Source organism: Oxyura jamaicensis, chromosome 2 (assembly GCF_011077185.1).
Source record: "Oxyura jamaicensis isolate SHBP4307 breed ruddy duck chromosome 2, BPBGC_Ojam_1.0, whole genome shotgun sequence".
NCBI lineage: Eukaryota > Metazoa > Chordata > Aves > Anseriformes > Anatidae > Oxyura > Oxyura jamaicensis.
Window position 1 is genome coordinate 52,919,587 of NC_048894.1, and position 72,089 is coordinate 52,991,675.

Here is a 72,089-nt window from a genome sequence, read left to right on the forward strand (position 1 = left end):
CCTTAGGAAAACAAAGCTGCCGTCAACACAATGTGCCCTGCGATAAGTGAAGATAACCCTCAGTCACAACAATAGGTCTGGGGACAAGGTCTTACAAAGTTTGGGCTGCTCAGGTTTAGGGTCTCTTCATAAACACCTCCACAGCACAAAAAGGTTGTAGTTTCTTTGTCGTTGTTCCAGACAGCTGTAATCCCAAACATCCTGCTTTCGAGTACATTCACCTTATTTTTCCTTCTATCCCTTGTAAACTAAGGGGCAGGGTATTGGAGGGAGGGAAATCTCACTGAAGTGGAAGCATCTTTGAATATTGTCTTAGCCTTTCTTTGTAATTGCTTGGGGCTTCCTCTGCTCTTGTCCCTGTCCATTTCTGCTTTTTGTTGGGGCTTGAGGCCTGCAGGTGGCACGGAGGCTGGAACAAAACAACAGTGGCAAGGACAAATTTCCAAAGATGACTTCTGGTGTCTGTTACAGCTGTAGGGTGCATGAGAAATGAGCTTGCTTCTCCTCTGTGTCTAAGGGGCTGAAGAGGATGTAATTGAACCATTTGCACAGTGTGAAGACAGAGTTCAACAGCGTGTCTCGAGGGATCATACTAAATTGATGCTGTGGAAGATAATTAAATCATTTGACAGTTTATCTCAGGAGATGCCTGAATAATCAGTGATTTTAAAAGCCTTTAGGTCATGTTTTTGTAGCCTGGTGGTATTTATGAACTGTGAGGAAGTCCTGGGGATTGGCTGCCAGGTACTGTAGCCTCTCTCTTCTGTCCAGTGGGGTAATGTCCCCTCATTAGCAATGATGAAATGCTGACCTGACCATGGGTGGTGGGTACTCTTACTTTCAAAACCCCATCCAGATTTTCAGAGAGGGTTAAAACCATCAAATGTCGTAGTGAAATCCTTGATATGACATTGATATGACATTGCCCTGCACAACTTCTCCCTTCCTTTGTCAATTATTCCTCGTGTATTTCCTTCTCTTTAAACAGATCAGTGAACATTGTCTGCCTTGTGTTACCAATTTATCCCCATAGGATGACAGGCTCTGCTAGTGGGAACACAAAACCTTATTTCTCAACAAATGGAAAGCACTTCTCTGTAGGGTTCCTGTTTGCAGGGGCAAGGCCAGTGGAAGATTCAGGGCACCATTTAATTTCTTCTTTTCTCTGTATCATCATCTCAGTACTCTTTTAATTCCTGCCCTTTTCATGCACAGATGCAAATTTCTACCTTAGGCTTCCAGACCTACATTAACATATGCCAAACTCATCACAGCGACCTGGACCCCAGGAGCCCAAAGCATCACAGGCTGCAGCAGCCTGGCGCTGTCTGCGTTTGTCTTGAACCATGATCGGGGACTTCAGAAATCTTCTTTCCTCAGAACATTTTTTTCCTAATTAATCTCTGTACACAAATAGGTGCACATAAACATACACTAAGAGAAAGACAAGCACAAATGTATATAGAATTGCCTTCATTTGAGTGCATTTTGTACATGCAGCTTACAGACTTGCATGCTGCCATGTCTTGCTCACTGAACTCACATATTACGAGACAGATTAACTCCTGAAATCTTTTTTTTTTTTACAGTCAGTTATCATCTAGTTCCTGAATAATGAAACAATACATTTATAACTCTATTTTTTTTTTACCTGTAAGAAAGAGGAATACTAGAAAAAATATGCTAATTGAATGGTTTGTTACCCTTTTGATATCTATAAGTCAATCTGTTGAAATCAATGAACCTGTGCCTCTTCAGCTCTTTCAGGATACAAGATATTAAATGTGCTATTTGAAATCCATAAAATCATTCTTTTAAACTCAGGACACAACTGCATCAACACAAAGAAGCTGTCACGCGTTGCACAACCTACTGTCACCAAAGTATTTCTCAAAACAAAATCAGTAATTATTTCCTGCCTTCATGTAATACTGTTGAACTGTGAACTTAAAATATGCCGGATTTAGCAACTCACTAATAAAACAATGTCAAGAACTCTATATTTCAAGCTCTCGATTGCACAAATGATACTGCAGTCAGAAATGCTTTGCACGCACTCTTAGTCCTGTGACTCCCATCTGTGTAAGTGTAAAGATTAGATTTGCAAAATACCTTGTTAAAAGCAAAATTTCTAAGGTTCAAGCATCAAATACGTATAAGATAGGAAATGCAAGAATTAAGTCAGCCTTGTGCAGGTTAAATTTACTATCCACACCTTTCCTGCTGATGTCTGTACATTCTAGTGCAACCTTTAAAAATACAGACAGCTACTTTTTTTTTTTTTTTTTTTTTTTTTTCTTCCTGAGAATTAATTAGTGTCCTAGAATGAAGAAGGTTAGGAGGTTGATTTAAAATAAATAAATAAATAAATCGGGGGGGAGCTCTACCAAAAAAATTTGGGAGATATGTAAGTTCATTGAAAAATAAATCTTTTCATGAACTACAGAATTAATAAAACCAATTCTCACATGGTTTCATGTCTTCCATTCCTTAGTTTCCGTTCCCTACTACTTCCCAATTAACTTCTCTGTTTGCCTAAGTAATCATCTGCACATGTTGTGCCCAGGACCATTCTGGGTCCTTACCTCTTCCCAGGCGTGCACAGTGTTAGGAATATATGTGCTATCACTGATCTGTGAAATTGGGCTGCAAATGCCCAGCAGGTTCACTCATTGTAAAGGTTTACAGGCAAACGGATGAATAGGTGGATGAAAAGGGAGTTTGGTTAACCTCAGTTTTTATTTATTTATTTATTTATATCCATAAAAGATAAATATAATAACAAGTAATTTGATCTTAATCATACAACTAATTCCTGTGATGTGAGGTAAGTCATTTAGGACAGTTTTTTTATAGTTGAAAATTTGTATTCTTAATTTTCTCAGCACCTTATTTAAGGGCACTGATGTGTGAAAGTGCTGATGGAATCAAAATCAACAAGACCGGGTAATGGTAAGTAGTCATAAAACATCAGGCCTAAAAATCTCATATTGGGTAGAACATGCTGGTGATTTACCATGATACTGTAGTGATGACCGCCAGCAATAACCCCTGGGAAAATTTGCATTGGTCCTTTTGCTAGGGTTTGCCTGGTTATGTTAACAGAGCTTGGGGCTTTATGTAAAGCAAGAAGAAAACAGACTATTAAATTGCTGTTCACTCATTTAGCTCTATCCAGACATGTACCTATCTGAATGCAAGGAAGTGATTTCCTTCGGGCATGGTATGAATGGAAGAGGGGGGAAGAACGAGGATGGATGGCCTCAGTGCCAAAATATTTATTCTGCAAATTAACAGTTCTTAAATGAAGCACATTATTCTCATATAAAACACAAATATAATAATAATATGATATATATAATATAGCATATAATAATATAATGAACAAATATAACACACCTTTTTTTCAAAAGCTTGTTCTTGTGGCCCCTATGACTGAAGACTTCCAGCCTGTGATCTATATATAACTGCAGAGCAGATTTTGAAAGGCAGCTTGGTACCTTTCATAAGTCCTTGGGCTGGGGAGAAAGGAGAGAGCAGGAAGAAGGAAGTGTGGTCTAGCAATCCACTGTGGTCCTCCAAAGAAAGAACGCTACCATTCAGTAGAGAGTGGAAGTGAAGCACAAGGGAATGTAATTATAATAAACTAAGATCTGTACCGCACGATCCTGTGACTGAAAAATATACCCTGTGATTTCTGTGTTGGAGTGCAGACTTTACCTGTTATGCTGAAGAATACAAATCCTTACCTTACCATAAACACATTTTCTTGCATCTCACTATCCATATCATGCTAAAAACATTTCCACCTTGCTTTTCTCCTATATTGTCTATTTTTCATTTTTGCTTTAACACTGGACAGAATGCAGATTTAAAAAAATAAATAAATAAAATAAATCCTGTAGTTTAGTCACTATGAAATGTCCATAAATATAAGCTTTGCCAGCAACTCCTAAGATGACAAAATATAACAGGATTACAGAATTATGGTTCTGTCCTACAGAACTGAAAAACACATTTTAGAGACAAATAGAGAAATCTTAGTTTTAAAAAATTAGACCTTATGTCATGCTGGCAAGCTCTTTAACAAAGAAAAGGATATTTATTGTTTGTTGTCTAAATGCATCAGTAACTGGCAGTAGCTCCCAATATCAAGGAGAAACTAATGCCAGCTGAAAGCTCGAGTTCAAAATATTCAGATACTGCTTAAAGATCATGATACTTCCTAACCCTTTCATTTACCACAGAGTTAATCTTGAATATTTGCATATCAAATGAGTCCCAGCTTCAAGACAGCTTCAAAATTCACTGATTCTTTTCTCTGCATCCTTCCATGGCATAGATGATAACTGGGAATATACGGATGTCTAATGACTTTGGTAAGTTTAGGCATAGTTTGGTGATCTACCTAGACAAAGAGGAGACTGGACCCATCAGTTTCCCAGCCTGCCAGCAAGGCAGCACATTTAATGAAAGCAAATTGAAAAAGAAAGTGAAAAGGCAATTTGCAGATTTCCTCTTAGCAAGCCACAAGTAGATCTTTATTGTCCCTTGTGTGAGTCATTTTGACCATTTGGGGAAACAAAACAGAGGACAAAGAAAACAGAAACAGGGATCATATGACTCAAATTCATATTGGCTCAAAGAAAGAAACAGAGGCAAAGTTCACAGACTCCACAGAATTAGAAACTCATGAGGTGGCATCATAAGCTCGCTCTTTGTCCTCCAAGGAACAGAAATAACGATGATTGAGGAAGAATGGGTGAAAGATTAGGATTATCATCAGCTTTACAATTGGTGTTGATAGTGTGGAAGAGTTACTGATTAAGAACTTTCACTATAAATTTCTATCAGATGGGGAGCATCTAGCAGCAGCATGCAGGGCCAAATAAAATGAGTCATCTATCAAACTGCAGAAATCATGTCTCCCCCTCCTTTACCATTTTTAAAGTGTTTTCTTCCTTTCCCAATTTATTTTGTTCGTGCAGAGTGACTCCCATACTCAGCTGTGGAATTTTGCTCTTTCCCCTGGGAAGAACTAGCATCAATCTAGCAGGCATTATGGTGCAGAATGACCCTACTGATGATATGTGCGCATCTCCGGTGCGTGACAGTGGAGCCTTCAAGCTGACAACTGCTGGCTCTGCACTATATGCTTTAATGCTTTCCCATGAAGGCAAAAGCAGTGGGATCCATCTGCTTCTTGTTACTTCATAATTCAGATCTGAAGGTGATGGAAGAAGGAAGAGAGTAGGCACTGAGAGTGAGACATGAGGTCCTTATTGATGGCACCTTGAAGAATCACGGTGGATACAAAGTAAATAATTTCCTTTCGTGATCACATACCAGTTCGTATTTTCTTTTTTAATTTATTTTTTACAAGTATTTTGTGTGATAGACACATAAATAATTGTGGTGCAAATAATGGACACTTGATGCATCAGCCAGCCATCACATTACCAATTGTCTGAGCTGGCAGTGCATCTACTGCAAAGTTCAAAGTATAATTCTTTCAAAGGTCAGTGGCCTAGATTTGTCTTGCCAGTTTTTCATATTGACATTCCCCTAGATAAGACAGAAGATGCTCTTGAACTTTGAAGTCCAGTGAAGGACAAGTGCCAGGCAGTGGATAATACAATGTGATATTCAGGTAATCTGTTTTGGACTTGGGGATAAGATATCCAGACTGTAGTAAGAAAGAGGTAAGACCATTTTCTGAAAGATGGTCTTGTCAACATAGTAAGCAAGTTATTTTTGCCTGAAAACAACAAATATCTTCCTAGTTGACTGGGTGATTTCCTGATATGCAGAGAGCAGTCCTTACACATATTAGTAAGGCAGACAACCATCATGATCCCAGGTGCAGTGATTTGAGTTACAGATGGAGTTCATGGAGCCATGACAGCATACGTGTAGGCCCTTATCTGAGGGCTGAATCAAAGGCCATATTAATTTGTATTTGCTTTGTTAGGGAATATAAGAAAAAATGGGGAGAGTAAACTGTTCAATGTTGAACAAATGGATGGAGAATAGACAAAGATTCCTAGCAGGATTTGTTGGAGGTATGGAGTAAGACCCCAAAGTGAGATGAAGAAAGTTAACACTCGAAGATAACACACAGCATAAATGATTCGGGGTTGTTCTTTCAGTTTCTCAGGTCTCAGGGATCCATAACAACAAACAGGAGCTTTAGTATCTCTAGGTATTTTGAAATGATTTTATTGCTTTTCATTTGTCCCTTGTAACTTTGTTTCTAATACTTTAATGGAGATTTACATGTAGCTACAATCAACATGCCCTTTCCCTTTAAAGTTTGCTGGTTTAAGAGAGATCCTGAGTGACTTTGACAACAACAAGGCATATCGATTACTCATCATACCCACGCTCACCATTCCTGGATGCACTGTGCATTGAGTCCATGCATTTACCCACCAGCCTCAAGGACACCTTACAATCCGAGGCAGTCTAATGGATACCAGCCAGTACTTCATTTACTGCTTTCTTTAGAGACAGTGACAGCCTGGTGATACTCAGTTTCATAAGCTGCTATGTTTGGAACTGCTTCGTTTCATACAGACCATCAACAAGCCAAATTCTTCTCAGTTTCACCAGCACTGGCAGCTAGCAGCAGCAACCACAGGGAGAATATGATTTTGATTTTGATTTTGTCATTGTACACAAATCCTAAATTTATCTGAGACTATTTGGCCTGGCATTCATTTCTTACCAAGCCATGAGGAACATTTTGAGAGACAGTATCATGAAGAGCCAAGTTTTGAGGATAAATCTTTAAAATACCTCTAAGGTGTTAATCAATTGTTCTCTGGCAAGGAGCTGGGACTTGGAGGGAAGTTTCAATGACTGAGTGTCTTCAGCCTGTCACAGGCTGTAAAGAGTAGCAAATCAAGTACTTGTAGATTCTGTCAATAGCCCCAGAGGACATGAATATTCAGGGATGTGATTTCAGCAGCCCAGAGTTCATGCAAACCCTCAGTGAGATCTCTGCTTTGTATTTTGTTCAGAATGTTTTGTATTTCACCCAGAATATTAATTTCAAAATCAGAAGAAAGGGAAAAGAAAATAAGTTCATGGTAAAAATGATAATGAAAACAGTTTTGAATAAAGCAACCTCATAAGAATTGTTAAGTGGAAATGTATACGGTTGGTATGACATTTTAAACTGCTTTTTTTACCCACACTTTTAAAGTGCAAAAAATTTACAAGTGCAATTTTGTCGGTGATTTTATATCTATTTCCATATGTATGTACATTGTGCATACACGCATACACACAGCTGTCAATGTCACTAAAGTATCTGAAAACCCTGTATGTGTCCCAGTACATCAGATATATGGATGATGCAATGAAACAGTTATGCATAACCAGGCAAAATGACAGTCGGCTGAATATGAGCCAGCAGTGTGCTCAGGCGGCCAAGAAGGCCAGCAGCATCCTGGCTTGCATAAGAAACAGCGTGGCCAGCAGGTCCAGGGAAGTGATTGTCCCCCTGTACTCGGCTCTGGTGAGGCCGCACCTCGAGTACTGTGTTCAGTTTTGGGCCCCTCACTACAAGAAGGACATGGAGGTGCTCGAGCGAGTCCAGAGAAGGGCTACGAAGCTGGTGAAGGGTCTGGAGAACAAGTCTTACGAGGAGCGGCTGAGGGAGCTGGGACTGTTCAGCCTGGAGAAGAGGAGGCTCAGGGGTGACCTTATCGCACTCTACAGGTACCTGAAGGGAGGCTGTAGCGAGGTGGGGGTTATAGTTGACAAAGAGTGATTATAGTTGAGACAGGAAATTTTCTTGATAGCTTTCCATTGTCCAGGTCATCACCAGGGACTGGTTTATACACTAACCTACTGAATAACTAATTTATCATTTCTGAAACCAATACTGAATCAATGATAGCAGTAATGCATAAGGGTCGTTAATAGTCCTTTTGCCATCATCATTATTTCATTTCCTTCTAAACTAACTGCTCAGATCATACAGACCAGTAGTTTAAATGTAGGTTTTGCACAAAAGTGACAGGCCTTCCCCACTGAACACAATTTGCACAAGTCAACTCAGAACAAGCGATATGCAGCTGTATCTTACAGTCAGAAAAAAATGTCAGGTAGCGTGATGTTGTGCATCAAGGCATGCAAAGGTGGAACATTGTTTTCGCTATAGATAAGGGTACTCCAGGTCTCCCTTGGGAAAGGACCTTCCATTCCTCCAGGCTGTCACGTCCAGATCCAAGAGAATTGCTGACAAAGGCCAGACTGTGGCAATTAGCACAATCGTTTACAGAGTGCCCCATTTTGATAAAAAGGAGCTCTGGTATCAGGCAGGTAAGGCCTTCTATCTTTTTCATGAAGTGAGTTTGATAATGTGTGACCTATACCATCTACATTACATCTGTACGATCCAAATTAGCAATCCTTCCTGGATATGAGTATTAGGACAGAAGGAGAAAACAAATGGTTTCTGGAGTATCAGGATTGATTTGTGGGTGACCCCAGCACAAAGGACAGGGAAAACGTCTTTGCAAGCTTCTTTAAATGCAAATAAGGACATCCTATGCCTAAATGAGATTTTTTTTTTTTTCTCTATAATTTTGAGAATTAATATTAAAAAAAAAAGCATATGGCAACTGTCATGTCTGAGCTCGAATTCTAGTTCCCTTTAGTGCTTTGAAAGGTTTTTACCAGCTCTGCACATTTTTTACTAGTAAATGACTCCTACAGCCCTGCTGTTCTGCAGCAATCCATCGGTTTCATGGGGTGTAGTGCAAATTCATGCATTTGTTCTTGTCATAAATCTACTGTGCAGTTTGCCTTCTTTCTGTGATGTTCTCCAGGAGACCTGTAAGTTCATTTCTAGGTAATCATCTACAAGCATAAAATAGCTTTGAGAGTTTGCTGAATCCACACTACAGTTTAATTGCATAATTGTTGATCAAAGTTTTTCCAAAATATATGGCCCTAACTATCTCTTTTTCCCTTAGCAGATGTAATTAATCGTCAATGCACATGTAAGCAATGCTTCCTAGAAGAGCTACCACGTATCTCTTCTGTAGTAAAGGGCTCAGGCTGACTAATGATATTCATATGGTTATCACCTCCAGTATATAGACTTCAGGAAAGATGAGTATAAAGCGCTATACTAAGGAAAGAGAAATGAAATGTGGAAATACCAATTGGGGAGTGTCTCGCAAAGAGATAGCGTGGCAGAAAATGAGATGTTGTTGGAGAGCGTTATAGGTGAAATATGAGCCAAAAATGTGATGCTAAAAATGGGAAATGGTATTCTGGGGAGTGCTAACAGAAAATGTCACACATGGGAGGTAATTCCTATGCTCTCCACCTCATGTACAGGCTGCTGTGGGAGGTATTTGCTGGCTTAGGTTACCACACTCTGAGGAGGCTGTAGGAAGAAGAGGTTCAGTTAATGGGACCTGTGAAGAGAGTTTGAAATTAAATTAGTTTAATTTAGAGCAAAGGAGATTTCAGCTGGGAAAAAGAAAAAAAAAAAAAAAGTTTCTTTTTCCTTCTTTTTCTTTTTTTCTTTTTTTTTCTTTTTCTTTTTCTTTTTCTTTTTCTTTTTCTTTTTCTTTTTCTTTTTCTTTTTCTTTTTCTTTTTCTTTTTCTTTTTCTTTTTCTCTCCTTCTCTCTCCTTCTCTTTTTCTCTTTCTTTCTCTCTCTCTCTCTTTCTCTCTTTCTTTCCCTCTTTCTTCCATTCAAGTGGAGTATATTTGGTTGGGCTGCAAATTCAAATAACGTACTAATACGAAGAGCCATGAAGTTCTTCAACAGTGTTCTAGTAGGAATAGTGATCATAAAATAATGAAGCTCACTACTTTTAAGATGGACTTTAAATCCATATAATTTTTCTCCCTCAGCGTTCCATGACCTTTATGAAGAGCAAAAAAGGAAAGCATTACTTATTCATTCCAAAATGTTAAAGGCTTACCAGAGCAGGAGGACAGTAAGCACTCTTCAGTCTTTTATTTTGAATTGTATCAGTCTGAACTGGAGAACTAATTTTACAAAATCCACCTATCTTTCTATTGAGATATGTATGTCTATGAACTCTCTTCTAAACTGCACCTGCAAATTCCACACACCTCTGTGGGCAGTGCTTGCCCCATAGGCAAAAAGAAAGAATATTATGTCCTTATCTAAATTCTGCGTTATGTATATTCTATTGAAATTCATATTCTACAATTCTGTTTCATGCAAAATATGTTGTCGCCAATGCAGGAAAACAATTTTTCCTAAAGCAACTGTGGATTTCAATCCCTCTAATGTCCGTGGCTGCTTCATATAGACTTGTCCATGTTTCATCAGGGGCACGAATAGTGAAATTTTATAATCAAGCAGTATTTAAGGACCTGCAGTAATAAAGTTACAGAATTACAGCATTAGCCTTCCTTCTGTCCTTTGCCCTGGACTGTCATAATGTGTGGCAGTCCCAGAGTATTCCAGCCAGATGAAACTCTAGGAGGCAGGTGCCTGCCTCCTTTATAACACATTCCAACACCTATACCGCATGTGTAGCTTTTATCATTGTCAGCCTGGTGTAAAGGAACCAAACTCCAACTGGACATCTGGGAAGTTTCTTATAAATTAAAACAAGGCCATTTCCTTCTACTAGACACTTAAGCTACTTGCTATGAGATGTATCTGAAAGTGTTGCCTCTGGCTGGCCCATGCTACAGTAATAGGTTCTACTGAAAGAGATGGTTGCATCCTGCTCCTCTGCTTCATGCTATGCTTTCCCCCTGTCTCCTTTGTGTTGTGGCTACCATTTATACATTCTCACACAAGTGAGATCAGGACGGCTGCTCCCTCTGAAAACCCAGAAAAAAAAAAAAAACGAAAAAAAAAAAAAAAAAAACCAAAAAAAAAAAAAAAAACACAAACAGAACAAAACAAAACAAACAAACAAACAAACAAAAAACAACAACCATTTCCAGTCAGATCATTTTCTTGCTCTGCCTCATGCTTGAGTGCAAGTGCCAGTGCAAAGCTGGGAGCAGCCACATCTCCTGGGGTGCCAGGGAAGGGTGAGATCACGCATTTCAGCTGTTATCTGCTCATAGATCAGCTTAAAGATGCCGTGAAAAAGCAGCCTAATCTGTCTGTCGATACACCACAGGTTATTTGGACGAACATGGCAGACTTGTTTAAGGAAGCTTGAGCTCCTTCTGGCTCATGTGCAGAATGAAAGCCCTCCTGTCTCCTTTTCAGTGAACGAGAGCTGGCAGCCCTTCTGTGGAGCCACCACGAGGCAGCTGAGCTGGGACAACTTGCTGATGTCCCAGAATGCAGCCCCAGTAGCTACCATTGCTGTGTCTCAGGAGGACACATGGTTTATGAAACATAGGTATAGAAATCTGTGTGTATAAAAATTGAACCTACAAAATACTTCAATGATTCGCCTTCCTAATTAACCTGTTCTGGTTTTAATGGCTGAATTCCTAATATGTTTTCTAGTTTGAGGGAAGGAGTATTTCTGGAGCCAAAAGGTTCTCTCTGACTCATATGATTTCCGTCCTTTTTCTCACATTTTGCTGACAGAAAAGGGAATAAAGAAAATTACAACCAGTCTGGGTTCATGAAATTATAAATAATAAATGAGGGCAGTATGTAACAGGAGATCTTATTAAATGGCAGTCTCTATCTTTTACTTTTTGTAAATATTGCCTCCTTTCTAGGAAAGAAAACAGTAGTAATGTTCCATGAGTCATTATTTTATGAAATGGCTGAGTACCTTTTTAAGCTTCAGTGAATGTTAAGTTTTGTAGGTGAATTCCGAGTTCTGCTGTAACATGTTCTCTTCCTTTTTTTCTTAAGTTGTATAGGAAGCCTTTAAACCATTATGACTAATAAGGAATTTTATAAAGAAAAGAGCTCTTGATGTGTTATTCTTTGTAGAAAGGTGTGCTGTTGTGTTTATTCTGGTATGAATGCTTGCTTTTTGGCATCTGTTGTGATCAGAGGTGAGCAGCCTGCTGTAAACTCAACTCTGGCCTCCAGGCAGCTTTGCAGATTTCTATGATGCTCATTCCTTCTCTGTGTTTCTATTACAGTAACATTGGATGTGACTTCTTCCACCTGAATGCAAGCAAAATAAGCCAGTTTTCCTCCTTTCCCCAAATGAAAGCCTCCTCAAGTAACTGAAAATGGATGCTCACTTTCAAAGAAATATCTTCAAGATGAAGACAGATTGCATGCTTGGGCTTTGAGAATTGTCACACACTTCTTGATGAGGGGATGGAAACTCCCTTTTCATGGAAATGTACGTATCTCTAAATATAATATAGGTAGCTCCAAAGTTGATTTTGAAATTTTTGTTATAATACAAAAAAGAAGAATTATATTTACATGCAATAAAATGAATTTATTGTTCTAGGGCCAAAATTTGCTCTCGCTTGCACAGGAGAGACAGATGCTGTGTTGTAACTACCTGAATGCAATGAGTAGTATTTGCGCAATGCATCTAGCAGGACAACACGCTGTATATTTTAAGAGTAAAATGCCAACCTGATCTATGTGCTCAGTCCCTTAAATTCCACCTATCCTGAATTTTGAAGTTTGTGTATGCATGCACAAATCCAAATGCAAGTGCTGAATGTTACCTCTTTTGGGATCATAACAAGAATGTGAATGTCACATCTTTATAGTCAGTAACAAAATGCCCTGTGTGATGTTTGTCCTCAGACTTGAAAGGTATCAGTCAAGATAAGCATAGACACCATCCTTTCCGTCCTACAGTTTGCTACTTATCCTTCTTCTATCTCAATTCTCATACATGGTGTGTAAAGGTTAAAATCCCGCTAAAGTGGGGATTTCCAAATGCACAAGGTTATGTAATAAGGCATAATTACCTGTAATGCCTACAGAAAATGGATGTTTGACTTGATTGGGTCACAGAAATGTTGGTCTCTAGAGGTCCTCTTGAAGCAGAACTTATTGCCAACCGGCAGCCATGGCTTTGCCTGGACAAATCCTTAGAACGTCTAAGGGCAGAGTTTCCACCACATTTCTGTATTTTCCTTAATGCTAACCCAAGCCAATGTGATGATTGCCTCTTGTTATGCTGTCTATAACTGCTGAGAAGAGTTTGGCTGCATCATCTCTGCAATTGTTCTTCAGGTAGTTTTCTTTTTGTTCCTTACAAAATCTCTCCATAAACATCAGGGAAAACTAAGAATCTCCCCCTCATTCCCCAAACTGTACTAGCTCTCTGTGCTAGAGCACTTAACACAATTGCAGTTTCTGTAAACTGGTAAAATAAAATACCTGGACTTGGAATAACTTGATGCAGTGAACTGCCTCAAGTACTGAGGAGGCTTGTGACTGATTGCTTCAGTGCCTTCCACAGCATGCTAACTTCTGAAGAAACAAATATGGGCATAACATTCCTGAACTGTATTTCTGGAAAAAACCTTTTTCCACCTGCCCTGCCACTACTTTTCTAAGGGGAAGACAAGGATTGTGTAAATTCAATTCTATACAAATAAAGGAGCTTTTGCAAAAATTTAAGTCTGGTTGAATAAGCAGGTCTAAAGGTCTGGCAGTTCAAGCCTTGGACCTATAGAATCTAAACTGCATTTATTGCAGGATCAATGCCTCAGGCAGGACCTAGCTGGAGCTCTGGCTTTCACTGTAAAGGTTTTGAGCAGATTTCATTGTCACTACAGAGCTCTAATCCTCCTGCTTTTTATTTTATGAGAAATCAGTTGTGACTTCCTTTAAAAAATCTGACAGATTGTTTTTTGTAGCTAGAGAAGCAGGCTGTCTTCTTTGCCTTGAGGTTGTGAAGACAGAATAATTTTACACTATCTAGATTACAAAAGAAAAATGAAAATTGCTTCTTCTAGCTGTTCCTTTTGTAAACCCATCTGAAGGAATATTTTCCTTTCTTTCTCAATAACACACACTCCTATATATATATTTATATATATAGTTAAAAGTTAAAATTATCTTATCCTGTCAGTTTTCTTTGTTCAGATTTCATACCTTTCATATTAACAACAAACCTTGTACAATGCTTTGTTATCATAGGGTTTTTCCTGACAAGCTGTGGCCCTATCAGGTTCAGGAAGCATTGCTTGTTATGACTCTTCTTTGCTTTTCATTTTATCTGGGAAATCACCTACATTCTGTGCAACACAAATTTTCTTTGGAAACAAGTAAAAAATGTCCAATGTAACACATTTAAATCTGTGTCAAAATGATACCTTTATTCCCTCTGGCTTTTGTAAGCATCAGAGAAACAAGAAAGGTCTGATTCAGTTTCATAGATGTAATGAAGCTAAATTAATGTAAGTACCAAGTCCTCCAAATTCATATTTGGGACTTGCATATTTATATTAGAATAAATGTGTTTATTAGGAGACCTGTACTCAGTTCACTCAAACATGTTTAATTTCCTGATCAAGGGATTTCCTCCGATATTTTACAGTCTGAATCCAAAACCCTTCAAATCATATTTCTGTTAATTTGCAGTAACAATGGTAGGATTAAACTTCCAGGCAACTGTATATTAGAATGTTTATGAATAGAGAAGATAATTAAGTAATTTATAAGCAAAAATCAGGAAAATGAAAGAATATCACTAAGATGAGAAAAAAGAATAGTTATTCCATCTTTTTTTTTTTTTTTTTTTTTTTAGATTAGACTTGTGCTTGAAAACAGAATTTAATTTTACTGGCCAAATTCCAACTACAATTTGCCTAAGTAATTGCTTCTTGCATTCTTTATTGGAAAAGCATTCCTGAGTTTCCAGTTCTACCTAATTTACTGTTACAGCATCTTTAATTTGGTATGAACCAGGAACATTCATCACCGAGAGGTGACAGATCTTTGAAGGTAGATTATGACACACCTACATATACTAAGTAGCTTACACCTATAGCTTGCAATATCACCTATAGCTTGCAATGTGATATCAGTTATTGCTTCTCAGTAGCCAGCATACCTAGCAAAGTAATACTCCCCTCCTATGACTAGTTTTGGTCAGTTATGTGAAAATCATCCTAAGCAAATTCCTCCTTTCTGTGCCCTGTATGTGCATGTAAATGAGAGACATGTTAAACCCTTCATTTCTACATCAGGAGCAGCAGTGAATCACCAGAGCCAGTCAGGTTATCCAGAACCCTCCAGTCTCTTTGTCCAGTGCTGCAAAACTTGAATTTTCTAAGGACGAGAGGCAGATGGCATCCAGGTGCTTGGTACTGCAGAGTAAGCTTTCCTGTATCCTCTTAATCAGCAATGCAACACGCTCTGCCAATGTTTCGTGTATTTCTTCTTCTCTTCCTTTCAGTCTGTCTAGGAGTAAGCCATGGAAATAATAGAATCTGCACTTGTCAGGCTGACCTCAAAATCAAATTCTCTCTTGATTTGTAAAATTCACCCAACCTACTTGAAAGTTGATTCCACCACTTATTCCTGTCACTCTCTTTTCTCTACTTACTAGGTACACCACTCATTTTGTATCTGAAATGCATGTCAGCTGACATTATGTTTGAGTTCATATAGTGTGATAGTCCAATAGAGAAATACAATTTTAGAAATTGCAGTTATTCCTTTAGAAATCAGCTAGTCAGGGGAAAAGTGGCAGGGGAGCTGAGAAGAGAGACCTAAAGTGGCTGCTGCAGCTGTTCGGCTAATTCGGGGGAATTCTTAGGCAATATAGATTTTTACAGGTCATTTCTGAAGTGTAAGGGTACACAGGTGAGAAAGTATCTGGGCTTTAATGAGAGCTTAGCCTCCGTTTCGTATTTTGAATTCAGGAAAGGTAGGTAATCAATCTGTGCCTCAGTTCTTTGTCAATAAAACCAGGGTAAGAACACATTTACTCTCACAAAGATACTGTGATTTCAGCTTAAAATACATTTTTGTCTGCATTTCCATGGCAGCTGATCAGACCCGAGGTCCTGTTCTCAGACTTGCTGCTTGCACAGAAAGTAAGTGCGGAAAGTAAGTGCAGCACTGAGGACACAGTGCAGATGAATCCTTTGAGACCCCTGAAATGAGAGATGCTACAGTGCTGTGTAGTGGTAATCTCTCATGTGAATCACCCTTTCTCTTCTTCATGCATTGCTGCTTTGTGAATCACACTGCAACTGCAAGACAGTACTGTGGTATCCTTCCTTCCAGTCCTCACCACCAGCATCACGTCCATTTTAGCCCCGATTCAGCATGTGTTATTGTTACAGTAGAGAGAGCAGTGCTGACCTTTCCTATTCTGCTCCTTCTTCTTTGTCTCCTCCTCAGTTCATTTGCTTTAGCAGTAAAATGATGTGATGCAAGGCAGTGGTTATTTATGACATCTGTTTGAAGGCAGCTTGACTAGGCTCGCGTAAATATAGATCTGGAGAAGTACCCTATGCAGGTATGTACGTGACTGCTTTACAGACTTCCAAATATGACCCATTCTTTCAAAACCAGATGTTTTCCAGTGAGTGATTGGGACTGACTGTGAATAAAAATTGAAAAAAAGCTTTCATTTTGACCTATTGCTTGAGGTTATTCTGTGTCAGATGTGATAAATTCATGGTACACTGTACTCCCCATGATGGGATATGTTGCATAACAGAATCTGCATTTAACACCAAGAAGTTTAAGCAAATAAAGTATTAATAAAACAATAATTTTGAGAAAGTATTAGGGTGACCATACATTTGTGGGGTTTTATTCTGGACATATCTTACCTCTTTAGTCTTCAGAGACCCATCCAAGTGGACTTCTGTAAACACAACCTGTACCTGGATTTTTTCATCTGCCACAAGCAAGGTTTTATAGGCAAGGCACTGAAATTAGGAGGGGTCTTGGTGGAGGGATCTTGGTAGCTGTGGAAGCTTAGATAGCAAGGAGAAGGATGGCAGAAAACAGCAGCTGACTGGAGGAGACTACGCTGGTGTGAGAGGTACCGGAGCCTCCTGGGGGTGGAGGAGGCTTGTACTGCCGTCTTGTACGGCTGGGCCTGAGGAGGACATCTTGTACTGCTGGGCCTAAGGGGCAGGAGGCACAACGAGTGCATTCAGTGGAGGACTCCAAGGTTGCAGGAGCTTGATCTTAGCAGAAAGGAGGTGAGTTGGCAACATGGTCTGGGGGATAAGCAAGTGTTCCTGAGAAAAGATGGTAAAGGAGATTTGCAATTACAGACTGGACTATGTACACTTGTGGAGAAAGAGTGAGGACTGGTGTCTTGGGAGAAGGAGCATGCTAGGGGATGGGGGTGTGGAGATGGGAAGAGTGGGAAACAGCATTCTGTAGATCGCTGGGATTACTTGAAGTTAGTCTATGTCCTTACCAGTTTGTACTGCAGAATACAGGTATGCATGCACAGATATAAACAGCGTTGTTCCCCACATACCTCTTCCAGGGCTGCTGGAGGGATATTCCCCCCTCTCTCCAGCTCCACTCTTTTAGCTTTTGGAAATGTGAGAGCTCAAAATAAGAATATTAAATTCAGGTAATTCAAACAACAAATGCTTTTTACCCTAGTGTTAGCTGACATTTGCTGTATATTTAATGGCGTACAATTAAATAACAATCAACATCTGAAAGTTTCCTTTCAGCTAGCACAGGGAGTATGTAGGAACTCCCCTTGCTCTCATTAATCCCTTATGTTTATTTTTCATTGTGATAAGACAAACCCAGATGACTGTACAAATGTCTTTGTAACATATTCCAGCAAACTTTTCCCATATGAAAAATTGCTATAATGTAAATTTATCACTGGAGTGTGTGTAAAATACTATCAGTCAGATGTTTATCTCAATAATAACACTGTATTCTGTTAGCAATGCTCTGTAACTACATTTCCATAACTGAAATTAGTCTGACTCAGAAAAAGGAACAGAAACGTTATATACATGAAATACTAAAAAAAAAAATATCAATATACATTCTTAATCCACTCATATGCTCAATTCTGAACACTTAATTAATACTAGGTTTGTTTTTTATATTCTCTGACATAAAAAGTGGGGGAGGAGGGAAAAATACAACTGTATTGCTTTAAAGGAACCTGAGTAAAACTGGAATGTTTTGGGTCTGCTTTGCAGCTTGTGAAAAATCAATGTTGCTTCAATTACTTTATTGACTTCAATGTAGTGATGTTGATTTACAGTAGTGGGGATATACACAATGATTAATAATAAGAGTACCCTGGACTTTGATAGTGCTTTCTGTCTTGAGATTCTTAATTGCCTGTCAAGCTTGCTCTCTGTCTTATAGTTTGTGAAGACGAAGGATTTCATTAATTACTTCAGGACCTCATAAACATTTTTAATTCAAGAAAATTACAGATTTACTCAGATGAATGTCTTGTTGAAAAGTCTTATTTAATTTTCTTATTTTGATGTACAAGATATCAACAAGAGAAATGCCTGGAGGCAGTTGAAATCATTGTTTGTGAACAGTCCTTTCAAACAGCCTAAAACCTATCTGAAACTCAAAACCAGTTTTCAGTTCTGCTGTCTTGTTGCATACAAGGTGAATTAACAGCTTTAAGTCTAAAATATTTGCAAGGTCCTATACAAATACTCATCCCTTGGGTTATTTCTTTGCTATTCACTCTGTGCTCCCTTCAGTTTGATGCATGCTCTGAAGACAGATGTGAGCCTTTTCTTTTGTCAATTAACTTTTTTCTTTCCCTAGTCAAGTTTTTCTTAATTGTTTCTCAGGTCTCTATACCACTTCATTCATTCCATTAAGATTTTTTGCATGAACTATAGCACACTGTGGACTCTAGTTTGGTGTTGATGTGAGTGCTCCGTATGTCTGTCTGTGATCTGTATGTCCCGCAGCGTATTTATGTAGTGCATACGTGTGCTCTGTGTGCATGTGCCTGCTATGAATACATCTTCAGCCTTGCTACTGGTTGGACCTGAGGGCATGGAGCAGCAGCAGCCTCACCTCTCTAGGGTTGCTGGATCCAACATGGCATATTTTCCTATATTGTATGATTTCCGAGGTTGTTGTATTCGTTTTTAATTAAAATAATGAAGTTTTACCTAATTCCAGTGAAGGCATGAAAGCCACTTTGGCCTATAAATACCACTGAAGATAAAACTTTTTTTTAATCCTTCAGATCTGCTATCTCATTCTCAGCATTCTGTCCTTTTGCATTCAGGTGTACTTTAAATAATGAAGAACAATCGTATCAGATACTTTTAAATCTGTGGGCTGTGCTGCATGGCAGATTCCTAGCAAATTATTCTAATTTGAAAAATCATAAAAGATTCATTGAAATGCTAATTAAAAATCTTTAAAATAATGTTGTTCAATTTTGTTCATGCCTGCAATATATAAACACAAAACTCCACACTCTGAATCCCTCACTGCTTGTTCAATAATTGTGTACGAATGATGCAGATCTTCAAAAGCTGTAATTGCACATGTAATGCTAGAGTAAATAGGCAATATTGCTACATATTTTAGAGCACAGAAAGTAATTTAATGGAACTCTGCATAATTTGAACAGAAATTACATCCACTTTTAGTGCCCCTATTTACAATTTGTTTCTTAACATTGTGACTCTTTTGTCTTGTTCTGTAAATAGATCTTCATGGATTAGAATGGCCATCTGAATAAAGTGCTTTAGGAATCCGCTTTGCAGAGTTCACCCTACAATACTATTTTCTCTTTGATTGTGGTTTTTGAATATGGCTGAATGCAGACAAATACCATCAAACACTGGCCGACTGGCGTTTGAATGGGCTTCAAAAGCTGTCACTTTTATGTTCTGAACCTTTCTTTAGATTTGCTCTGGAGAATATATTCAGATTTATAATATTAACCTTATGGAGAAGCACTGCTTCTGAATAACTGTATTTTTTAAGAAGCTGGGACATGAGCCAGGTGCAAGTGGACACTGAATTTATTCAGAGACTTAGGACAGACTGTGCTGATCAGTCAGAATCAGACAGTGAAAGAAGCAGGGCTCTGACAGTTGTCTGGCTCTGTGAGCTGTGGGATGGGATACCAGGTGTGGTGGTACAGATGAGGAAAATAAACTCAAGAAAAAGGATGGAGCAGTTACAAGCTCTGCAGGAGAGGTGAAGTGCAGAGGACAACTGAGGAAAGTTAAATCAGTGAATGCCAGCAAAAACAGGATGATTGGTCAGAAGGTAGCTTTATTTTGGGTAACAGGTGTTTTGTTTTTTTTTGAAGCACTGCATGATTTGAATAGCTTCCAGCTAACTCAAGCAGAAAAGACTAACTGTAAAACTTTATAGCTTTTGTATTATGGCCTCTGTGTAACATCTAGAAATAAAGCACATGAAAAAAATACACTCTTGAATATATAGGAGTACTCAGGCTGCCTAAATTTAAGCTTATAAATTAGGTAGGCAAATTAAAGTGGTAGTCTTCGTAGTTTACTAATGAAAAGACAGAGGAAGGGAAGGGCTAAAGCAGGAGGCTCCTCTACAGAGCAATTGAGAGCAGGGGCCTAATTTAAATGCCACAGTTGCCCTCATAAGGAATTCCCCTCTCTTCACTGACTGCATAGGAAGCTGTAGGAGATGAGCTTTTTAATTTAGTCGTCTAAAGTAAGGTATGTAAATATCCCTCAAAGAGTACAGAAGGCGTTTAGAAAAACAGAGTCTGCAATCAACAGGAGAAGAAACAAACTGATAATTTGGGGAGGCTAATTCAGATCCTAATACAAGACCAAATTATAATGGGGACATGGGACAGAAATCTGAGAGAGTTCACGCACAAGAAAGCACAAGCGCAACAGGCAGGCTAAAATTAATCCATCTCAAAATAATCAGATTTTACTACCAAGATATTATACTGTCCAGAACAAGAGTTGTAGAGAACAGACAATGCTCAGATGTTACATTTGTGATAAATTCTTAAAATATTGTTAGAAAAGCTTGAGGCAGGCAGGCATGTGGAGGTCAAAACAAGCCTGCCAAAAAACAGCACATCCTGTGGCAAATAACACAAGCGAAGCTCGGTGTGTTAGTCATAACATAAGATAGAGGAACTTCAGTGAACTATATCACTTTGCAAGAATTTGCAAGTACTAGCAGAGCGTGCTAGCATTCATATGGCAAAACAGAATGTCAGCAGCTCCTTTAGTTCAGAAAAATTCACCGTTACAGCAAAAGCCAGTCCTTACAGTAGAAGATGGAGACCTGATTGCAAACACTTCTCCGTTTTAATTAGACAAAGTTGTGCAAGGTGGTATATTGCCCCAAAAATGTTATATCAAGTTCTTTCTCTCATCAAGAGGCTGATCTCAGCTGAAGTTCAGGGGAACAGAACAGCTGAGGAAGAGTTGAAGGATATCTTCCCAGGGAAAGGAATCTCTCTGCAGAGCAGAAAGGGTTGTGCTGTCCCAGCAAAAGACCATGGTAAAACATATGCTAAAATGTCTGCAAGTCTTTTTCCCTTGGGAAGTAGAGGGAATAACATTGCACGTTCAAAGAAAATAAGACGTAATACATCGCGAAATAATGGTTCAGATGGCAAAAAATAAGCAGATAAATAGAAGGGAATGTTTTCCACTTAATATATGAAGAAATTCCATGTGAAATGGCTGATGCAAAATATTGTTCTCTCCTTTTTGTATGTGCAGACTTCTGTATTCTGGTAGCAAAACAGAGTGCATATTAGTATGCAACAAACGTGTATTTTATAAGACATTCACCTAGCACTGCCACACTCATGTTTAGCATGAGGTGTTTCACTACAGAGTGCCACAGATTGGTTTTGATACAGTGTGTGAAAGTTTGCGTACAGGAAGGTTTTGATCTAAGAAAGACCATCTTAAAAGACCCACATGAAAATCGGGTTAACATCATGGCTGCTGGACCAATGCTGGACAAACACAAATGTCAAAACATGACTAATAAAAGTAGCATCCTATAGGATAAGTAAATGTCCCAGGCATGTGTAGATCTTCCCTGCACTACTAGTCTTCACCAATAATTCCCTCCAACAGAGAGTGTGCAAATAGTCACTGGAAAATAAATTGCTGTATGAAAACTTGTGCCTAACTGAGTTTGCCTGTACAAGCAGGCTGAGGGCAGTGCTCTGGTACTGCAAGATGCCTGGAACAGAAATCTCAGAGGGTTTAAGACACTGAATGGCAATTACAATTCTCTATTTTGTGGGAAATGGCTATGGATAGTTCAAGCGAGATACAAACACAGTCCTGGGGGTGCCTAACTTACTCTTCAATACCAAAAAATGATAGACCAAAAATGTCTTAGGAAACCATGCTCAATGTACTTTTCTCTCTCTGCTTATCCCTAACCCACTTACTTTTGAAAACCTTGACCAGTCTCAGCTAAGTCCAACAGAGGGACAGTGGTCTCAAAGATACCAAGTTGCTATTTAAGTTTTATGAAACCGTGTTCTTGTGTAGCGAAGACAGACAGTATTAGCTCTTCCACTAAGGAAAGATTGCAGCGTGAACTCAGCCCTTATTAGACACAAGAGAAACCACATGAGAGGGTTATTATGAATGCTTGAGTCAAAGGAAAATCCCCAGTGAGAGGCAGCAGCTTATTAAACATCTAGGAATCCAACCACAAGACAAATCCACGCGTTCCATTAGTTCTGCTGCTCACGGAAACTGCAGTTGTTATGTATGGATGTATGGGATGCCAGCATTCACTGAAACTGATCATTAACGGCTTCCTCCCATAGACAAAAGCATCTTCACAAACTGATATTTTTTTTTCCAACTACAAAAATAGTATTTCAAATTTAATACAAAACTGGGAGTTGTTTAATGTTTTGTTTTTTGTTTTTTAAAAAAAGGGAGTGTGTGGGGGGGAGTAGCAGAACAAGATCCAAGGCTTACATTACCTACATTTTAACGAGTTAAAAAAGGATCTAGCTTCTTACAAAATGTAGGCTTTGACTGAGGGATGTACTGCTCTGCTGCAAATGAGTTCCTACCACCATAATTAAGACTAATGCACAGAGCATCATATTTCCAGTTGCCAATTAATGGGAAGGGCTCAGTAATAAGAGGTGGGAGATTTTTAAAGACTACAGGTTTGTAGTTCTGAAGACTCTCCAGGGTAAAGCAAAAGACTTCCTAAAACAATCTGGACATTATTTAGGGATTTTAAAAATCTATGGAAAGGGACAGATGGTTTTATACTGGCCTTAAATGAACGTTGACATTAAGGAAGTTGTTAAGAGTTCTGTGAAAAATACAGAACAGGTCAAGTGAAAGAGCCCATGTTGCTGGCACATGAAAAATAGGTTACCTCGAGCAAGAGATAGAGTCCTGTGCTCTTTCAAGGTCATGCCACTTTTTTTTTTTTTTTTTTTTTTTTTTCTGTTTTGGCTTTGTTTTCTCTTTAATTTAAAATAGTAATTCATGTAAAGTGTGTATGATCTTCTTCATCAATGAAATTTCTGAATCTCTAAGACCTTCTGCAGAGAGAAGGAAATTGTATTTTCTGTTCTGAGAGTTAGAAAGTTGTGCATGTACTAATTTGTAGATAGTCTTTTTCCTTTCTTTAAACTCTTGTGAGAGCTGTCAGGTGCAAACATGATATTTTAGCCAAGAAAGTCTTCAAAGAGATGCTGTCTAATGGATCTTGAACCGAGTGTTTGGAAATTGTAAAGAATTGACAACTCCCAAGCACTTTTTATTCGTGGCTACAAGAGTAATTAATATAGAGATAGACGAGTGACTGGAATCATAAACTAGACAATTTCTTTTTAACCTTGGCCTACACAATAATGATGGATTTACAATAGACTGGCTCTGGCTTTAGTGACTTGCACATGAGTCACATAGACTACTACAAAACGTATTGGGTTTCTTTCAGAGAAATACTACTTTCCCACAGAAAACGGAGGTACAAATATAGTATATGGAAATTTTTTCTTGCTAACCTGTAAAACCTACAAATTAGCCTCAGAAAGTAACGAGTATTTGTTTAACTTCTACTTTTGTAGTATATATTTTATAGAGAATGCTACAGTTCACTTTTTGTTCTCTTCCCAGCTGTGGGAAGCTGACTCTAAATCAACCATAATTTCGAGACTTTCAGCAGGAATACCAATTTCTGCACATATTTTACCATTCTGAGAAATTGAGTTTTGTTTGTTTTGTTTGAAAATGAAATAGTTGAAAAGTCTTTTTTTTTAAATGCTTATGATGATCCTGAATCAAGTGCTTATGTTGTCTGTAAAGGATTGCATGAGCTTATATATTTTGTGGTTAATGTACAGTGGTCTCATGTAAAAGTCTCCAGATACATTTTTCATGTAGTTTTCTTTGTATTTTCAGCTTTATCCTCTTTCTTCCTCTAGTCTTTCACTGGGAAAGAAAATAAAGTTCTAATTCCTTTGTTTTATTATCAAGGAGATAACATTTTCACTACATCTCTTTCTACTCCAAATTTGTTTGTATTATCTTATTTGTCTATTTTGTCTCCTCTGCACTTCCTTCATTTAACAGATCCTTAGCTCACTACTGACTGCTCAGACTACTTCCCCATGCACCAAGCAAACACTCCTCTCTCTTCCAAAAAATGTACTTCACGTGCTGGATTTGCTCTTCAGTAATATTCTTTTCATGCTTCACATTAGGTTCATCCTTGAATACTATAGAACCACTTCAGCGACCAGAAGCTGAAATGGTGGCTCTTGGAGCCTTTCACATATATCGAATGTGTATCCTCAGAGATGCATAATATTTTTGACTTCTGTTTTGATTATATACTTGACTAGCTTGATTACATTAAATACATGTAGTATCACATTATTTTGACTAGCTTTGTTAGCAGTCCCATCATCTTCTTTAAAGACAACTACTGCTAAGTTTGGCGGTTTTCTATGAATAAGATATCTTTTTCGTGAGCTTAGTAAAAAATATTTGTAATAAGCAGTCTAACCATCAGATCACAGCTTTCAGAAAATGATTATTCTTTCTTTTGCATTCAAGAATACACCAACATAGTGTCACTTTGGGGATCCGATTCATGAAAACAAATTCATTCACAACATAGTTGGTACAGCAAGCCCTGTCTCTGTCTAACAAGCTCCCGACCCTGCTACAAATGTGTCATGTAACTGTGAGACAAATGCTTCAGAAAATCAATTGTACTTCATCCGTTTCTTGAAACCAGCAATTTCTTCACTGACTTGATGAATCAACTGATGCCATCCATGTGGAGAAGCAATTAGAGTGCAGGATAACTGACTTTCCACACTCAGAAGGTAGTATTCAAAGTACATGTGCATGTGCACCTACAAAAATATATATGTATACGTCTATATGCGTGTGTATTTTTAGCAGGAACCATTTTTTTTTTCATTGAAATTACAAAATAGTTGTTGTTTTTGTTGTTGTTGTTGTTGCTGTTGTTTTAATGCTAAGCATGCTGTCTGATGCATGTACACACACCGTGCAGCTAGTCAGTAAGCAGTTTTCCAATCAGGGCTGTGAAAGAGGCCATTCCCCACTCCACACCACAGCACAGGAAAATGCTCTGTGCCGCCACAACGGCATACTTCCTTGACACTTATATCTTCCATTTTTGTAGTGGTGATAAGTACTGGATCTGTCAAGTGACAAAATCACCAACTTTGGCCTAAATTCTCCCTAAAATATGGCTTGCAGAGAAAACCCCCACATGCCACGTTACCTCTCCGAGACATATTCAGTGCTTACATTGCTTGCTTTGCCCTTTCTTAGGAAAGAATAAGCTTCTTCACAGAAAGCGACAATCGCATTTATAAAAGATTTAGTTCCCTTTTATGGCAGAATTGGAAGTTTGTGACCTATTTTAATTTACTCGTCACATTTCTGTGTAACTGAAATTGCCACAACTTCGTATCTGTTCCTCTTTTGTTCACAGAAAATTCCATGCATGCTTCAAGCACTTAAGTAGAGGAAATTCTCTGATGTTGTCTGATTAGCTTTTTGGTTTTACTAGAAATAATGAACATTGTCTAAAAATGATGGAAATATTAATCTAAGGGTAATGATTTTGCTTCTGTTTTATTGTCAGTCTTGTTGGCTCATTTTGAAAATAAAATACTTAATTGTTTTACCTGCAAATAACTTCAATTGAAAGCTAATACTCCATCAAAATGCCTTCCCGAAGAGCAGTCTCATAAAATTGTACAACCAGTTCACTTTGGCGTTGGCGTGCATTTGTCTCAACCTTTTATTTGCTAAATATTGGGATGCAAATTCCTAAATACAACAAGTTTAGAATAAATACAAATGCCATCAAATGCTTTCTTCTCAAACAACCTGTTTTTATATAATACTTGGGAGACCTGGCATTTAGCAGCAATCAGTATGGTTCAGTGGACATCAGAAGATACAGAGATGTAAAATAAACCGGGTAAATACTTACTTCTCCTTTTTAGGCAGTAGGCAAATTGATGCTAATTGTTAATAAGAATGATGTGAATTATATTTATACCAATTGTAACTGTATATTATATTACAATGTAGAATAAAAGACATAATAAACTAAACTTTTAAAGATACTAATCCTTAAAGCATTCTTGCTAGGATAAGAATATGATTATGTTTCTGTAAATTCTAGGTAAAATAAAAAATATAAACTGAATTGATAATAGTATCCATAGTAATCCTTTTTTTTTTTTTTTTTTTTTTCCCTCAAAATTGATGTTTAAAAGAAGCTGGTGAATACCTATGGTTAAATTTCCTGGCAGAAAATGACCAATTCCCTTTCTGATTTTTTTGTGAATCATTCTTTAGGTACAATATTTTTAAGATTTGAAGTGAAGCTTTTTTGTCCTGTACAGGGATCAATAAAATCTGACAAGCAGCGCTAAAAGCAGAAGAACATATGACTAGTACGGGACAATAGAATTATAAATAGATCTTTTTGTCTAATCAAAATTCTGGAAGAATGCCCTTGTGTAATTTGAGTTTCTGCAATCAAATGACCAGTGTGGCATCATCTGAACATTGAGTACTCTCAGAAGCCTGTATTTTCCAATCATAAAAGAAAACATGATTTTTTCATAATGTGCTCCTGGTATTAATAATTCTTTTAGTTTAGTTAGGCCAAGATGATGGAACTAACGTTTCTTCGGGAAGTGAGAATGTCGCACTGAGGCTGTTTAATTGGACAAAATGCAGCAAGGAAAAAGAGGCAGGGAAAAAAGCTTATGTTTCAATTCAAAGGTAATGGGTAATCTCAAATGGTCCTTTCAATTTTGTAAACATAGTTTGCTGAGTAGTTTTTATCATCCAGGTACTTAAAAACTGAGAATTTCTCTGAGCTCAGGATATACAGGGTCTGTGAAATGAATGAAACTGCTCTTTTAAGTTACTCCTTCACAGACGCTAGAAAAAACATATTATTTACACTCAGTATAATTTCTTGAAATTGAGATATGTTTGTGGTTGTGGTGTTTTTTTTTTCAGTTTAAATTTTTATATACGTAAGAGAAACTGAAATTTGCAAGGTAGAATAAAGTGATAGCAAACCAAAAAACAAACAAACAAACAAAAAACACACACACACAAAACCCACATAAATAAATAAGCAAGACAACTATTTTAGTCGTAGTTTAGTGGAATTACTCTGAATGAAGTTAAAGCTAATGAACTGTATTGAAAAGAAAGGGCAGTTCTCACATCAAAACTGACTCACAATGTGTTTTGTTGCTATTATTATATGGAATTATGTAAGAAACAAAAGTAGATCAACCTCTCTAATTTCATGAGCATTAGAAAAATGTTGCACTGTGCAAATTATAGAAGGAAAATGTTTTATGATATTTTACTCTAGACAGGTAGTTTAGTAATTAATGCTTGGTTTGTTTAGAAATATGTATTCAGCACTAAAATTCAATATACATCCATATAATCCAGTGTATTATAGAGCGAGTGACTGGAAAGGTAAATAGATCTCTTTGGTGTATTTAGTAGCAAATGCCATACTGAAAGTAGGACCAACTTAGTTTTAAAAACTGTTCATGTCTTTCTATCCCCTGAGATCAAGTGCTCTGAGAACTCAACTACTGCTGAAAGCTCTGTGCCTTGCTGCTGGAAAATCATACAGATTAAAAATCAACCTTGAGGGGAAAAAAATAGCAGTAGAATAATTGATTATGAGCATTTACCTTGTTTTGCTATTTTGTAGTCTCCATTATCAGAAAAAGCCTTGGTGGCACTGTTTTATTTTTCCTTTTCTTCATTTCCACCATTGAGTGTGTGTTGAATTTTCTTCAGACAAACAACTGATGGGTTGCACTAGAGAAATGGTAGAAATGATTGTTGGCAAAGCAAGGTCAAATGCACAAATCAAATCAAACAAAAATGAGAGATGTGTGTTTTGTCCAGTTTCTTCATTGGATGTTGTTTGTAATGACAGTACGGTAAAAGGGTTATATTGATGGACTGAGAGGTAAGATCACAAGGCTTATACTAAAAGATTTATGAAATCAATGTTTGCCAGCTCGGATAGTACAGAATGAAATATATATTTATATGTATATATGGTTTTGTTTGTTTGTTTTAATAGATCTCTGTGTATTCTTTGGACCTGACTTTTATTATTATGACAATGTAATAGCTTCCTAGCTACCTGTTTTGTTGTTTTGTTTTGTTTTCAATTGTGTTTATTTATTGCTTGACACATAAAAGGACAGCTATTATAGCAAACCTTTCTTGCTACTTTAAACTACTTAAATTCCAATCTGTTTTTCACATTGTCCTGGCATTTCTGGAGGTGGTGTGGGGAAGGACAAACAACTTCCATATATGAGCTTATACAGACAGTAGCAGGAACAAATATCAGTGAGAATTTCCTTTGTGAAAGCTTTGATTCTAGACCATGAGAGCACATTTTAACAACATGAAAATAATCAATGATGACTCCATTCTAGGAGCACTAAAGGAAGTAAAAGGCTTAGAAATTGAATCAATGACCTGGAAAACAAGCTCACATTCAGTGGTGATTTGATGTTAGGAGTTTCTGAAAAAGTGCAGAGACTGAGGGATTTCTTTCTGCTATCAAGAAATTGGTTATGAAAAGGAGTTAATAGATTTCACAAGCAGCTGATGGATGTCCCAACAACCAGAAGAAGGTTTCTAGAATGCGTCTAGCCTGAAACTAGAAAGGTTTTGGAGTAGGAGATGTAATACTACCTAACAAAATTACTGATCTAACACCAAAATAGACTGGCAGTTCTGGAGCTGTGAATCAGTGGAAGCTGGGAGGGGATTCTGGGGAGTAAGAATAAGAATTTCTTCTTAAACTCTTTGATACAGCATGGGGTATTGGCTGTTGCAGCATATAAGCATCCACAAGTACCTCTTGCTTGTTAAACCTGCAGTCCAACCCTGTGCTAAATCCCTAAGAAACTGGATTGGGGCTATGTAAACCCTTGGTCTGACCTGGTGGGATAGTTTTTATTTTTTATGTTCTTAAAATGTCCCAGACCAGGTACCCCAAAACTGAACTGACATCCCTAGCTTTTTTTTTCTTTTGTGGTGTTTTGGTGGTGGTGGTGGTGGTGGTTGTTGTTTTTGTTTGTTTTCTTTTACTCCTGTGGTAAGAGTATCAGGTATGACCACTAGATAATGCTTAATAAAACAGTAAGCTTATGTCCTGTTAGCTGCATGGACAATCTTTGCACATTATTCTGTGTTTGTTCTGTTGGCAATAGTGAACCAGCACAATGGGAAATGTCAATCACTGGCACGTGCCTTTGCCAAAGAGGCTGGTTAAGCCACTGAAGGACAGGGCAGAGCAGAGGAGTATTTTTCAAAAGTTAAGACGGAGTCACGATATACAAGAGAACACTCGGGGTCTTTCACATAGAAAATAAAGTGCTTTTGTTGTTTATGGATGGGTAACAGTGTTTCCCTTAAACAACCATCAGTATCAGAACGGCTCCTCAATTTTATGCTTTCCTCCATGCTTCTCAGTCAATAGATCATCACCCATGTGAGTGATGTGCTTTTGCAGCATAACCAGCAGCCTTGAGAGTGACAAGAAAAGCGTTAAGACATTGCAGTTGTGTTCATGCACAAAGCAATTTTACCCAGGGAGGACATGGCAGAAGAGACTGGTTCCAATCATGTGATCCCACTCAGCTCCATTTCACATCATCCTGAAATGCGTTTGCGCTGAACTAGTTCTAGGTTACTCGTTTGATACAGAATACAAAGGGATAGTTAGGAAAAAAAAAAAAAAAAAAAAAGGAAAAAAAAAGGAAATAAAAGCAGAACTGAAGTAGTAACAGTGCAGTATGTGCTTTGCAGTGCTTTTCTCTCAGGATTTATGTTAGAGGAAAATATATCATACCAAATCCATCAGCCTGAGAGAGGCGAGGTTACTGCCTCTCCATGCCTCCAGGTCCAACCAGTAGTGAGGCTGAAAATGCATTCACGGCAGACAACACAGTACATGTATATATATACCCCATACAAACATGTATATACATTGTGGGACATACCGATCACAGACACAGAACTGACCTGGGGAGCTGCTTCTGATGGCTCATGGGGACGGGTTTCACACTCAGACATGGGGTCTGAGGTTCTGCTTGGGTGGCCCTAGGAGGGGACCAGACAGAGTCGTCCTTCTCTGAGACCTTGGGCTCTCACTGGCCTTCACACCCCTCTGGTCCTCTGGGCTTGTGTGATGGGCGTTTCGTGGCTCTGGGATGGGCCTGGGGGCAACCTACCTATTTGTCAATAGACTAACAATATGTATTATTTAAATCTACTTAATATCTTCTATTTAAGCCAAAGCACATGAGCTAGCAATAAATCTGAACAGGAAGAGAGCATATAAAATGTGCAAGAAAAGGGAAACGAGAGGAAATGTTCAACAACCTCATACTGGTCCTTATTATTGTAGAAACTGTGAATTTAAAATACTTTGTCATGGCATAGTATTCTGTACAGTGAAGTACTGTGAATTTGACAGGAGTCAATACCATGAGCAACACAAGAAAGGATCTTAGACAAGATTTCATGTAAGCATCTGGACAGCAAGGTCATAGCTACACTGCTGGATTCCTCACGAGATGGAGTATCAAGGCAATAGCTTGGAGGCAACTACCTTGTGAATGAGAATCTGTACAAGGGAGGGCATTAGCCTTTATTGGAAACAAGGGTAAATATTGCTGTATTAGGGTCTAAGTTCAAAGGTCAGGAACTTACCTTTGTTCCTTTACACACAATTTGATTTTCACAGGCTTTCCTTACAAATGTCAGACAAGGATACACTACGACTAATGCTTACTGTGTGAAGTAGGAAGTGACCAAAAATGGACCGTGTATAGGGATTTCAACTAGGAAAAATAACAGGGTTAGGCAAGGAACTTTAACTATATGAATGAAAATAAGATGAATTACTAACACACAAATTGATCGAGTAGAAAAAGGCTGATCCATCCTGGAGGTATTGCTGTGGAATGCAGCAGGTAGCGTTTTGCGATATACAGCACTGAGGTAACATGTTGATAAACAGTATTCTCTTGCCATACGCAGAGGGTGATCTTGGCAGTGTACTTCACTGGGTGTTGTTGATTCATCAAAGGGACCAGGAAGGAGGCTGTGAGAGGCTGTGAGAGGCTTCAGATTTTTCTCTCAGGCGGAACCCAAAAGGTTGCAACGGGCGCTCGTCGTCAGAGTTGTCTCCTGTGTGCTAATGCAGGCTTCGGTCCTTTACTGTCTTCAGTTCAGCGTGAATAAAATATCACAGGGAGGCTGCACAAGGGCGTGTATTTCTGTGACAGCAGTGTCCAGGTGACACCCTTGAAAAGCAACGCTTGCTTTACACGGGCTTAGCCAGTCTGTGCAATTTACTACTGCGAGCTATTTTTAGGGCTCAGAGTTTGGCAGATTTCAGACCAGGATGGCACTTTTACAGACAGAATAAGAACACCTTCGTTATGTCAGGTAAGGAGAAAACACGGAAATAATATCGATGTGTACAGAGGTGAGACCTCGGGGAAAAGAGCCGTCTCTCCCTATACCCTCTCCTAGGAGAGGGTTTGAGGGGAAACCCTCTCGTGAACAGGTTCCCAGTGTCCAGGTGACATGGATAAATAAGTAATTTATTTGTGGGAGCCGAGCCCCAAAAGGTCAGTTTTCTCCCCATTTTCCTGTCATCCCACCCGGCCCGCCCCGCCGCCGGCCGGCAGGGGGCGCCCCACCACACGCGAGCCCCCCTCCCCTCCGCGCTCCCGGGGCCGGCGGCGCTGATTGGCAGGCGGCGGCGGCGCGCGACGCCTCGCCAACGGGGCGGGGCGGCGGGGAGGCTCAGGGTGGCTATATAGAGAGCGAGACGCGGCTGCTGAGAGCAGTCGGCGGGCGGGCGGCGACGGGGAGGAGGGGGTTATACGCGCGGCAGCAGCAGCGCCCGCTCGGTACGCTTAGTGGCGGAGCCGGTCCTGGCCGTAACCATGCTGTGCTACGTGACCAGGCCAGACGCGGTGGTGATGGAGGTGGAGGTTGAGGCCAAAGCCAACGGCGAGGACTGCCTCAACCAGGTGAGGGCCGCTCCGGGGCGGCCGCTGGGCGCCGGTGACCGCTGGGGCCTGAGGGGGGCGCGCGCTTCCCCCCCCCCCCCCGTTGATGGCGGGCAGGGCCCCCCGCATGAAGGGGGGCGCGGGGAGGCCTCGTTCCCCCCTCCCCCTTCCTTCCCATTTATTTATTTTCCTCTCTGCCCCCCTCTTTTTTTTTCCCCTCCTCCATGTTGGATGCAGGGGCCGCAGCATCCCCTCGGTCGCGGCCCGTCTGCCCTCCCCCCTCCATTTTGGGGAAGGGAGGCCGCGGCCTCCTTGCTGCCCCCACAGCCCCCCCAGGGCAGGGGGGACACGGGGGGGACCCCTCCTGACATGGCCCCGCTGGGGGCGCAGCCTGTCGCCCAGGTGCTGCCGCCCTTCCCTGGCTGCTGCGGGGATGGAGGCAGGAGGGAGCCAGGCGTAGCTGCCAAGTCTGTCGGCGGCATCTAAATAAAACTTGTGGGGTGTGCTGCTGCTTCTCGCCCTCCTGCCTCAGGGGGGCTGGTGGCTGTGCTGCTGGGTGACAGGCACCCTGCTGGAGATCGGCTCGTCTTAAGGCCCTGGCCTGAGGAGCGAAGGGGATGGGATTTGGCTGTGGAGGTCCATCGTGGTGTTTACTGGGGGGAAGTTCCCATTTTACGCTGTTTGTCAGTGTTCCATTTTGTACACCACCTGTTTAAAATCCACCAGCTAATCTGTTGTAAAAAGGTGCTTACGAACAGCACATCTTTTGTTTCAGACCACTTGCACTCGAAACAGTTTTTGAGTCAGATACTACTTTTTGTCTAGTTGTGTTGTTGGTTGATTATGAAGGACCTCTTTCTTTCAGGTTTGCAGGAGGCTGGGAATTATAGAAGTTGATTATTTTGGACTGCAGTTCACTGGCAGCAAAGGGGAAAATCTGTGGCTGAATTTGAGGAACAGGATTTCCCAGCAGATGGATGGTTTAGCTCCTTATCGACTAAAATTAAGAGTCAAGTTCTTTGTAGAGCCCCATCTTATCTTACAAGAACAGACAAGGTAAGGTAAAGATGGCTGTAAGTAAAGCAAACTTAATGTTTTCAATTTTAGTAACTTATTAAAAAGATTACACAGAGGTTCTATTTCTTCCATCTTCTGGTATTCTTTGCTCAACTTCTCAGCACAGCTTTAAAATTCCAGTGTTGTTTACATGTATTATTCATTTTTTAAAAAAGTGGTATTATTCTAAGCGTTGTGTGGGGAGGAGTAAGTAATGTGCAGTTAATTCTACGAGGAACTACTTCTGGAAAAAGCTAAGCTACCAGTAACCAGTTACTTACATGGTGTTTGTGTGTCCGATAGTAACACCACTGAACAGGGGTTACTGTAGGTCGTTCTAAACCACTGGTACAGAAAGGCAGGAAACAATTCCTCCCACAGAGCAAAAACTTGCTGAATTCCTTCTTGTCTGGCATCATATTACAGTAACTTTCAGATGGCTACAGGCCCTTTGAGGCTACAAAAGAACAGCTGTTCTGCTGTTTCTGTGGCCTGTCCTTTTAACTAAATTGTTATACTGTTCCCCGGGATTAAGATTTGTCTTCTCCAATGAGTAGCTAATGTTTGCTTTCACTCCACTGGTTTGACTGCTGCATTGCCACATTAACTGCAGTTGGATTCTCGTTAAGGAAAACTGAGCAAGTATGTTTAAAACTGGTCTCAACACATTTTTTCCAGTTTTAGGTAGTACAGTAAATATAAATAGAGAAAAACATAGTGTCTAGAAGGGAATGCCAAAGCATGTGTGCTTTCAGAATCAAGATCGTGGTTATAACGCTCTTGTTCTGCACAGAATATTTGTACAATGAGTTTGGTCAGAGGCTGACAGCTTGATTTGGTGTACATCAAGAAAAATACTGAGTTAAAACAAGGCAGTTTGCATATATATTTTTAAGTAACATTGGGGAAGGTTTAGGGGAACAGTGGTTACCATCTGGCTGAAGTTTTTAGAATGCTGTGGAGTAGACTACAGTTGTCCTACATAACTGATTTAGTTAAGCAAGTACATTCTAACATCCACATTTTGATGTACATTATTTTAGAAAAAATCTAATATCTATGGTATACCTTTGGGTTCTTTTGGGATATTCTTCCTGAAAGAAACTTGTTTTCTTAAACACTCTTAATGAGAGCAAGTATAAAACCAAATAATGAAGGATGATGTGGAACAAAAGCAACATGATCTCATACCTGATGAGGTGGCAGAGATTACACTGCATCTGCTGGATGCATCTCCGCACTCAGAGCAAATCAGGGTGAATCTGAGGAAACATAAAACAAATGATTGGCACTTTTGCTGTTGCTGCTGAATGCTTGTTCCACTTTATAAGGCTTTTGCAGACACCTGTGTTTTCCTACCTTGAACACCATCAATGCAAGACTTGGCAGGTTTTGTAAGTTAAGAGCTTGAACTGGTGAAACATACCCCAAGGGCCTAGAAGACAGGTTGCGTAGCTAGAATGCAATAGAGCTTGTATGTGTGAACATCAAAGACATGAATGAGTATGTTCTGATATTAAGGTGACTTTAGAAGGTTGTAGCTAGGGTGAGTTTTATGTATTAGTTAAGACTGGTCTAAAATTAATATTTTTTAACAAACTTTAAAATTACTTGAGCATCAGTCATCAAGAGATCTATTAAAACTATAATGTGTTAAGAATTACTTAAACTGTTGGAGAGAAACAGGCATTGAAACTAGTATTTATTGCCACTGTCTTGCAGGTTTGAATGCTCCTGAGGCTCCAGCTAAGCTGTTCAGTACTGAATGTTTTTAGAGCTCTTGCTAAAAGGCAAATAATGTTGCAAAATAGTTTGCCTTAGCTGCATTTTAGTTGTCTATACCCACTAGTCTACATGTAGCAGACATAGAATTCTGGAGTGCCTGTGGTTAATGTATATTTTTGTAGTGTTGACATTGAGCTACAATGAATTTGCTGTTTTCTTTCCTGGGTCTGCTTAAGGATTTAATATGTATGTAGCCAAGCAGTCATATTTTAGTCTGCATGTAAGTATCCGTGGGATGAAGGGGAAGTCAAACGTGTTAAACCTGTCATTGAATTTTAAATCAATAGGTATATCATAGAATATGGTTAAAATGTGCTGTACAGTTACAAGTGACAACTTCTTTCTTACCTCTACTTGCAAAGTCAGTTTACTGGCTGACAAAGAAATAGTGGTGGCTATTCTGGTTTCCTTTAGCACAGTGATGTCCCCAGCTGATAAATAGAGAGGGCATTTCTAGTGTTGAGTGTTATCTTCTAGTCCTTGTATGAAGAAAGCTGAGGAAGTCTCCGTGTCCCTTACATTTAGCTTCAGAACCTGACTTTCCTTATGAGATGTGTTGAGACTGTTTGAAATCTGTGGAGTTGCAAGTAATTCTGAAATCACTTGGTTGATAATGCTTTGCTATGACTAATAGTGAATGCTGTGACTGAGTTGTTCTTCGGTTTTCAATATACTTTGGAAGCTTCATCAACACCAGTTTTGCTGCTTCATTAAAGAGATCCTTGTCTTGCACTGAGAGCTTGGCTGCATGTTTCTGTAGCATTTTAACACTCAGGTTTCTACATGCTGTGTAAAAAGCTGATCTGGCTTCTGAACATCATCAGCCCGTGCTTCTGTTATCTTTAATCAGTGTGCAATCCAGCAGAAGATTGCAGCCTCATGCATTTTTAATACCTTATGCAAGGAAGCTGTCTTAACACCGAATACAAGGTTATAATTGCATCTTTGACCACTATGGCAACAAGCCACCTTCACTAAGTGCTTTGTGAATGGGAGAATCGTTTGTGGGGAGGGGGAACCTTTTCACTATGCTTTCCTTTTGCACAGGGTTAAGCTCTATTTCTGTTGTCCTTTAGTTCTTGACTTCTAATTTTTTATTTGACTGCCTGGTACTGAATTTCACCACAGGATATTGTAATTTAGAATTGTTTTCAGTGGAATGAAAGTGCCTCAGTGCAAGAACGCTATTCAAATTTAATACGCTGCTGTCAACTGGAGTTTTAAACAAGTCTGAAATGCGAACAGCGTGCTTGTTAAGAGCAGTTTGAACAGCTTTATGTTTTTTGAACGGAGAATCACATTGGCTTGCTAAAGGCTGTTATCTCCCTTTTTGCTTAAAGCTAAAGGTGCCAGTCCTGGATCCAGACCACAAGCTCTGCCGTACGTCATGCTGGTTTTCATTGTCTATTGTGGTAGGTCATGCAACAAATAGCTGAAAAAGCAGTGTTTTCAGCAGTGACTCGAAGTTGCCACCTGGTTTGTAACTTGAACAGGGAGCTGGAATACAGCTTTGTGGCTGTCAGGGAGCCTCCTGCTTGGGGCATACGTGGGATCACCTGGGGGCATCATCTGCCAGAAGCCCCAGTGGTGGAGTGTGGTTGTGGTCACCCCAGGGGAAGTGGTGGTTTGCTGAGGGCCAGTGTGGGGAAGTCAGCACACAAGGAGAGTGAGCCTTGATGTAAAGGCTGTTTGAGCAGCGTAAGGCTTCCCTGTGTGTACTTGGAAAGAGCAAAGCTGCTGTCTCACATAATGTGACAAAGTCAAGTGTTCTTATATAAGCCGTGGAGATTAAAAGCAACATGTCAGATTCCAGCAGGCCACACAATCTCATGAAGCATGCAAAGCAGTGCTTTGCCAACTTTGAGATCAGTATCTGTCACTGGAAGCTAAGGTTGTGTGCTACTTTTCAAATTCTTGAATCATTTGCAAAATGCTTTTGCAGTGATTTCCATTGTGGTTTCTTAATGGTAATGATGAACTAGTTAAAAGTAGGAGCTGCCTTGTAAAAGTTGAGTGGTTAGTAGTTCGAAAATGAGAAAAACCATCCTATTATCCTGCAGTACTGGCTAGCCAGTGCAGCAGTGTCATGGTATTTGTTACCATGCAATAAAAACCTCCTGTAATAAACATCAGGGTGAGTTTAATGGATCTGTTTGTATGAACCAGAATTGAATTGCAGTTAGTAACCTCTCACCCACTCTGCTGAGAGCAGATAAAAGTAAACGTACTGGTGAATACAACTGTGACTGTGCAGGGCTTATTTTTCATATCTAATGGCTTATATCTGCTCCTAAAAATAGAATATTCTATTCCTATGATCTTTACTATCAATATATTTTTAGAGATGACAATTACGCCTACTTGATTCCTTTAGACTATGCAGTTGCAAATTACTTCACTGTAGGAAAGATTCTTTCCCTATGGTAAGGACTGTCCTACCCCAGGTAGGACAGGCAGTTTCTTGGGATGTATTTGAAGATTCTTGCCAGGAGTCTGGCAAGAGGACGGGTTTTCCTGGCCATATTTCTAGTTCAGGAAGTATTACTCATACAGACACTTTTTATTGGTAGTAGACTGGTTTTTGCCACTTCTTCTCGCAGCGAAGTTCAGACCCTAACTTTGAATGTAGACTTCTCTATTTGCACTGTTTTTTTTAGCTGTAGTAGGAACAAAGTTTTCAGGGCATAACTTTAAATCCTAATTTAAAGAATTGACTTTAATGAGTTTTTATGAAACTAATGACTTCTGTGTTGCATATACTCTTTTAATAGCACTTTTGTAGGGTCTTTAGTTTTCATCCAACTGAATTGGCAAAGGGTTCATTTTTAAGTGTTTTTTTTTTAAAAAAAAAAAAAAAAACACCACTTCATAGTGAAGTATTGACCTGTTTCTGGTAGTAGCAGTCCTTATAGTCAGCCTCCATAAACTGCTTCTGAGAGAGGGAAGAAGCACTTTATTTGGTATCAAGGTTTATGAGCCAGGCTTGGTAGCTGTAGTTTGTAAAAGGGCTATCTGAACTGCTTCAATAAAAATCTTCTTGCAATCTCCCACTTCCACAGCATTTGTATCAAATTATGTGCAACTAACAAGTATGTTAATCTTTGTTATATGTTTGATTTGTGTTTTAATACACTCAACATTGTATGGAAGTATGGAAAGTACTGGGGCAGTATTAAGAAGACAAAAGGAATATAAAATCACCAGTGTAACTAGTGCTTGAGGAAAAACACTTGACTGTTCCAAGCCTAGAGTGGCTTTTTCTTCCTCTGAAAAGGAGGAAGTTCCGTCTGGCCAGTGACTAACAGAGTACAACTTAGATGAACATGAAGCTTGGTCTTCTAATCAGTATCTCTTTGCTATTTTCAGATACTAAATTCAAAAGGAATACCCTATAACTGAACACAGGAGTATCTAGGTAGTGTAAGGTTTGCTTGGGCTGGGGGTACTAATGCTCTAAGTTAGACCTTTGTACCAGTGCTGTCCTATATAGAATTCAGGGCACATGTGACTTTGTCAGGGCAATGGAAAGTTCTGTTTGTTCTTAAAAATGCCTGAGTGGTGGGGAGAGCCCTGTTTTTTTTCATCTTTAGAGATTCAAAGAGGTGAAACAGTCAAGTGTTAGTTTTCAGTAACATCTCATTTTAGGTCAGAATTTAACTTACAAAAACTTAAATACTTTCTGGTAAGTAATAGTGTCTGTAATATGACCAGCTTTTCTACAGTAGATTGTAGCAGATCTCTTCTACAGTTAGACTTTTAGCAGAATTACATGATTAACTGCCTCAGGGCTCCTCGTGTTTTTGTTTTGCTTCACTGTATTCAGCAACAAAAGTGCATTCTTTTGCCTTCCTGTTTAAAGATAAAGGCTTTCATTTTGTGTAAAAAGAAATCTTTTTATAATCAGAGAATCTAACTGATGTGTTTCTCCTTGAAGGGAGATGATTTTACAGTGGCTATTAATGTACTTCTGGAGAAACAGACCCTTAAAAAGGCCAGATGGGCAGACAGCACTAATCAGAATCATTTTTCCATGTGCATAAAATGTTTGCAGCCTTCATTCTTTCGCAATCTTTTGATTTCTCAATGCAATTCCTTCCTCTAACATTTCAGATCTAAAAATGGGGGGGACACGACACCCATGAATTTGGTACCTGAACTTTAGCTCAGGGCAAGTGCTGCAGCAGGTCAGTACGGAGGGAGAAACCATTGTCATTTGAAGACAAGTTTCACTGGCGGGCTCTTTGTTTAATTAGTTTCTGTGCTGTTGTGGGTGTGACTTAGCAATGGGCTGGAACCAGCCATGGTTTGTTTCTAGGTGGAGTCAAATCACTTGAGATGGATCCTAAAATGTGGGTGGCTTTGTCTTCTGACATATAATATGCTGGCTATAGTAAGCTCTTGCATTGCTTCAGTTAGCTTGCAGTAACTGTCCCTTATGCATGCCACGCCCTTTTCCTTTTCATCCCCTGAAGATGTACAGTAGCTTAGTCTGAGATGTTCTCTTACGTTGTATGAGCCACTTAGGTCACTGCACATTAGTTGATGCGTCACTTTTTTTGTTGCATCTTAAACTTTGTTGTCTACCTCTGCCATTACAAGCACTTCAGTGAATGTGACAAGTTATGCTTCCCCTGTAGCTGCAGGAGTAATCTTGCGTTCATTCAGCTCCCCCTGGATGTTTGTACAGTCCTCCCAAGCAAGAGAACAATGACTTCTTGTGTAGTCAGTGCAGTCACATGCATAAAGTAAGCAAACCAAAGATGCAAGCATTTAGTTGTGGCAGCTGAATGTGCCAGCAGATGAGAATAAAATTGTCGGATTCTTCTTTAAAATACCATAGGTTTAACCAGCATGTAGTTGTAATGGCTAGAGAACTTGTTTTCATACGGACAGGATCAGAAGTGCATGGAAAAGCTTTATTTTATGAAATGGTGATTGGAATTAAGGAGATGCCTGCTGTTTGTTTTTTAGCCATAGTTTTTCTGTAACTGATCAAATAATTTGATTGGTTTTATGAATTGAGCCCACAAAGGAGTGTGTATAACCTCTCTCTACTCGAAAAGCTCCAGCTATGCCTTTGTGGCCTTAGCCAAAAGAGCTCTGAATTAGTAGGGTGGGAGAGGGGGGATTGAAGCAGAGGATTGGGACCGGCTCCAAGAGGAACCCAAACAAGGAGTAACATGCTCACAGGGTAGACAGCTGTACTGTCTGAAGTTCTTGTTCCTTCACCTCTTAAATCTACATCCTGCATGGAGGGGGGAATACTTGTTTCCCCCAGGCCCCCATTAAACTGCTGAAGTGTAGACCGATGTCTAGACATCTAAGTGGTGCAGTTTGAGCACTTAAGTGGCAACTGCAGTGATGCTGTAAGTATGCTTCATGCTGCTTGCCAAGGGAGGTGCTGGAGCTGTGGCTCATCACTGTAAAAAGTATTGTGGGGCAGCTTAGGAGATGATAGTATTTTCCTCCTTTCAGAAATTCTGCATATGAGCTGTCTTTTGGGGGAACATTATTTGTGTTTTCTGAGCTGCAGTGTTTACCATAATGGAACTAAAAATGAATATGAACCTTGCAAGTTATATAACTGATCATAGTGCTGGCAAGGTAGCACTATTTGCTTGTACCACAAAACTGTAGTGTTACAAAAGGACTTACATAAGATATCCAAAATGACTATTGGAAGCCAAGTGAATCACTAACCAGCATCTTGATCTTCACTGAGTGATTCAACATAGTTTTTTTTCTAAAATTAAATGTAATTTAGATTTTTAAGGAAGTGAAATGTAGATGTCCTATCACTATGGAAACTGATATCCCTGTGGGTACTAGACTTATTGAAAGCTTTTTCAGTGATAAAATAGCTATTTCTACTTCTGACTTCCATAAATACTCTGAATCTTAAGAACATGTAGAAAGAAAGGTATGTTATCTTCTGTCAAGGAAGATAAGGAAGTTAAGGTAAGCTATAGGGGGAGGTAACAGGCTGCTGTTAGAGTTGCTGGAAAACTTAATTTGTCTAACCTATTAGATAATGAAGAGCTTTGAATTTTCCAGCTAGTTGTCAAACCTACCTTAGTCCCCAAGCATAAATGAGAAATGTGCTTACAAAATAGACAATATATTTTATTTCACAATGAAATACCCTTTTAGCTATTTCAAGATACTGTCTTAATCATGTTACTTGCAAAAGTGCTGTCTTCCCTTTGACTGGTGCCATAGCCATTTGATCTGTGTAGAGAAAGCATGTTTTTTTTCCAGCTGTATAATGTGTTGTGCTTCTGTTCACACTTACCTTTATGAAAGTGACTTGTAAATAGTAACCAAAGAAAATTAAACTTAGGTAACTATTTCAGATATTTGTCATGGATATTTTACGGAATGAATTGAAGTTAGTGAGTAGCCTTAGTTAAAGCAGTGTTTATTCAAACTGATGTTGAAGTGCTCATTTCTTTTAATTGTGCTTCTAGGCACAGTCTTCAGTTCTATCCCCATCTTTGAGTGAATAATAAAATGGAGGTCCTTTTTCCCCCTGTGCCCAGACCATTTGGTACATTCACTGCAAATTCTTGATAACTGTATTAGTGATTACCAAACATAACTGATATGTTATTTGTTACCTATCTTAATTTTGTAACACCTTATATAACAAACATTTCTGATTCCATTGCAGGCATATGTTTTTCTTGCATATAAAGGAGGATCTTCTGGCTGGTAATCTCCAGTGTTCTTCAGAGCATGCAATTGAACTTAGTGCGTTGTTGGCACAGATGAAGTTTGGAGACTATAATCAGAATACTGCCAAGTACAATTATGAAGAGTTGTGTGCAAAAGAGCTCACCACTACCATTCTAGAAAGGTAAAAAGAAGTAATTAAATCATATGGGGGCTAAAAGTATAAGATTATGTATAAGTTACGGTATTGCATCAACAGTTGAGGGCATAGCTTGTGGTGTTAAAATGCTGTTCTGTGCATTTTTGCTGTGAACCTTTTGGTAATTCAAGTAAATACTTTGGGGTGGGGGAAGGCTAATTAGAAAGCCTTGATTATATTTAGCTCTTCTGAGTAAATGTACAGTACTGCCTCCTGAATATTCTCAATGTTTTTAGTAATTCTCTTAAATGCTGCTGGCCTGTTTTATCTGGCTGTAAATTTCCAGTCGTCATGGACCCACAAGAACAACCTGTTTAACCAGGTCATCTAAAAACCATGTTATACCAAGCTGCTAACAGTAATGGCACATCCTTGAGTTATTTCACCCATCCCCAATCTCTTTTCATCAACAGCATTACTGCAAAGCATAAGCAGCTGGAAGGTCTCAGTCAGGCTTCTGCTGAATACCAGGTTCTACAGATTGCAACAACACTGGAGAACTATGGAGTAGAGTGGCATTCGGTTAGAGACAGTGAAGGGCAAAAGCTCCTTATTGGTGTTGGACCTGAAGGCATATCCATCTGTAAAGATGACTTCAGTCCTATCAACAGGTACATATTTTGTGGAATTACTTTTTCCATGTTTCAGAACTACTGGGCATGCCTCACTTTTATGTAGACAAAAGTGTTCTGTGAATTACTTAAAGGACCCATTGCAATGCAGGGTCTGAGGGCACTACCTGCTTATAAGACAACTAGTCTTAAGGTTCTTGGGTTTTAAGTTCTTCTGTGGCAGAACTCTTTAAATCCAGCCTTATAGGCAAGTAAGAGGTCATGGTATCAGAAGGTACCATAATAAGTTGTGGGAAATGCTCTTTAAAAGCTAAACTTGTTTTTTGTATTAATTCTTAGGATTGCTTATCCTGTTGTTCAAATGGCAACACAGTCTGGGAAGAATGTATATCTGACTGTTACCAAGGAGTCTGGTAATAGTGTTGTTCTCCTGTTTAAAATGATCAGTACTAGGGCAGCAAGTGGACTCTACAGAGCAATTACAGAGACGCATGCATTTTACAGGTTAGTATTGCCACAAGAGTCAGCTTTGATATTCTCTGAAGGCCCAAACAGGAGTTGAACAGGTTTTTGCTGCTTTCCATTTAGTGGGATGGGAGTTTAAGAAAAGTAAGATTTTTTTTTTAGTATACTACTCTGAATAATACCACTTCAGAATAAGAACTTGCTGTTTTCTTTAATTCATAATACATGCACTTGTCCCTATGTATGAGTCAGGATGAGAGCAAAGGAGTAGAAAGCCTGTTTTTTTTTTTTCAAAATAAGTAGGTGTAGGCCATATGCATGTATACTTTTGCCTTTATTTGGCTCCTCCTGTTGCCAGAAATTGTCTTCCTACAATTCCTGTCCTTGCTCACATGCTTAGGATTTTGCTTCATGCCAGGAGCTATCAGTTGTCTTTTATCCCTCTGCTCTTTGAGGCAAGGCTGCTGTAATCATCTGATGGCTGTCTTTTTTTTGAAACTGCTTCTCACCTCTTCTGTGAGGTCCAACACAGGTAGAACTAACTATCAAAGATAGTAGTGGTGTTCCCTAAATTAACTGCCACATTGATCTCAATTACTTAAGAGAAGAATTGGACTTGAGCAGAGAAAGATACATATGCGAGGCAAAGTCCCACCCAGTTTCTCAAATCAGATCACTAATACCGTTAGAGCAATTAACATCAGTTAGTTGTGTTTCTAATCACTGTAGCTAATCCGCAGCTAACCACTGCTTATTTTGTGAGCCTGATGTTAAGCATGACTTGTTATCCTCCATGATTATCAGCTCCTGCACTCTTATTTTGCACTCTTCACACTTTCCAGGCAGTTAAAGCATTAAATATCTTTGCAGACAGTCTTAACTGTTTGGTCTTGATATTTGGTTGTCATTTCTGCTGTCCTTTGCAGTTTGACTTTAAGCAGAATTGTAGCTAGGCAATAGGATTTGGTTGGGAACTTGGATCTTGGACAGGCCCTGTGAGGCTGTCGTCCTTGTTCTGCTTGTTCTTTCTCTATGTTGTGCAGAGAAGTGATAGTGCTGTAATAGGCTTCTGCATGCTTAGCTGTATCACTGGAATCAGTGGCAAGCATGGTTAGGCTAGCTGGAGCACTCTGTGGCAAACAGAAATGGCTTGATTTAACAATGCTAGTATATAAAGTACTTAGTGTCAAGTAATGCATTTAACCAAATTAACCAGATCTTCATTAAAACAAAGAGCCTATTTAGAGAAAGAGGTATTATGCCAAAGGCTATTAGAACTATTCATTGTAGCATCTTGGCATTGCCATGTAAAGAGATGTTGCTAAGCAGATCTGTAGATTAAGCAAGTGTTCGGTGTTTATAGTATGCCTTAATTCCTTTCTGTAGCCTGATTATTTTACCCAATACTTCACATTTTTGAAGATATAGAAATACCACCTCTGGCTGTCTTTTGCTTTGATTTCAATGCTGTTATTTCAACTTTGAGGAAAAATTAATTGTAGAGGGAGGCTAATTAGTATTAATTAACTCAATTTTCTTCTGCTTTGCTGTTTTATAGGTGTGACACTGTCACAAGTGCTGTCATGATGCAGTACAGTCGAGACTTAAAGGGCCACTTAGCATCTCTTTTTCTGAATGAAAACATTAATCTTGGGAAAAAATATGTCTTTGATATTAAAAGAACATCGAAAGAAGTTTATGATCATGCAAGACGAGCTCTTTATAACGCTGGCATTGTGGATCTTGTTTCGAGAAGTGACCAAACCCCACCGAGTTCCCCCCTTAAGTCTTCAGAAAGCAGCATGAACTGTGACAACTGTGAGGGTCTTAGCTGCCAACAAACAAAAGCTCTGCAAGAGAAGCTGCGGAAGCTAAAGGAGTCCATGCTTTGTATGGTGTGTTGTGAAGAAGAAATCAATTCAACTTTCTGTCCCTGTGGCCATACAGTATGCTGTAAGACCTGTGCTGCCCAATTACAGGTAATTCCATGAAGTTAGCAAATATGTAGAAGCTTGAGTTTTCTGTATACTTCAGTATACTAGATTAATGTGTACACTGATTCTAGCAAAACTGATTGTTTTAAGACAGTTTTCAGTAAAACTGTTTTCATCCTTTCCAAAGGATATTCTGTTTAGGTAACTTTAAAAGTTTTATCTGTGCAAGTTCTCCTGTGGTGAAAGTAAGGATTAGCTGAGTCTTGCAGTGGACTGTTTTAAATATGGAGACTTTTTTTAAAAAAAAAAAAAGCTTTATTGTAGAAAAAGATGTATTTTGAGTGTATATACTTACTGGAGACAAAGTAAACTAACTTCCTAATGTTTTTCCTTTCCAGTCATGCCCTGTTTGCAGATCTCATGTAGAGCATGTCCAGCATGTGTACTTGCCAACCCACACCAGTCTTCTCAATCTGACTGTGATCTGATCTGCATGTACAACTTAAACGGATCATGTACTTCTTAAACTGCACTATTATGAATTGCAACCATTGATTGTGAAGAAGGCAACCACTCTGGCACCAATCCACGATCAAAAGCAAAAATACTGAATTGTTGAACATAAATATCTTTGCTCAGCATGCCCATGATGGCTTGGGATGTCTTTTGGGAGCAGAACTGTTAATTGACTCATGTTACTAAAACAGGAAAATAATGTCTATGTTTGTAGCATGGCAGTGTTGCCAAAAAGCTAGGGAGCCCTGGAGAAATGTGGTATACACATTAATATACCCAGCAAGAGCAATGCAGCCTTTTATTTTACTCTTCAAATTTTTAGTACAGTCATTCCATTTATTTTAGTAGTCAAACCAGCTTTTACAAATATCAGTTTAGTATGGCTCATAGTTTATGCTTTTAGTAAACTGCTCAAAAGGGAAAACTTCTCTTTTAAAAAGGTTCTTAAACTATACAAAGCTTCATCAAGCAGCTGCATTCAATTTTCTTAAATAGAAAGCAATTCTGTTAGTATAGCTTTGGAATGGTAGAACAACTTTTAATTTCATAGTGCTACAGGTGGGTCAGGAAAGTCTTCTGGTTGGTAATGATGTGCTATGGAAGCACTGCTGCAGGACTTCATTCACAGCTCTCAATAGGTAAGGTTTCCCATATCCAACTTGATTGGTTGGTAGTCTTGGGTGCTGTAGTCAGCTGCCCTTTAAGTTGGCTTTATTTTTGGAGGCTGGTATCAAACTGTTAATCATATGCCATTATTTTCTAAAAGAAGAGTTTATATATAACTTTAAATGCTTTCTTCAGTTAATGTCTTTATTGGCTAGGATATTTCCTGCTAAAAAGTTTTTAATCTCCACCCCCCGTCTTGGGCATTTTGGACTCCAGTTTCCTAGCATAATCTCCAAGCTACAGAGGAACTAGAGACCATGTTTGGGTGCAATACTGGCTTAATTGAAGCTAGAAAAGTACACTGTCACTTTACTGAAACTTTCTGACTATACTTTTCATATTGCCTTAATGTAGCAGTAAGTGTGTTTATGCATCTGTTTCTTTGCACAGACATTTTGTCAAAATATTAAAACTCTACTTTTTTATGACACATTAGCATATAAACCTTACTCTAAGAGGGTATTTATTTTTTCACTTTGTAAAGAAAATTTTGTTTTCTCATGGAGCAAGAGCTTTGTCCTATATCGTAGGCAACTTCTGTCTTTTTATATTCAGATTAATAAAGGACTTTAAAAATCTATTTTGTGTTATTTATAAGTCTTATTTTTCTGAAGTTTTTCTGCAGTATTACTGAACTGAAAATATGGAATTTTCATGTTTATAGCCTGAATGTTGTGGGTCACCTTTTGGGAGGAGGAAGCTCCCTTAGGTGTATGTGAATTCTGAGGGAGGGAAGAAAAGTGAAAGAATAGGAGCATATGTATCAGCAGAGAAGGCTGACCAACTATTGTAGTGGTATACAGTGGTGCTAAAGCAAATCTTCCTCCTTTTCCAGAGACTTTGTTCAGTGCTAATAGAATTACATTAATATCTAATCCATCATCCTATGGCAGCTGACTGAAATGGATTGTAAATTAATCTAAATAGATGTTAATATAGGCAGCTGATTTAAAGCATTCAACAAAATGAAGCTGTTTAAAATAGGCAAGCATAACTCTAATTACACAGCCAATATAATTAGAAGTACCTAGACATCCCTAATAAAAATAATCCTAGTAGTTAGAACCCTAATTAAGGAAGGGTTTGACAGGTTAAATGGTATAGGTTGAATTCAGGTGGAGCCTGTGACTTTTGTAAATATATTCTGCCTTGTCTTGAAAAGCTATGCACAGGTTCAGTTAGAAAAGCCAAAGTACATGTTCAGACAGGAGCCTGACAAGTATTGGCTCTGTTTGAGGCTGTTGAAAACCTAGTCCTGTGTTGGGGAATGAAAGTGTGGAGCACAAGTGGAGGCTAATAACTTTTTGTAATGGGGAAGGGTGGGATCAGAATTCCAGTAGATGGTTTTAACAAAATAGCTGCCTTTTCTGGGAATTGAGCAGTAGGTAACCTGTTCTGAATGCTTACCAGAAGCTTCACTTGCTTTGTATGTAAGAGTTAATAGGATGCAAAACAATGTAAGAGCAGCTTTGTGTTCACAGATAGCTTTCTGCAAAAACTGTTCCCGAAAATGTTGTTAATCAAGCTACATTAGAGAACTCCTGCTGAACTTTCCAAAACTGCTGGGGTATGCATTGCTTAATGTTTGCAGTTCAAGTACACCTTTTCATGAAAGGACTATGTCTGATCCACGTGAGCTGTGAAGCATGTAAAAATGAAACAATAGGAAATCCTGAAGTCCTCATGCCATGTAGCCCTTCTTCAGAAAGAGTTTGGTCTTGCTTGCCGAAGTCCTGTTGCTTCTCCTAAGAAGCTTTGTCTGTCTGGTAATGGACGGCATGAGGGGGGAGAAACAACAGAATAGTTCATAGGAGCAGCTGGAGTTTGTGTCCTTGACACTTGTAGGAACTGCAGGACTGATCACAAAACTTCATCTGGTTCTTCTCCCAACTTATGCTAGTGAACTTGTGTGTACCAGACACTCCTGATGAAGTCAGCTCCTACACTGATGTTGCTACCCAAAGCTAGTAAGTCTTGCCAAGAAAATGCTACCTCACAGAAAATTCAATTCTTCGTTTCTGAAGTCATCTTCGTTTCTGAAGTCAGCATGTGGCTTCTATAATCTCATCACATGCATGTAATGTCATTTTAAAAAGCTACAGTCTCAAGTTTCTGCTAAAAGTAACTAAATAGGGGGAACAGTGTCACCTTTAGAGATGCTATGACTTGCTGGGTGACTCCTGGAGCCCCATGAGTATTGGACCTCCTGGCTGCTGGACTGCAGCCAAAAGCAGCTGTGCAGGGGGAGAGTTTTAAGTTTCAACCACAGGAGAGATGTTTGTACAAAAATGCAGCTACACTCAAATGTTGTTAATAAATAAGTTAGGGATTTAGCCATAACTACACCTGTGCTACTAGGGCTGGAAACTCCCAGCCCTCTTTTGGTATCTGCCTGGCTTTCATCCTCCCTGCTCAAGGGAAAGCTCAACCCGCAAGGGACTACAAAGGCAGGATGTGGAGATGTTTCAAGATGCAACTGTCATGAAAGCACAGCTCTGTCTTCTAGCATGTAGATGCTAATTTCAGTACACACAGTAATGTTAAAAAGCCAAAGAACTGTAGAATAAAAGCTTCTGTATTTTTAAATTATTTTGATTTTTTTTTCCCTAAGTGCCACAAAAGCGTGTACACAGCAATGTTCATATATTTTAAGATTTATTTCCTTGTTAAGTCAGCGCTGTTGTGTTCCCAACGGAATGCCCCTGGGGAAAATTCTCATCTGCCAGCCCACGCTGTTTCACTTCACAGCAGCATGCTGGCACATTGATCAAAGATGGGGGAAAATTGCAGCTCAGATTTCCTCTATATGGTTTCAAACAACAAACTTTCTGCAGAGTGTTAAAATTATGAATTGACAAGTCTCAGCTTCAGAAATGCCTGGTCAAAGATCCTTCTTGAATTTCCCTCAGTTTTCACAGAAGGCATGCTGGAGTAAATGCCTCAGTCACCTTTGTGCCCATGGGTTCAGCTGTTGGGAGCCTGTTACAACTCAAAGCAGGAACTGTAAGTCTTTGTAGGAATTGACAAATAGGTTTAAAAAGAAAGGGGGAAAGAAATGGGGAGGAAAAGTGAAGAAGAAAAGATTTTCCACAGTGGGGCCTAAGCACAGCTTTGGACATTGCTGGAGGACACCTGTACTAAGATGGATGATGGCTGGCTGGAAAGTCCGGGGGGGAGTTCCTGCTGTGGGGCCAGGGCTGCCCCTAGGAATACAGACTAGGGTGAGTGGGGATGGGTGGGCAGCAGTCTGGGAAGGCAGGACAGGGCTGGGCAGGAGAACAGGCGTGCTGAGACAAGTGAGGTGTCTACAGCCACCAGCACCCACCATGAGGGCAGAGACCAGCTCACCATGTCTGGACAGGCATGGGAAAAGAGCAGTTGCCCAAACATCCCCATCTGCTGCAATACCTTATATCTGATGGGAATTTAGCTCATCTTTCTGCCTCCTCCACAAAGTGTACCAGCACCTCCTAGGAACCTGCTGGCATTTTATGGCCCTGGCAGGCCACAGCCAAACGTCCCAGTCTGCAAGGACCATGTAACATCAAACAACTTCAAGGTGTAAGCAGCCAGCTGGAGCCCCTTTGCTCAACAGTTGGTCCAACACTACTGGGTGGTAACAGCTGTCATGTTTTCAGTGTCCTTTTGTTTCCTGTAAAGGGTGGTGTGATCTAGCAGTAGGTGCCAGGAGAAACGCCGAGAAAGGGCTTTCAGAGCCCTAATCTGAAGGAATTGCTGTTCGGTGTAGTAGCAAGGAAGCACAGACTGTAGGAACTGTGAAAATTTGGTGGGAATCATGATTCCTCCGTGAGGATGTGGGATGGGAGGTGTCTGGAGCTGTGGAAAGGTGCTCCCCTATGCAGGTCGTGCATGAGGTTCAGTGTGAGTGCCTGTGTCTGTCGGGACCAGGGGCTTTTGGGGGCTGGCCAGTGGTTAGCTTTCATAGCACTCAGGCACACAACAAGCTCCTGAAAGGAAAAGGTCAGGCAAACAAACCATACAGGCTTTCCCAGATCTTAACCACAGGTCGCTTGCTGATTTCTTGCCAAGTAAAATGCAGAATGTTTTCCAGCTGCTTGGGGCCTGGGGGAGGGCAAGACATGAGTGGGAGGGGAGTCCGTCTGCTGATGTCTTTCCCTGCCTTCACTTTGACCCTCTCCTAAGTGACCTGATTTAACATCTCCACTCTTCGCTGACCCTTCCTTACTCTGCAAGACTTTTCTGTTCTCTCACCAGTGATTTTTGATTTTTGTCACGAGGCTCTGAAGTCAGCCAGTCTTCTGCCAGCAGCTGTCCTTATGAACTCCACTCCGGGAAAGAATCTGCCTTTCTTTGGCCAAGACTGTTCAGTGGTCACACAGACACACAAATCTCTTTCTGTGCCTCAGCAGGAGCACAAAGGGCACCATCCACCACATTTCTACCTGTGACAGCAAGAAAAAAATCAGTAGAGATGAATCTTTCCTCTTACCATTGACGTGCCTAGACAAAAATGTTCGTCTGTATCTTCTCTTTCAGGGTCACATAGTGGTTAGAGTAGGATTAACTGCGTGTGCATATGTTTAAAGGTGTTCAACATCTCTATTTTTATCCAGTAGTTGGTGTCTAGCTTCTCTGCTTCTTCAAAGCAAATCAATGCAGGTAATGATAGACAGTAACGTGGCAACGTTTTACATAAACAGGCCTGCCGGAGCCAGATCTTCCTCTCTCCTGCCAGAAAGCTGTTTGTCAGAGGAATCCATGCATCTGGCACCAAATTCCAATCATAGCACGACAACTGTGGGAATTACAGAGACATTGGCAGCTCATCTGAAGAGACAGTATTTGTTTTCCTTGTTTTGAACTATAAATAGTCAATAGAGGACTCTCATTCAAGCAGTATCGATGATTGAAGTAATCCAGGCACAGAGACATGGCCAAAAATTGGACTCCCACTCCAAAGCTGACCCACCTCTTGCTTCAGAAGCCCAAGTTCCAAAGTGGCAGTGCAGAACACATGCCCAGCAGCAAACAAGCCCTCAAGATACAGTGACACACCCACTGTTTGTTTGACCTTAAAACTGTTTGCCTGTGTCCCTGCCTGACCTAGATTTTATTTATTTACTTAATTATTAAACACCTTCAGCTCTGCTGTGGTTTGAGCAGCTGACTTCCACCTCAGCCTTTCCAAGATCTACGAAGTGGAACAACACTTGAGGTGTCCCGAGAATGCCCTGCCTGCCTGGGCAATGTGCTCGGTGCTAGGGCACGCCGACAGCACGTGCCCTCGCAGGAGGCAGTTGCAGGGTCCTTGTGTTCAGTACACTGGAAGCAGTGCTTCACCACCTTATCATCAGGGCTTCTCCTACCCCGGGGGAGATGTGCATTTGAACCTCTCCTGGGACTGAAGTAAATGACCGCAGCTCTTCTGTTCCCTGGGTGAACTGTCCTTCTGCTGTGATAAGAAGTAGAAGAGGACCAAGTCTTCTCTAATCTCAAAAAAATACAATACAATAAAATAAAATTGCTCAGTTTCTACTTTTAAGAATAATTGCAAGCACATTCTTGGAGGAGACTGTTAGGAATGATATATGTGGAAAAACCCTTCGAGGGAAAGGCAGAGACACAGGGGTATTGCCACAATGGATTGCTGTTTCCCAATAGACCGTGATCTTGGGCAGTAGGTTCCCAAATGCCCAAGTGAAGTGCGGGTACTTTTTCCTCGTGTCATGTTCCTACTCAAAATCAGTTGTCATGTCCTGCAAACCAAGGCCATTACTGCAACGTTTTCTCTGTGTGGCAGGAAGCTCGGTACCAATGGAAAAAAGAGGAATACCAAAACGAGAGCACAATCTACTGAATGTAAAATCAGCAGCATAGCTGTAACTCATCCTGAAAATCATGTCCCTGAGATAGAGAAGAACATGTGACTGAGGAAGTAACAAGGGTAAGGAACAAGTGACAGGAAGATAAAGGTCAACTCCCCAACAATCAAATAAATTTCTGTGGTTTTTAATAATAAATGGAACTGTGTCATATGCTTCTTTTCTTAATCTTACCTATGCAAATATTAAATGAGAAACCCCAGGCTGCCAAAGCCTTCCTTATCAAAGCTTCCTTACCAGTCACAGCTACAGAGAAAGAACATTGCTTTGGTGGTGAAGATGCAAACCCCCAGCTAATCATCAGCCAAGTGCTGTCTCCCTGGATTTTTTTGGAAAACTTGAGTCCTTTACCATTTCACTGGGGCACATTTTTTTCCCAGAGCGTGGCGCTTGTTCTTGCTCAGCACATTTGTGGGAGGGATACAGTACTGTCATGTGAAACACCCTATGGCTTCCCCAGCAGCTTACTGGGCACCTACTAAGAGGTATTATCCATGCTCAAAGCAGTGTGGTCAGTCTCTCGGGAGTTTTTTCCCCTTCCTCCACACTTGCAAACTCACTTTTCCACTTTAGTGCAGTCCAAACAAAATGCATTTCTGCTAAGTAAGGCTAATTTGCATGCGAGATTTTACTTTGGGAGGGAGTTATGTTCTAGAAAAATACATATGTTCAAAGGGAAAAAAGCTGGGTATCTTAGTGAAAGTACATGTTTCTTTTTAGCTCTGTCCAGCTTAAGAAAATCATCATAAGACTGATGTCTTCGAGTTTTACACACTTTCAGAGTAGACTCAGACATTCAGACAGGCACACTCATACTTTTTGCTTCAGTGTAAGCATGAAGTTTCAGTCATCAGAAAAGGCATTTTCAGAATGTTTTTCAGGTTGTTAAACAAGGAACTATAACTGAAACTGTTCTGCTAATTCACTGATAAGTTATCACTGGATGATCACCAGATTGAAATTTCACGTGCAGCTTCCGCACAGCAACCAGTATAAGACTTTTAACCCCTGAGTTGTGTCTGCTTCTGTGTGTTTTGTTACCTCTCGTATCCCACACTGCATTGCCTTGTTTTTGAAGATTTGCCTACACTGTGGTCTTCTGCTTTCCACAGCCACCTGTCTTTTTACCTGTAAGCTCCTTGCTGCCTCCCTCCACAAAGCCCTGCCCTGCTCACCTCTTCTGGCTCAGGTTGTCCTTCTCTGCTCTCTTGATGCCTTATACCCAACACCAGGAGCATGTCAGCTGCCTCTACTCTAAATCAGCTTCTGTCTGCATGCTGCTGTATTCATTGCTACAAAGCAGTATTTGCATTACTCTTTATTTAGGCCAAATCCCTGTAGTTGGGCATAATCTGGTTCTTTCTCTTTCTACAAATCTCTCCTCCTTGGTCTGTTGCCTTCTTTCCAAAGGATATTGCTGTATTTTTTAAAACATGAGAAGTGGGCACTTGGATCTCTGATGAACTGAGCATCAGAGAAGCAGAAGGCAACTGGCCTTGCAAGAGATACATAGTCCCAAGATGGCGACACTGCTCTTTTTGAGGAAAAAGATAGATAGGGACCCAAAATACTGTCAGTGATTCTGTGATTTTGCTAACAATGTTCTTGAATCTACAGAGTTTTTGAGAAGAAAGGTGTGTGGCTAACTCATCCCAGACAAGAAAGACTTTACAGTGATGTTCCCTGTACGGTCTCCAATAAAGGAGAGTTGCTAATTGTTCATTCCTCCCAAGCTTTCATTTCTCTGTGCTGTAAGTGACTTAGCCTGCGGCAGGCTCCAGTCTGGACTGGAGTTTTTGGTTCTTATCCATCCACCTTAGAGCTTTGTTGTGGCCCATGTATTTCCTCCTGGTGATCATCTTACTAGGGACCACAATTTGCCACAGGGACAGGCCCAAGTCCACAGCCATCATTCAAGCTAGACTTTGGACCTGGCTTTTTCTGCAAGGGGAACTGCAGTGAAACCAGGTAAATCTCCAGTTTTGGAGTTCAACACTGAGACTGCTGACTGGATCAGTGTCTGAACTGCACTGTTTGGGCACGTCTCTTGTTTTTGTTAAATACTGAAGCATTCTTCCCCTGGGCTGTCTGCTCCTGACATTCATGCTTTCCCTCCAGTTTGTAGGTTGAAGAATCAGGTAATTACTACCCTGGGGTTTCCATCCTTTGGAAAATGCTCTGCCCTCCTACCAAATGTGGATTTTTCTGTTTAAACAGAAGTGCTTGTAATCAGTGGTTTAGCTTTTCTTGTTGCCTTGTGTTTGTTTCTCTGTAAAACGAACATTTTCTCCAGACTTGCTGGAGGGCTAAAAGAGGTGATTCATAAGTCTCACATTAGTGTGCAAGTCTTTACATGGACACTAATTAGGTTCAGGATGAGATATCAGTTGCTCCCTGAGCTTGGTTTTCCTTATCCCACCAAGCCATACATTGCCCTCAATGCTGCTATGGCCAGCTAGATTCCTAATCTCTCCAGACAGCTGCCAAACCCGCTGGACTGTGCAAAAAGGGCATGTCTGAGACACTATTTCATGGTGACTGTGGCATAATCAAACCTTCATCTCAAACATACAGATTGATCCAGGTAAGTCTCTGGACATGGCTCCTGCTGGCATTTTTGTTGGCACAAGTGCAGCATAATGCCAAAGAGCCATGGGCAGCAGCCAGCAGAGACGGAGTGTGGGAGCCTCTGCTGCTCCACCAGGATGGTCAGGCTTCTGGAGTCATGCAAAGGGAGCAGAAAAATAGATCACTCTCTCTTATGAAAATTAAGGTTCAAGTTGCTCTTGGGCTCCTTACCGGTTGCTAGTGTAACTAGCAGCTGGGGAAAGCTTGGATGAGGAGCATCATCTCCTAGAGCAAAATTTTTTGCTTTTCCCCCTGTCAGATTTCAGTGGGAGAGGAGTGCTGGGAAGGACCTGATGCCTTTTCACCATGGTATGTCCCATACCATGGTATGTCCCATACCATGGTCCCAAAGCTCAGAAAAAAATAGGCCAGATGAAGAAGGGCACAGAGACGCCAGTACCACCTCACTTGGTAGCTTTACTGACAGATTGGTGAAAGCCAGAGCGAGGTGACTACAGAGACTGTGTGCACACCGGTGTGTGCAGGTATGACTGTTATCGCTGGTGCTACAAAGGAAATCTTGTATTACTTGGAGACAACAATAGCCTAGAAAATGGAGCGGGCACCAAGGAATAAGTGAAATGGAAAGAATCTGATCCTCCTCATTAAACTGCTCACTCCCCAACAACAGATGGTGTGTTTGGGAGTGTTTGTCGTTAAGAAAGTTAAAGCCCTGGACCAAAGGGAAAATATAAACCACATTTAACTACTTGCATATGTTGACTTTTGGAATCACTTCCAGGCAGATATAATGTCAGACATCCACACACTGACCCCCCTTTTTTGTTTGCCTGTGCTCTTTCATTCGTCGTGATGTTTGTCCCGTGACCCAACATGACAGCAAAATGTTAGCTATTGTTTTGCCAAAAATAGTAAACATGTTTGGAGAACTATTTAGGAGAAAGGAGAGCTGCAGCTCATGGAAGGTTTTGTATAGCAGAGACATTTTAATATAGGCAGGTGGGAACAATTATTATGTCTGCCTTGAATTCAATTCAAATAGCTATGCCAATTTGCATCACTCAAAATTTATTTTACTATGTCGCCTGTCTGTTTCAGATCGTCAGAGGTTTTTTCAAACCTCCTCCAAAGCATTCTAAGAACGATACTGAGAAAAAAATATATCATTTTGCCACCTTAAAAATTCTTGCCTGTGCAAATCCCTCATGTGTGTACCACCTAAATCGTATAAATACTTTAATACATTTTTATATTTATATATATAAATATAATATATATATATATTATTTATATTTGCTTATACCTTTGAATCTATGCATACAGGTACATGTATTTTATTAGGCTGCAGTTGTTTTTCTTCCTACCCTGCCTCATTCAAATGGCCCCAGCTTGGAGAATGTATCAGTGCTGGAGAGAGAGGAGAAAAAGAGCTTTATGTTTAAAGCATCAGCTCTCTGGATTTGAACTCAGCTTTTACGTGAAGTTCCCACCTGATGCCAGCCATGTGACACAGCCACGATGTTCCCAGCCGGCTGTTAAAATAAATCCACGCTGCAGATTGCTGCTTTCAGCCTGCAGGGCAGCTGCAATCCTCTCCCACGCGTTACCTGCACTGTGCCAGCACCGTGCTGCATGGCACTTCCAGCCAAGCAGCACCCCGAGGTCTTGTTCTGCCCCCAGATCCTTCTGTGGCAGATGTGCAGTGCTGATGGCCGAAGCTGCTGCTCTCGGTTGCTTTGGTCAGGCTACACTGGTACAATCGACTCCAGAATTTGGCTCAGTACATCACCTGCTGTCACCATCAAGACGCGTCTTCTAATATTAGATGAATCCCCAAGGTGCTCCTTGAAAGGGAATATATATATATATATATATATATCAGCCACATGAGGTGATGGATGTGCTGTATTACTGGAATCAGCAAAATGATTTCCATTAAAATGTAACATTAAATCTCACTCCTCCATCCCACTGTGAAGCATCAGGGAAAACTATCTCATGAGCAGGGTATTTCCAAGATTTTGAAACGGATTCACAGTCTCACCCCTGTCACTGATGCCGTCAAATTGGCATACCGCATACCTCAAAGTGCTGTGCACTGCACAGCCATAAATCCCGCATGGATTTATCCTATTGCCTCAGTGTCGTTAGCCCTGCTATGACAGGCTGCAGAGCCGAACGAGCGCACAACTTGGCAGAGGTCATGCAAGGTAGCAGAGACCTCCCGGGGGAGCACAGGCTTGATAACAGTCTCATTTTCTGAGCGCTGCTGGGTAAGCAGCCTGGATGCCATACTCTCTCGGTATCATTTAGTGGTGCCCTCGACTGTTTTTACTCAGGATGCATCTGTGCAACATTCTGGGAAACGGAAACATTCATTCAGGCATTTTGTTGTCTTGTTTTCTGACCCCCCGAAAAGCTACCTGTCATTTCCCAAAGCCACTGCCAAATCGCAGCGTGGCTGTTTTTAATATTCATTATAATTGTGTTAACATGTTTGCTGAGTGAGCACTCGTGGCCTGTGCTGACCGCTTGGAATTCAAAATTAGCACAGTAATTATATTTCACAGTCTACTGGCCGATGGGAAATTTCACCTCACTTGTGAATTTGCATGTTCTGAAATAGGTCGGAGAAGCAGATGGCTTTGCAAGAAGAGAAAAAAAAAATAAATAAAAAATAAAAGGGGCTGCGAGTCAGGCTCTTGTTTTGCTACTTGGATTAAGCCCTTCCTAGCAGGGTGAGGGCTCACACCCAGCTAGGTGGCTCCCTGGTTCTTGGGGAACCATCAGGAGCAGCTCTGGGATCTTCCTGGAGGTGGCTTCTGGGTGGCTTCCAGGGGCGTTCATGCAGTGTGTCCAGCAGCACCAGCTCCTTAGTGGCTCCAAAAGATGAGCCCAACATCTAAGAGTCTTAGGGCACCTGAAAAACAGCATACCACTGCTCTGAAGCTGAAGCTGTAGTTAAATACAGGCGTTGCCAACTGCAAGACCTGTTAGATAACTGAGCAAACATATCTCTGGGGAAACTACCTTGGCCTGAGGCATTTTTCTCACTTCTGTGGACATAAGGAAACTACAACATCCATCTTCTAGCCCTTCTTTGTTTATCACTTCAACCCCAGCAATTAAGGGCAGTCTCAGACACAGTAAGTTAAAGCCCCCAAGGAACACAAACGCCCCCAAGGAGCCCACTACATTCCTCCAGTGTTTCAGCACATTACGAGGCCTATTTTCCCACGTACTGTGGTGGGGTGAAAAACAAATGAAAACGCTTCAGAGTCACACAATGTACTTCTGTGAGTGCTTTCATGATTTCATATTTTGTCTGGATTGGCCTCCTTCTGGCTTCCTGTTTTCTCTTACTTGCCTTCCTCCCATGTACCCACAAACACCTGGTGTCTCAACACTTGATGTATCTCTCAGCTTAATAACCTCACCACAAAATTAACAGAGTCACTGTGATCACCAGTTGGGGTTTTTGAAGAAGAAGAATCCAACAGCCATGCATGGTGACCTTGCATGTGCAGTCTCTGGCTCAGTGAAGAGGCAGTGCCATATGCGAACCTGTCATGATGCCTCTCCGTGTTCCTTCTCCATTCTGCACTGCATCCACAATGATCTCACAGCCACAGCATCCCTGCAGATACAGCTGCACCACCAGCAGTGGGTGTCTGGAGAGAACCCATGGGCTCCTGATACGAAGACGCCAGTCCTTTCCACGTGCACTGAAGGAGAGTCTCTGCTGGTCTTAGGCTGAACACAGGCCACGATTGTTAGATGGGACCATGCAGTTTGGGCGCATTTTAGTATTGGAATGCAGGCTTTTGCTTTCATATATGATAAATTTACCTGGATATGCCAATGCTGTAGTACCTTATTTTTCTTTCCTTGAAGCCTGCAGGAGAAAAACACTACATTTTTTTTTCATGCTTGTTTGTTGTGCTCCTGCCCGTCTATAAGAGACACAGTTCACACAAACAGCAGAGGTTCCTGGGAGAAGCCTAACCCAAGAATGGAATTTTGCTCGTCAGACACAAAGCAATTAGCAATCACACCATTTTCTTCTCTTAGGAAACGAGCTCCACTGTCTGAGTTGACCAACTGGGATAGGTCTGGAGGCAACACTTACAGATCTCTGCCTATCGGTAGCAACTCAGCCGCAGCTAAGCTCAGCCAAAAGCCCCAAGCTTTTATGTATGTCACTTTACTTGTGCCCTAATTTTATGCTAACCATTGCAAAAATCAAGAACTGATTGTTTATTTATAATTAATGAGGGCTTTTTCCAACACCAAGCACTGAATTTCTTAATGACATTCAAATCAGCTGTACACTGAGATGGAAAGTGAGGACTCCTTTCATAAAGGTATCAATAATACTTGTTAGTGGCAGCCTGCTCTTGCCTTGTCTTACAGTCCTCTCACAGTGTATGTTTCCACGTTTTGTTATTTTGATTCTCATTTGATTTATATAGAGAAAAAATAGTGTATCAATGTACAAAGAATGTATCCATGTCAAATGATTAAATCATGAGTTCGGTATGAACTGCAGAACAATAAGAGATGCCTTGAGTAATTCATCTTATCACCAGCCTTGAAGAATGGATAAAAACACCTTACAAAATTCACAACAAAAGTTATCTTGGAAAAATGTGACATAATACTGTCAGCAAAGCACATGTAAAGAAAATCTAAATGCAGAAGGAAAAAAAAAAAAAAGGAAGAAAAAAAAATCAAAGGTGACTCTTGATGCTGCATCTCAGGTTTCTCTGCCCTTGTAATTATTTCCTATGGATGGTGACTACGTTGTTCTTAAAATTTTCTAGGAGCTTAATTCTTCCACAGAGCAGAAAGGTAAATAAGACCATAGCAATTATTCATGCTGTATATTCATTTCACTGTATCTAATGTTGTAACTGATCAGAAAAATCATAGCGATATTCTTGCCCTTTTCTTGGAGTCTATTTTTCATGGATAGGATTCCAGCTCATTGATTTTTGGTTGGAGGCCAGGCAGGTTTTGATCTGCCATCTTATCTACAGAAACAGACCACAGCAGACAACCCACCACAGCCCAGCATCCCACCCCCTCATGCGTGATTGTCATCTCATGAAAAAAGAATAAGACCTGAACGTTTGAAGTCATATTTGCATTCTTATGAGAACAAACAGAAGAGGTTGAAAATGAGATTACCCTGAAAGATACCTGGATGCTTTGACTGTATAAGAAGGGATGGGTGTCACTGGCAGTTCTCATAAGACATTTCCTTGAGAAACCAACCAGAAATGGTAGAAGAAGGATGGTACTAATTTGCAGAGGATTTGCTCTTTTAAAAGTCTGTGCAATCTGGATCCACTCTACACCCACGGTAGGGCCTGCTGGTGCCAAGTAATCCAGACTCTTGCTACAGGACCGGTTATTGGGCTCAAAATTCATATGAACTAAATATAATTGGCTTCTCTAGGAGGTGAAGCAAAAGCAGTTAAACATGGTGCTATCATCCCTTTAGCTGTCAGCTGCAAAAACTAGCTCGCCCCAACCAGTTGGCTTGATATGTCAGCAATGTGCAGGATGTGCAGGGAAATGCTGAGCACCTGGAGCACACCCGGCACAGTGCTCATCTCATGAGCAGCCCTCTGGCCTCATGAAACTCTTGGGGTTTGGAGCACATGGAAGAGACAGGACCATATGTATCACCAACATGCTGAGAGAGATCCAACGCAAGGTAGGCATTGACACAGCAAATGCCTGCGCTCAGCCTACTCCCCAAAATCAGAGCTATCTGTATCAAACAATTCAGATTGCAGTACATTCAGATGAAGAAGTGGCAATGCCAGGGTGTGCTGATGGATACGAGAAGACTGGGCACTACTGCCTCTAAAAGGGGAAGCAGATCTCAAACCACACTGAACGCTTCGTCACCGGGAGCTCAGCCCAAGCAAGGCTGGCATCGTGGTTTGTAAAGGCAAAGGACATGGCTGACCAGGCCTTGCTCTTCAGTAGGGCAACTTCTGGGGTCTTAGCCCAGATTTCTTGCCCCCCCCCTGCACATCAGTAACAGTGCTAACAGCACTTTCTTGTTTATAATAAATGCCTAAATTATTTTTGTTTTCTAAATGTCATAGAAAAAGGGAATCAGTCAGTCAGCAAGACTGACACATGCCAAATAATCTCTCCAGGGAAGACAGTCATCTGTACCATTGCGTTTGACCTCATTTGTCTGACTCAATTTGACAATCTAGGCTGCTATTTTTCCTTTCTGCCTTCTGCACAAGGAGCATCTACAGATTGAATTCACATGTTTTCGTGCAAGATCCTATCTGATCATCCCCAGGGATGCAGTTTGAAGTTGTCTGATGGACAGGTCGTTTGCCCCGAGCCTTGTACCTCTGTTAGGAGCTGGGGTACATTTGATGCACAGCTGGAGTAGTGCTTTTGGTGTTGTTGCTTTCAAAGGGAGCCTAGTTCCTATGTGCCAAGCTGCTCTGAAAACCAGCTCTGTGTGCTAGAAATGGGAATGACCCAGGGGTTCATTTCAACATTATGCTACTGTACCAAATCAAAATGCAATTGCAGATGTAGCCACAGATAAGACATTTCAAGTTACTCACCATCCGTAGTAACCACGTATGAGATCACATCATTCAACCTTACCCATCTGAAACAACAGCAAACATAAAAGGACTCAGATTAAGGACTACGCTCTTTGGAGATGTCTTTATTTCCCCCAGATAACATCTGCGACATGCATGATTTGAAAATAATACGGAGCAACCTGAAGGAATAAAATCTAGAAAAAGCAGGGAAATAACCTTAATAAGGCAGTCAAGAGTCTTTCTAGAGCCTCTTGTAGTCTTTTGATATTAATGGACTTTGTGAATTTTATTGTGTTTTAAGGTTGTAGCCTGTTTGTGGGAAGTCTTTGCTCTAGGAGTTAGGATTAGGATTAAAAATAGTCAAAGGAGTGGGATGTTGCTTTCCTTTGCAACCCCCCCCCAACACAGCTGCCTGTTCCCAAACAGCACAGGGGCTTTTTTAGAGGGGATGTGGACCAAAAAGACACATTCACCCTCAATCTCTTAAAATAAAGATACAATCTGCTTCTCACATTAGCCCACCAGAACAAGCACGTCACCTGCTTTCTTCTGTTTGGAAGCATCCAGAACCTGGAGGAAATGGTGCACTGAGAAGAAGAAAAAAGCATTTAAAGAACTTCTGTGATCGCGGAAATGATACACTGAAGTGGTTCAAGAAATACTGTACTTTTCAGTAGGCTACCATTTCAAACAGACTTTATTCAGCAGGTCTAGGATCCAGTGAGTTGTTTCTCTAGCTCCTTATTCCTTAACCAGGGTTTGCAAAGAAATATTTCTCCAGCTTGCCACTCCAACACACACACACAAACAACAACATGACTGTCCCCAAGTCATCCACCTACTTCTATCTGTATTTCTGAGCAGTGGTTTCTATGGGGAGGAGCAGATCTGTGGTTCTCTGCTGCTTACTTGTTTTTCTGTGTTCTCACAACAGCTGACTCTGAAAAGGGTTGGATTCATTACAAATATTACAAACAAACAAGCAAGCAATAAATAAATAAATAAATAAATATTACCATGCAGTATTTTTTCCCAAAATTTCTTAAATGTGTCATGAAAAGCTGGGCAGGACAGAAAAAAAGATCACAGAACGTAGTTTTATCCTTAGTAGGTGAACACAAAGGATATTTCCATTTGACAAATCATTTGGCTTCAGAGTTTTGACAGTCTCTGTACAAATTCTCTCAGTAATGAGAGGTTTATTTCTTCTACTGACCGTGCCAGTGTTTTAAAAACATTTATTTACTTACCAATAAACCACCTTTTGAATGAAAGTTTCATCTGTATCTTTCATCCCATTTTCACCTGTATCCCATCCCAGAACAGTAGGTAGGTGTTGCAGCATATTTCCACACTCAGGTGTCCAAGCGGCTGATTCCTCACCTGGCCATTTCCCCACACAGCCCACCTGGAAAGAGGAGAAAGTGCCTTGTGGGGAAATGGAGAAAACAGGCATTTTTTTTTCACAAAATAAATTCTTGAGATTTTGTTGTGGGGTAAGAAGAAGCAGACATTTTCGAAATCTCTGTTTTTTACCACAATGAAAACCCTGTTCACTTCTAAGCTGTTTATTAGATTCCTTGTAAAAATGCCCGCTAATGGGCAACTGACTTCTGCAAAAAAAAGCAGCAGATTTTGCAGGGGGATTTTTTCTGTGCTATGTTAGCTTGGGGTCATATAGTTCTGCTGTGCCCAAACTCCCGGCCACCCACGCTTGCTGGTTTATCACCTGCACCTAGTCTCAAGTAAGCCAGTTGGCTTTTCAGGCAGAAACACAATTAAAAAAAAAAAAAAAAAAAAAAAAAAAAAAAAAGTAAAAAACAAAACTTTTGGCCGTATATGCTACAGCTGGACACTATCACCTCCTCATGATTCACGGTTTTCCTCTGGATCTAAGGGAAGCCGGCAGTACAGCCAAGCACTGTTTGAGGTGATAGGTCTGAAGGAAATAGGGCAGGCTCTCCGTGAGCTCAGCATGAGCGCTGCAGCATGACAGCTGCTTACTGAAACGAATGAGAACAGTCTACACTAGCTCATTGCCTTTGATCTTTCTTTGCAGGTAATTTTTATGAGTGTTTCTGGCATTTTGTGTGCTCTTGAGTATGACACTGGCGGGCAAAAGGAGCTCATACTGCAGGCTAACTTTTTATGCCACAGAAAACAAAGAAAGCTCTAAAAAAGCTCCAGCTAAGACCAGAAAATCCAGCATGTGTAAAATGGAAAAGGATAAATGGCTGAAATCAATGACCTTTTAAACTTATTTCCAATGCTCAGCAGTCCCTGCTGTGTTTTCTATAGAAGAGACAGCAGCAGGCAGGAGTTTGGGAGGAGTGAGCCATGATTCAAGGCTGTAGTGAACACCACATAAATCCTATATCCCTGTGCATCCCCTAGCAGGGTCTGGCCCCAGTGCTTATAGCAAGGGCATGAATCCATAGATAGCCTGAATTTAATCTACTCTCTTCTACAGCAAATATATTTTTGTGACATTTCAGCAAAAAATACTCATTTTAGAACTAAATCCCTGACTTTTTCTCCTGTCCTCTTTCTTCAGAGAGCCTGACAAGTCACATTCCTTTATGAGGGCAATTGTGCTTTGTGAAATTACTAAGAAATGCTGGTCCTGATACAATCTTGGTTTGTATCCACTTAGCACCTCTGCATGGCTGTTGTGGGCCTGGTACTGAACTTCGAAGCGCTGGCTTTGCCCTTATTTGTCCTTTTTACTTCAGGGCAATTCCTTCCTCATCTTGCTTCTTCTTCTTTTTTTTTTTTTTTTCTTTTTTTTCTTTTTTTTTTTTTTCTTTCCTCCAATTGTTTATTAATTTCACCCCATTTGAACTAAAAATCTCTCAGGCAAATGCTGTCTCTTATTATGTATTTGTAAAGCCAGGCCCTCAGCTGAACTGTAGTCGTTATGAGCTATTACAATAGCAATAAGAGTAAAAATTAAAATATTTGCACAGCATGGAAACACCAGTGGTAAAGCCAATTCAGGATTTTTAATGCTGCTGAAACCTACAATTCTGTGCTGCTTCAGCTTTCAGTTTACCTCCTCTTACTCAGTCTTAATGTGCACATCCTGGCACAAGTGATTTTCTTCCGAACTCAACACCACCAGCTCTTTTCCTATCAGGATGCACCCTACCGGTCCTGAGCAACATCTCCAGAGTTGCACATGACATCGACTGCCTGGGAACCAGCAAAATCGCATCTCCCTAATCCTCAAAGCTTGCTTGAACAGATTGCTGGCACCGTGCCTGTGCTAGAGGACAGGAACATTTAAAATCACATAATTTTTTTGGCTCATTGAAACCGTTCTGTTGCCCTGTTTTTTTCACTGCCATTCAGCTTGATTTGCAAGCAATTTTCTCAATGGAGCACTTCAGCGAGGTTGGGTGTACACTGTGCTCAGCTCTGCATCCTAGCCATAAGCCTCACTGGCGTTGGTTTATTTTCTGGCACTGTCATCTTGTGACTAACACTTACCTTCCTGGGTTCTGGCCCAAACCCTTTCCTACTTGGTCATCGGATGCCCAACGAAGCTTCCTTCATTCAGGCAGATTCTTGACTTCTTTTTAACAGCTCACTTTCAGGATTCATTTCTGCTTGTTAATGCAAGCCTCCGAGCATGCTGCTGCTGTGCATTTTTAAACACTTACCCAAATGTCATCTCTATTATTTCCAAACTCTCAGACTCTTTGGGGATAGCTTAGATGCAAATGAGCTGTCAAAGAAAGATTACTTGAACCAACATTAAGAATGACAAAAGGCTTACAGACTGCATGCACAGCTCATGGTTTCCAGCTTCACAGTCAGCCGTTATTCGCCAAAACCTAGGGTTTATACACAGTCCCAAAACTGTTCAGCTTTGTTACAGCAGGTCACAGTCTCTTTTCTATCAGAAGATTTAAATCTCTTAGATCTAGGAAAATTCCAGTTTCCACATTCACCCCCCACATTCTTCACACCTAAAAATTCACTTTGGAGGCTGCTGTCCTGTACACGATGGAGTCTCTTTTCCCGGTCCACACAATCTGGGGTTGTTGCACAGGTGGATTAAAAGAAAAACTGTATTAATCTTACCCTGTGCAGCAGCCTGAGAAACAGTGAGAGCTGCTCAGAAAGAACAAAGCAGGCCCAAATGGGTGCCCGAATTCAGCAGCAGGTGGCACCCCCGCCTCTGCCGTTGTGGCATACATTTTGCTGAAGAGCTGGCTTCTTCAATAGGAAATAAGAGAACCCCAGAGGCTGAGGAATTTAAACCGAATCCTGACCTGCTTTAACAGTGATGGTTACACACAGGAGATGCGTACACTCATGCACTCGTTAAAACGGGCTAGCAAGCCAAATTTGTCTGTCATACAACTACTGACGTCAACAGAAGACCCACTGTGCTTGAACAGCAGCTGTCACCATTTGTTCCCTGGCTAAAATTCAGCCAAAATCAAACCTGGATAAAGACAGCAGGTACTTTACAGATATTCAGGTCTTGCAGTGAGTGATGGAAGAACGGGGCTTGAGGGTGCATGAGGTATGTTTAGTTCTGGCTTCCCATGCCCACAGAGAAACCCTCCTGCCTCTCACTGGCAGTGGTCCAGGTGATGTCTTCTTCAGCAAGGTAGGCAAATGCAGTTTAAAAAGTAAACACATACATTGCATTTCTCATCTCGAGAGCTTAAGATGCAGCTGGGCTTTAATTAATCTGCACAGCATCTCTGCAAGGTAAAGGAATATTTTTATCCCTTGTGTGAAAGCTGAGGCACAAGGAAGTGGAGTATCTTACAAAAGGTCAAAAAAGAAGTCCATCATGGGAGAAAAGTGTTTTCCTAATTGGTGATAAGTGTGGGCTAAAGAATATTCCATGTAAATGATGAAAACGTGTTCTGTGAATTTCATGGTGTATTCCTGCTTGGAGATACTCTGCCTGCAAACTGCTGCACCGAGACCGAACATTAATCCGTATGTCATGACCTGTTGGTTCTCAGCCCAAATCACTTGCAGCCTTTTTGCTTTATGGAACATGAGCTTCAGATTTTATAACAGCCAAGACTCTGCCCCACAGCACCTTTGCAGAAGACAGCAAGAGAAAACTGCAGCGTGGTCAAATACGCAAGTTATACAATGCTGTCTTGCAGGAAAGTATTGCTCAACTGGATAAAAGGGGGCCATGTGCCAACTGCTGATGCCATTGTTCATGGCATATGGAGGGGAAAGAATATTGTTTTATAACACGTCATTCCTTGAATGTGTCTGGTGGGAAAGCCTTAGTATTTCCAAGTTCATGGATTCCTGCTCTTGTCCCCACACAGGGATAGACGGGGGTGTATACCAGCACTGCCGCTCTTCCTGGCACCTTTCTCTGAGAGCTGCCTCTCATTTTGAGCAGTGTCTTCCCACTCAGACTCAGACTAAAATTGCTCTGTTCTCACATCTTATTCTGCATATGTTCCGTGGGATCCCAGCGAGGGGATCCTTGTGGCCAGAATACTTGTTGGCCTCGCCATCTCTAGCAGAGCAGGGGTGTGCAGCACCCTGAGAGGATGGGGAGGGGATGGGGACTGCTTCATACCTGGTGCCATGAAGGCAACAACCTCTCCTCGTGCTGAACTAGCCGGAGGTGAGGAAGTGCACGTTGGTTACAGTCCTCTCAAGTTGCCCGGTTAAATTTGCTCCTTTAAGAATGAATCATGCTGACATAGGAACTGTAACAGGAATGGATATGTCAGTTACCAGGTAAATGCTGCGCCTTGCAAAATCATGGCAAGCTCTTTCCTAAGGGCGAACTTTCACTTCCTGCCCCAAGTGATAATGCCCTCTGCAAGCACATGGGTAACTGTAGTTCAAGTGGACTTAGTCACAACAGTGTTGAGATGGTGTCTCCGGGCAGACAAGACAGTAACAACCACGGGAATAAGACGACTCTTCTGCAAAAGATTCAATGAAAGATTTCTGCAGGAGCTCAAACTTACATCTTCCCAGCTGAGCATTGGAGAAATGTCACAGTGGGCTCTCAACATCCCCAGAAACCTCCAAACATCCTCCAAACAGAAACATCCAAATCTATAAGGAAGATTTCTTGCATTGAATGGCATGGCAGAATTTTGTCTTTAAGAAAGAGGAGATGCGTTGGGCCCTACAGTATTTATTATTACTGACTTTAGTGATCAAATTATCACCAGTGTAGGGCACTACCTGTATTCCCAGGCAACTCAGAATAATAGGTAGGAGGATTATGGAGCTTCCCCTTTTGCTTACAAAGTTGTGGTAGCTCTGAGAGTCGATTACGGATCTACAGTCTAGTGCTTGATCCACTGCCAGAACTTCTAGCCTTTTGCCCTATATCCATTATTTTCTAGAGGTTTAAGTTATTCTGTCTCAAAAGCACTGCAGCATAGCAGAAATAGAAAATCTGAGAACTAGCATAGAAGAGAGAGAAGAATTTTTGATCTCAAGTAAGTATTACTAAAGCTCCAACACTGGATGTATTTTCTCTTTCCATACTTAAATCAATTCTAAAGAGGGATTTTCTAACTAATCTGCATTTGTTACAGAATTTGGAGTATTCCTATGATTGTGCTACCGACTTGGGAGATCATGTGGCAGAATTTAGGCTTCCCTCCCTACAGAGTACACCAGTTCTTTGTTAAGATTGTGAAAGGGAAAAGAAAAAAGGAAAAAAATAAAATAAAAATAAAAAAAAAGGTTGAACTTAGACCAAGAAAGGCTATCTACCCTGGGAGCTGGGGAGAGTAATTTGTGGCACACATTTATTTACCTTTACTCAATTAACTTGTGTTAGCAAAAAAAGAAAAAAAAAAAAATTGCTGCGTCTGCAGGGAGTGGGGTAGCATCTAATTAAATGACTAACCATGCTATTAGTTGGACAAAACAAACACTTTTCTCTTCAGCTGGAATGGCATGTATCTCTCCAGTGAGCATCTACGGGCAGGCTGAGCTTTAAGGGTGTAACACTTCTGATTTCAGGGTTGCTGAGAATGAAAATGACAGAAATTGGCTGTGTGGGGGAAATATGGCAGCAGAGCATTGGACTTGTGAGGTCAAAGATCTGGATTGTTTTGTTTTCCCTGATCCTATTTAAACTAGCATTGCACATCCTGAGATCCTATCTGAGGAGGAAAACATTGAAAAAATGCGCAGATATAAAACAAAAGATATTTCACAAAACTGCTGGCATTGTTGTTTTTTTTTTTTTTTTTCTTTCTCATCTCTGTTGTTTTGGTTATGACTCAGAAGCCTGACTTTTCAGGCCACTTGATATTTTTTTTACCAGAAAATCTTCTTAGTGTTTTGGACAATGTCTGTGCAATGATTTGAGAGCTGTTGTAGCATGTATAAGTATATCGAGTCCTGCAAACAGAACAGTTTTCATCACTGCTGGCAGTCTCCCAGATGTATTCAAAGCATTCACACCATGCTTAAGAGGAGCTGCAACTGGACTGTTTGCAGGTGAGCTGACTTGTGGCATGCTTGGCCATGCACATCCCCAGTCCATGCACCGCTCATGCACAAGAACTTGGTCCTGTGTGTGTGATTAGACTCTTCCCTGTCAGACTGCATGCTAAGAGTAGAGATGAAAAGTAAATCCAGTCATGTCCACAGGGTCAGGCTTGCATTTCCCAGAGCATCCTGGCTATCACATGGACTGTTGTTGTCCTTCACCAAAAAACAGGCAGTACTCACGTTGTCTGTGTTGAAAGACATCTGAGCTGATGCTAACACACAAACTCAGGGGGCTGCAAATGCTCAGCACATTTGAAAATCAGGCACTTTATTTTGGTGCTTGTACACATCTGCCTTACGGGCCTCATTTCTGAAATGCCATTTGCAAATTTCGTTCTAAATATTTTATCGTGTCTATTCCCCTCAGAAGGATCTGCACAGATTAAACACAAAATGCTTGCAGAGTCCTCGGATAAGATGCATCGCTGACACAGAACGTATTGTTAATTATGACTAATTATTATTATTCCTCCAGCTGACAGGCATATGACTGATGGATACTTTCTAATCCCTATTCTCTCCCCAGATTTTCTTCCTAATTAGTGTCTTCTAGAACCTTGTAATCACATGCCATGCAAATGAACTGTATGTTATTTAGCCAGATAGATTACAGCAGATTGGCTGACTTCCTCTGTCACAAACAGGCTAGAGAAAAAGAAACAGAAAAATCACACGACGTAAATTGTTATTTTCTCTTGCAGGAAAGAAAGAAACCGGCAGTGCTCCGTGCGGTGCTGAAGACACAAAGCAGGCGGTTGAGGACTGCGATGCAAGAGTAAAGCTGCCCTCTGCAGGTTACTCTGTCACACAGAATAAATCACGCCACAGCACCTACAGGGAGAAGTGAAGTGGCTCGCCTGTGTGTTGCTAACAGATTGTCTTAACTGGAAAAAAAAAAAAAAAAAAAAAAAAAAAAAAAAAAAAAAAGACCCAGAAAACCCCAAGCTACGCATGCCCTGCACCCATGAGCAGGGGTCTGCGTGCTGGTGGTGGTGGGCAGAGAGCCAGAGGTGCAAGGAGCTTCACTGCAAGTGCTTCTTCCCTTTGCTTCCCAGTAGAAGGTGCTGAAGAAAGAAGCGTGGAGCCTCCAAAGCGCAGAAAGACACTTCTCAAATGGACTGAAAGTGGATCTCTTCCCTTCTGGCTTGTGTACCTCCCATAGTGCCCGTGGCTCAGTCGCTCCTGGCTGCAGAGGTGATCCCAAAGCTCCCTCACAAAGGAGGGCCAAGGTCTGCTGCTAATGGCTGAGAGCAATTTGCAGCTCCCTGGCTGAGGAAAACACAGTGTGCATGCAGTCCTCTGGCCGTCACTAATCCCTTCCCACTCACTGACCTGCAACCACCCAACCTGTCTAACACAACCCAACTCATTTCTAGCAGGATCTGAACCCTTCTGCAGTCCACAGTTTGCACGGATTCTTCCACGTGCACTTCTCCATGGCACTTATGCCTCTGCTTGCTCCAGAGCCTGTGTCTTTTCCAGTGAAGCTCTGGCCCAGCTGTTGATGTTGGCACATGGGAAAGCAGGTCACAGTATAAATAAAACTTCTTTTGCTGGATTATCTTTCAAGCAGCACTTCCAATGCAGTTACTATGCAGAGGCACAGGCTGATGGACTTCTGTGATAAAAGGGGTTTGGGGAAGCATGGAGGAAAGAAGAAGGCAAGGATGGAAAAAGCTGGTGGTTACTTAGGCCAGTTGGATCAATCCTCTAGCCAAATGTGAAACCTCAGCATGTGAAACAGGTGAAAGGGTGGACAAGTAAGGAGTAGACCGCTGTGGCCACACTACAGGTAGGCTTGTCATTTAACAACAAAGCTTAGAAGCTTGATGTTACCAGCAGCAACACCCACCTGCCTAAACCCTTGAAGCCCTGGATGTAACATGACAGACTCATTACAAGCTGTGCTGTTGTAAAAGTGGAGATGGCTGCTGTCAGTCACCACCCATTTGATGCCTGAAGATCATGTAAAGACTCTTACGCTTCACAGATCTTGGTGAGCTTTCCCTGCTGGCTGTTTACTAAATTGCTGGGAGAGGGTAAGATATTCATTCCCGTATGCTCTTAGGTCCACAGTTCTTGGCGAAAGACCTCTTGCAGGTCTTGCACGTCGAGGTGTGTAGTCCGTGTGCAGGCTTACATAACAGAATTACAAAATGGTTTAGGTTGCGTGGGGCCTCAGGAGATCATCTTGCCCAACCCTCCTGCTCAAGAAGGGCCACCTGGAGCTGGTTGTTCAGGACCACGTCCAGATGTCTTCTGAATACCTGAGCCTTCTCTTTGATGTCCCCACCCAGCTGCTTAGGTGTTGAAAGCAGTGATATGTCCCTCAAGTTCCCTCTTCTCTGGAAGGTCACCTCTTCAGGAACAGCAGTACTGTAGCGTGGCATTCACGAATGTGGCACATTCTCCCTCAACCATCAGGAGACTTCACTGCAGGATTTTCAGCACTGCTGCATCTCCCTTAAGAGAGAGAGCACAAAAGATGAGTGAGTCAGAAAAAAAAAAAAAAAAAAAAAACAAATAAAAACAAAAACAAAAACAAACAAACAAAACAAAACAACAACAAAAAACAAACAAAAACAAACAAACAACAACAACAACAAAAAAAAAAAGCATCCCAAATCCTCACCAATCTTTCTTGTCAGAAGCTGCTGGGCCAGCACTGACACCAGCCCTCTGTGCTGAGGGTGTTAGACTGAGGGACCAACACAGAATAGTGCCAGCTCTATTACGTGTGAGGAGAAAGCACTAGCTGATAAAGCTGTTCTGGGGTAGGAGCCAGCTTGTTGCCTCAAAGAAAGCACCTTGGGTACCTCCCTGTCAGGACAGCCTGGATTTCTAGTCCAACATGAGAGAAAAACAGCAGCAGATATCCCAAATGGACTCCAGTTCAACCAGTGGGATGTAATGGGGTGAGGTGCAGCCATGCAGTCCTGCCCCTCAAGTCCTCCCAAGCCACAGCAGACAAAATACCAGACCCAAACAAAATATCCAGCCAGGCTGGAGGACTCGCAGTGCTCGCCACTGTTGCCAGCACGGTGCAGAGGGACAGTACACACTGTGCATGCCAGAAATGTTGGGTCTGGTCGCTCAGTTTATCTGCAGAAATTCACAAGAACTGAAGTTTGCAAGTGAGAGGAGATGAAATTCTAGACAAGCTATAATTGGCAAACCTGAATGAGAACAA

General features: G+C 40.7%; 1 protein-coding gene across 2 annotated transcripts; it reads left to right on the forward strand.

Moving 5' to 3' along the window:
* The first annotated feature begins 7,417 nt into the window (after positions 1–7,417).
* Positions 7,418–46,909, forward strand: MYLIP (myosin regulatory light chain interacting protein). 2 transcript variants are annotated; one of them, XM_035316754.1, is made up of 9 exons: positions 7,418–7,422; positions 19,494–19,503; positions 32,373–32,485; positions 33,330–33,520; positions 41,976–42,161; positions 42,590–42,787; positions 43,088–43,252; positions 44,772–45,192; positions 45,546–46,909. In XM_035316754.1, exons 3-9 carry the CDS (start codon positions 32,399–32,401, stop codon positions 45,633–45,635), a joined length of 1,338 nt encoding a protein of 445 aa, XP_035172645.1. In that variant the 5' UTR covers positions 7,418–7,422; positions 19,494–19,503; positions 32,373–32,398; the 3' UTR covers positions 45,636–46,909. The 2 variants fall into 2 exon arrangements, with proteins under 2 accessions (XP_035172645.1, XP_035172646.1); XM_035316755.1 differs by lacking the exons at positions 7,418–7,422; positions 19,494–19,503 and adding exons at positions 16,730–16,740; positions 21,959–21,961.
* Positions 46,910–72,089: the final 25,180 nt, after the last annotated feature.

What these genes read in the sequence shown, in the direction of transcription:
- MYLIP (XM_035316754.1), top strand. Translation starts at nt 32,399, where the DNA reads ATGCTGTGCTACGTGACCAGGCCAGACGCGGTGGTGATGGAGGTGGAG. An exon ending in GAGACGCATGCATTTTACAG is followed by an intron (nt 43,253 to 44,771) that starts GTTAGTATTGCC and finishes GCTGTTTTATAG; the next exon opens with GTGTGACACTGTCACAAGTG. An exon ending in CCTGTGCTGCCCAATTACAG is followed by an intron (nt 45,193 to 45,545) that starts GTAATTCCATGA and finishes TTTCCTTTCCAG; the next exon opens with TCATGCCCTGTTTGCAGATC.